General features: G+C 37.8%; 2 protein-coding genes across 2 annotated transcripts; both read right to left on the bottom strand.

Moving 5' to 3' along the window:
- Window positions 1–31,604: 31,604 nt before the first annotated feature.
- LOC100022757 (transcription factor SOX-17-like) lies at window positions 31,605–45,958 on the bottom strand. The gene is made up of 2 exons (XM_001368588.4): window positions 45,393–45,958; window positions 31,605–35,769 (listed from the first exon to the last, which is right to left on the bottom strand). Exons 1-2 carry the CDS (start codon window positions 45,718–45,720, stop codon window positions 34,877–34,879), a joined length of 1,221 nt encoding a protein of 406 aa, XP_001368625.2. The 5' UTR covers window positions 45,721–45,958; the 3' UTR covers window positions 31,605–34,876.
- A 9,709-nt stretch (window positions 45,959–55,667) lies between these two features.
- Window positions 55,668–61,125, bottom strand: LOC100030119 (SRY-box transcription factor 17). The gene is made up of 2 exons (XM_001379669.5): window positions 57,552–61,125; window positions 55,668–56,982 (listed from the first exon to the last, which is right to left on the bottom strand). The coding sequence occupies exons 1-2, from the start codon at window positions 57,877–57,879 to the stop codon at window positions 56,078–56,080; spliced, it is 1,233 nt and encodes a 410-aa protein (XP_001379706.1). The 5' UTR covers window positions 57,880–61,125; the 3' UTR covers window positions 55,668–56,077.
- Between the last annotated feature and the right edge of the window lie 10,964 nt (window positions 61,126–72,089).

Below are 72,089 nucleotides of genomic sequence, written 5' to 3'. Positions count from 1 at the left end.
CCTTGAAACCAATATCCAGTATTTATTGATTCTAAGATGGAAGGTAAGAGTTTTAAAAAACAAATACCTTATTTTTTTATAAATATCATGTTCATGAATCCCAAAAGAAACAAGTTAAGGGAAGGAATGGAAACATTCAGCGAGCTGACAATACATTCATTGGATTAAACCAGCTTTTGCAGAATCTTCCATACTTTTTTCAATATTAAGAACAGATACTATTATGAAAAAATAACTGTAGCCTATGACTGCTAAATGAAATAGCAGCTAGCTGGACAATACTGGGAAATGGATGAGTAATTTTAAAAGATTGCATGATAACATCAACATACCTTGGGTTTTCCCTGTGTCATCCTAATTAAGGGGGTAGAGGTGTTGTATAATTGTTTGTTTTACTCTGTTACTTCCACTTGGTCCATGGTGACACTCCTCTGGCTGAATTGCTAGTCCTTTGTTAATTAGCAAAGCCATCCACAAGTAATCTCCCTGAGGATTTTACCTCCAGACCTCACCAGTACTGGAGCTTATTTACAGGCTCCGCTTGTCTCTCAATTTATATATCTTTAAAGAGGGGATCAGCAGGTTTGAGTTGGCTAAATAAAGATTTGCTTAGGATTAGAGACTTTAAAATGCCTACATCTAGGTACAGGTCAGGATAAACAAGGATGGTGTTTGGTCAGCCTTTTCTGCTCTATGATGGATGGTTGCTTAGCATAGAGCAGAATGAGTCAAAGGTAAAGAATTGACTGTGAATGAACGGTTATATGTTAGGCACAGTTAGTCCAAGGCACGTGAAGTTATTGCATTCTAAACTATCGTTTCGCTCAAAGAAATCTGAGAGACTTTATAAACTGAGCTGTCCTCAAAACCAAAGCTACTTGCAATTTCCTATCACATTTACAAGACTCCAAATGATGACTATGGGTGACTAGAAGTTGTGCTCTTGCAACTGCTAAACTAAACAATGTAACTCCAGGGAAATCATCAAATTTGTGAAGCTCTTTAAAATCTTGGGTATATAGCAGTTCTCTAGTGTAGAAAATGAGAAAAGTCTACAGGTCAACAGAAAAGTCATTTCTCAGGATTTAAAACATAAAAACTAAATTAGGTGGAGATATTTCTACCTCATTTCTTTAAAGAAAAACTTTGTCTTTATTCCTAGTTGAGCTGCCTTCCAGTCCCATCTTTTATGGATTATTTTTATTGTTTCCTGTAAAAAGATGCACAAGACTCTTTATCTAACGGTCCTGAAGTGCTCTTGCCTTCATAATAATCCTGGAAAATGTTTCGGTTACCTGGTTTTCCTGGAGAGAGGTTGGCTCATTGTTATAAATAAACACCCCTTGAGGAAACATCCTCTAAAAAGTGACTCTAATTAGGAGGCTGAGCATACTCCCCCTCCCTAATACTTTTAGGAATCAGCTGGTTTGTTTGGTGTGAGGATTTGCTAACCACTGCAAAATGCTTGTAGAAATTGACCGTTAAAACCCAACCTTATGGCTTAGATGATGAGGAAAGGTTAAAGTCAACAGTTTTGGAGCTATTAGTTGGGAAAACACAATGACAAGGTTTGGGGGTTAGCCAAATATTATTTCTTTCCAGGTTCTCACCAATTATAGGGGATCCTCCTTCTTTGCCCTGAGGTGCAAGGATTTCTCATCTGTGTGTACTTTGAGACTCAATTTTCCTGGCAGTCCAATTACCTGAACAAACTAATAAACTCTGCCCCACAGCAATGTAGAGAAAGCTGCTGGGTCTGGGGGATTTTTAAAAATTATTTTAAAGTATCTGCTTTGTTCCAAAGTTGTTTCTTTATTTGTTTGTATTCACAGACTCAACATGCGTTTTTCCCACTCTAAGTAAACACTTATGGATCATCAACCCTGTGCTAAGCATTGCCTTCTGAGATGACATATTTCCATAAGTCTGATTTAAATTGAAGAGTTGTAGAGGCAGCCAATTTGGCACAGAATTGAAAAATCTGTATTTCGATCCTGCCTTGTACACTTACCAGCTGTACATCCCTGGAAAGTAACATGAGTTTGTTGGCCTTCATTTCCTCATCTGTAAAATGGAGGTGAAAAAAATTGCATCAGTCTCACACAGGGTAGCTGTGAGGATCGAATAAGAAAAAGGAGGTAACTGAAGAGAAAAAGCCTACTAGGTACCAGGCACTATGCTAAGCATTCCTTTGACCCTCTCAGCATCTCTGGGAGGTAGATGCTATTAGTATCCTCATTTTATATTTGAGGAAACTGAGGCAAAGAGAGGTTAGATGACTTGCCAAGATCACATGGCTAGTAAATGTACGAGGTCAGATGTGAACTAACATTTCCCTGAACCCAAGTTCAAAATTCTGTCCCCTGACACTAGCTAACTCTAAATAAAGTTCTCAGCTAACAATTAAAGAACTATTCAGTGTTTCTCAAATGTTCTTACACCATACTATTTTTTGGCTGAAGAGTCAGGAGGCTCAGGAATGTGTTTAACACGTTGAAGTTCAATTCAATTTGATGAACATTTATGAAATGCCTACTGTATACCAGGAACTACACTAAGTGCTAGAGATACAAATAAGAATGACAGATTCTGTCCTCCAGGAGCTTACAGTCTAATGGGGGGGGGGGAGTTGAGAGGGTGGGGAAGACATCAAAGGGATACCCTGAATTTCTATAGAATTAAAATATGGGAAAGTTACCTTAAATTTCTATGGAAATTAAAATGAAGGAAAGGAAAATAGAGAAGTGTTTGAAAAGTTCTGATCTGAGCCCTCTGTAAAGGAAAGCTTCCGAGGAGTTTATTATTTCACCTTCTAGCATTCCAATCAAAAGAGAGGCAACAGAGGTAGTTGAGGTATTGAATAACAAAACAAAGTCAATCGTCATGATGATGGAGATTTCAGGTGATCAGCTTATTCTGGGTCAGGTACAATGCTTCAGTGTTTCATGAAGTTGAAACCAAGCAGAGCTATTGATGGGAAATAGAGAGGTACCTGGGCACTTACAGCAAGTGCAACTTTAAGTCCCAAACAATTCTCAACAAAGCTTACAGATTTACTAGAAAATCTAAACACACCCTTTGAGAACCAGTGAGTAATGGAAATATCAGCTATAATTATGCAAATTATGCTTTTAGCAAACCCAGAAATGAAAAATAGAAGTAATACTAAATAAAATCATTGTGTTACTGAGTGTACAAATCACCCACAACTACACTGATCAGAAAGCACATGAATGACATGAGAAAAAAGCCAAGAAGAAATATTCCCTGAAAAAAGTCTCCTCTAGGAACAGTTAGGTTGTATAGTGAATAGAGTGCCAGGCCAATATGACCTATATGACCCTGGGCAGGTCATTTGACTTAGATTACCTAGAACTTGCCATTCTCTGTCTTGGAACTGATAATAAGTCTTTGAGAAAAGGAAGGAAGGAAGGAAGGAAGGAAGGAAGGAAGGAAGGAAGGAAGGAAGGAAGGAAGGAAGGAAGGAAGGAACGAAGGAAGGAAGGAAGGAACAAAGGAACGAAGGAACGAAGGAACGAAGGAAGGAAGGAAGGAACAAAGGAACGAAGGAACGAAGGAACGAAGGAAGGAAAGATCCTCCTCTGTCCAGGTCATTTCTAGGATACTGGGGGGCCTACTCTACTAGAAAATGGTCCCTGAAAGACAGAACTAACCTTTGGTCATCACAAATTGAGATGGATTCAAGTAGTTAAGACTTTTCTAGGGCAGATCCTTGCATTTTATTAAGGTAGCCTCAAATGACATATCTGAACTAGACTTTTGGATTAACTCCTTAATAGACTCAGACACTGTCCAACTTTTTGAGAGTTCTCAGAACTCGTTGTAAAGGAAGAACCCAGGAGCGACCAGATTAGGTTTCTCTTCCAGGCTATTCCTTTACAATTAGTTCCAAGAACTCTCAAGAAGTTGGATTGTGTCTGAGTCTATTAAGGAGTTAATCCAATATGCCAGTACTTTGTAAATCTATGGATTGAACTTTTTTAAAAAATCTATTCCTTTTCCCCCCTATTTCCAGTGCTACTAGTCATAACCTTCCTCCTGACATTGCAGCAGATAATTTTTTAAAGTAAAATTTACTGATAATTTTTTGTTTATATCACTTAAGTTTCTTCCTCATCTTTTTCAGTCACTCTACAAATAAAGATTATTTTCAAAAGAAAAGAGAAAAAATAAGGAAGCAAAGAAACAAGTATTTATTAAGCTTCTACTAGTGCTAGGCATTTCATTTGCTCTCCATGTAGATGGGGAGATTGAGGTCAAAGTCATACTGCTAGTAGGTATCTGAGGTTGAATTTGAACTCAGATTCTCTTGATATTTGGGTCCAGCACTTTATTTATTACCTCATCTAGCTGCCTAAATCAACATGTTGAAAAAACTGAAAATATATAAAATATTCTAAACCTACCTCCTACTCCCTTTATTTTTATTTTCTAAAGTCAAACTCAATAGTGTTAATTAGATGGGCTTCTGAAAATCTAGGGATTGAAAGAAGAGAGATCTTGGTCTTTTGGCTACTGGTTTCAAGAGAAAGAAAAGACATAGAGTTCCATACTAAGTCATCTTCTTCTCAGAATCTTTCTCTCCTTTCAAGAAAAATACTTTAGGGGGCAGCTGGGTAGCTCTGTGGATTGAGATCCAGGCCTAGAGATGGGAGGTCCTAGGTTCAAATCTGGCCTCAGATACTTCCCAGCTGTGTGACCCTGGGCAAGTCACTTAACCCCGATTGCCTAGCCCTATTGATTCCAAGACAGAAGGTAATGGTTAAAAAAAAGAAAACCCCTTTATTTAACAAGGAAAATATATCCTTTTCAGGATATATAGTTTCTGAGATATTTTATCAGAAAAAAAATTTTTTTTCACGATTCCCTGAAGAGAATCAAATTCCACTAATGAGAAGTAGGTAATACAAATGGGCTTTGAGCTTCAAGTTACGTAGAGAGATAGAAAGATAAAGATATCATTATCAATATAAATATTGTTATAGGTAAAGGAATCATTATGTGGTATATATACTGCTTCCCTAATCAACCAATCAACAAATATATTAAACACTTACAATATGTGAGGCACTGCCCTAAGTGTTGGGGATACAAAGGCAAACTGTGCCCTACAGAAGGATGTGTTATATAAGGAGAGTCAACATGTGCATTAAAAAAATACAAGGTAAATTTGATGTGCAAGGTAATAAGGAAAGTCAAAACTGCAGCAGAATTTTGATGGAGACAAGAAATTAAGAGGTGGTGATAAGGAGGCATTGCCTAACCTTCTGAGCAACTGAGCAATCATCCTTCTTTGTGTTCCTCCCAGTGGCCAGTACAAGGCCTGCATAGATGGACACTTCTATACTATGGGGTAGGTGATACAAGAATGAAAAGGAGTCAGAGGAAAAAAAAGAGGAAGAGGAGAAGAAGGAGGAGGAGAAAGAGGAGAAGATGGTGGTGGTAGTGGTGGTGATGATGATAACATTTATACAATGCCTTAAGGTGCTTTATGAATATATCATTTAATCCTGACAATAATCTGGGGAGATAGGTCCTATTGTTGGCCCCTTTTTACAAAGGAGGAAACTCAGGAAATTATCACATTGACTTTTCCATAGATACTTAACTATTAAGGCACAATTTGAACTCAGGTCTTCCTAGTTCCAAATCCATAACTCTAACATTACCTTTTGTTGTTCAGTAGTTTTAGTCATGTGTGACTCTTTGTGACCCCATTTGGAGTTTCCTTGACAAAGATGCTGGAGTAGTTTGCCATTTCCTCCTCTAACCCATTTTTCAGATGAGGAACTAAGGCAAACAGTTGAATAATCTCATTGGATTATTACGAGGAATAAATTAGATAATATGTGCACAGTAAAATTCTCAGCATTCATAAAGTACAATTGAAATGTGAGTTATTACCTTTTATTCTTTGTTAACTGGAAAATTAACATGATATAGTGGATAGCAAGTCAATCTCAGAGTTAGGAAAGTCTGAATTCAAGGCTGATTTGTACCAAATATTGACTATGTGACCCTGGATAAATCATTCAGCTTTTCAGTGCTCTAGGCAGCTCTGTTAGACTAAGGGCAGAGTAGTTGTGATCTACAAAGATAGAAAATGTTTACTCACTAGTTCCCCATATCAATAAAATCATATCTGATTCCCCCCTGCCAAAAAAAGGAAATTATTGATAGAAAAAAATCCTACTGAAACTCCATAGCCTAAATGTCTTTTCTGAATGACTAAATATTTTATTTTGTAGTGTGATATTAAAATAAACAAGTTTGGAGTGAAAAAAAATAATTATTGAAAGAATAAAGATTCAGCTGAAACACCATTACCTAAGTATCTTTTCTGAATGAGTAAATATTTTATTGTGTAGGATGATATGAAAATAAGCAAGTTTTGACTGTAGTAGAATAGGGTTTTTCTAGGTTTGTTTTTTACTTTTATAACTTCTCTAAAATCATTCCTTTTATTCTTTCATTCCCCAAATAATTCCACTGTAGCAATCAAATGCAGGAAATATGCATCCTTAGCTGTGTACCAGGTTGACTTGATCCTTCCTTTTCTTCTCACACATTTACCTTCAACAAGAGATGGATGAGAGGAAGAATGGGGCAGGACAGTGGAGCTGAGCAACAATTGTCTTTTCTCTATTGCTTTGATCCAGGAGCAATATAAATTACTTGGATGTCAAATGCAGCCAAATTTCCTTTTTCAGTCCCTTTGTCTAAAGATACTTGAAAGGCAGTAAGATAAACAAATTTGATTATTTGCACAGTGTATTTAAAAACTTGCTCCGCAAGTCTTTAAAATCAATTTTCAACAAAAAAAAATGCTTCTTCTTTTCATGTGTTCATGCATATGTGTCAGAAAAACAATCTTAAAGTTTTGCTCTACAACAAACTCCATGAAATAGGACTTTCCTAGTTCAAAAGAATCTAATAATAGCACATACATAGGAATATAGTGCCTTGAGGAAAATAAACAAACACTTCTCTCTGATGAGAGATCGGATGAAAATGGTTTATGTCAGATCTTTCCCAGAATTCCATTGTTGTCTCTCCAAACAGATTTTAAGAAACCCCACCATAACAGAGATTGAGAGCTTTACTGAAACGTGTTTCCTTTAAAAACATAAGAAAACAGGAATTTTTGCCCCAGGAGGTCAAGGTCAGCAATCTAGTAGAAAAGGTCCTTTTAAACTTCCTTTCTAAGGAATACATGATGATATCTAGTGGAATCTGTTACAATAAAAATCAGGACTGTACATTGACTAAGAACAAATGATTAATTTCCCTCACAAGTGAAGAAGTAGGGCATTAAACCTATAATATCACTCCTTTGAATCCTAATAAAATTCAAATAATATTCACACTTTTCGTACAAGCTTATTATTTTATTGATATAAGGAACATTTGATGCAGACACTTACTACAATGATACTGATAGACAAATTGTCTGGGAATTATCATCTTAGAGATTTGCTAGAGTATTAAGTGGTTGGTTACGTAGCTCTTTATCCCCTCCGCCCTTCTCAGAAATAAAGTAAATGTGTTCAGAGGGCAGCTAAGTGGCACAGTGAACAGGGTGTTGGAGTATGGAAGACCTGAATTCAAATCTGGTGTTAGACATTTAACTAGCTGTGTCATCCTAGCAGGTCACTTAACCCTGTTTGTCTCAATTTTCTCATATGTAAAATGATCTGGAAGAAACAATGGCAAAATACTATAGGTTCTTTGACAAGAAAATCCCAAATAGGGTCATAAAGAGTCAGACACAACTGACAACTCATCAACAACAAAAAATTGTCCAGAAAAGGGACCAAATTTTTACTTTATATTCACCTTAGGGCTGAGTCCTCCCTGTAGTAGACAACTTATAAATGTGTTCTGAGTAAATGATTGAACTTTTTTTAGTACTATAATTTTACCTATCTGCTACCCCCTCTAATCTCTCAGACTTCAATCCACCCCATATTTTCCCATAAATTCATGGAGAATAATAAAAATAATAACTGACTCTTCAGCACTTTAAAGCTTGCAAAGCACTTTACATGTGTTATCTAATAACCCTAGAAAGTAAGTAGTTATCCTTTTCTTTATTTCTTTTTTTTAGTAGGCCTAGGATTTCATTAGTGAAGGAAGCCCCTATAATTTTATCTACATAGGTACCCTCTCTAATATCTTCAGTGCAATTCTTGTCTGCTTTTCTATAAACCCATAAACAATAATTAAAAAATAGCTGACTTTTCAACACTTTTAAACTTTACAAAGTACTAATGTTATCTCATTTGAGTCTCCCAACAACTTTGAGGGTGGTAATTTTCCTTTTCTTTTTCTTCCTTTCTTTCTTTCTTCCTTCTTTCCTTCCTCCCTCCCACCCTTCCTTCCTTCTTTCCTTCCTTCCTTTCTTTCTTCCCTTCTTCCTTTCTTTCTTTCTTCCCTTCTTCCTTTCTTTCTTTCTTTTTTCTTTCTTTCTTTCTTTCTTCCCTTCTTCCTTTCTTTCTTTCTTTCTTTCTTCCCTTCTTCCTTTCTTTCTTTCTTTCTTTCTTTCTTTAAACTAGAACTATGGTGTCATTGGTGAAGGGATCCCATATCAAGGGTATGTCAGAGCTTGGACTTGAACCTACCTCTCCCTGTCTCATAGGCCAACCCTCAATCCACTACTACATTTTGTTGGTTTGTTTGAGGATTTTTTTATTTTAATAAAAAATTTCTACCTAAGTTTTACAAAGTTATATAGTTCATACTGTCTTCTTCCCTCCTTCTCTTCCCCCTCCCAGAGCTGACAAGCAATTCAATCTGGGTTATACGTGTACTAACATAAAAAACATATTTCTATATTATTCATTTTGTAAGTGAATAATCTTATAAAAATAAAACCCCCAAACATATACCCAAATAAAAAAGTGATAAATCATGTTATCATCTCTATTCCGACTCCAACATTTCTTTCTCTGGAGGTGGACAGCATTCTTCTTCATAAGTCCCTCAGAATTGACTTGGATCACTGTATTACTATTACCACTATTCCCTTTTTGCCTAGAAAAAAAAAATACTAGAGACCTTTCTCTGTTCATCTGCTCACCTTCACTTTCACTAAATGGACCATCTCTTTTCCCAGTGACATATATCCTGAATGATATCTATCATAACATGCATCATCATTGGTAATAATGCCTGCCAGGAATTTCTTTTTCATTCTTTGAGTCATTTGTAATTTTAATTCTTCAACTTCTGTGTTTGTTCCATGACCCTCAAGCTCATATAACATCACTGAAAAATACTGATGTTAAAAAGATAAGGTTTAGTGTCAAGGAACAGCTTGGGATCATTGGAAGCACTACACAATCTTCCAAACGCAATGCCAGCTCACGAATAAATAGACATTTTTCAAAAATGAAGAACAAAACTACCAAGCAACATTGGTAGTTGCATCCATCAATGCAGAACATACACGTTCTGTCTTCTTAGGATTTGGTTCCATGAGTTGGTTTTGGGGGGTTTTTTGCTTGGTTTTTTGGCCAAAAAATGTATATCATTCAGTGGCCTGTCTTCAAATGCTTAGTCTCTCTGAGTTGAGCAAGACTGGTCCTCCAATCACAGCTAGGGAGTCTATTGCTAAAACCCTTCCAGTTTGGCAAAGCCTTCCCAAGCTTATACTTGGATAGGCTAGCCTTTGAGAACCCAAGGTTACCATTAGGTTATTTGTGGTACAAGAGAACTTAAGTGGAAGAGGACAGCAATCACAGTTGTAGGATAATGAAACATAATATTCTTCCCAGTCCCCAAAAGACTGAATGATTGATTTCAGGATGGATTTTCCACTAGAAATTTACCATCACTAACACTCTTCTGTACTCCTGCCTAAGTTTTGTAAAACTTCCTATCCAAGGAGTCACAGAGTTTTCAAACATATTGTTCTACTTTGACTTCACAGAATGCCAAAATGATTTCCTTTTTAAAGATAAGAAAACATACTATTTGTGTAAAATCACATAAAAAAGTTAGAGGAGTTAGAGGAGAGTTAGAGGAGAAACTGCATGTACCTAAAACCCAAGTCTTTTGATTTTTTTTAAGCCAGCACTTCCTCCAACCCTACTGTCACCCTCTTAAAGAAGTAAACCAGCAATTGATTATTCTAATTGGGTAAAGAGTTATAAAAACACTTTGGAGGAGATTTACTTTCTGTGGAAGTTAGGTACTATAATTCCATCATTTTTGCTATATTTTCACCTTTCTTGGCTTTGTTCTCTCCAATTTGAGTTCTGAGTAAGGAAAGCAGAAGGGGGGGCGGGAGGAGGAGATCACACAAGAAGAGGACAGAGAATCTGTTAGACTCCCAGGTTTTGTTTTCTGGTTTGTGTTGAGGTTTTTTTCCCAGATCTGGCAATGCCCATGTTTTCAGTTGACACTGTTGGACTTCCTGCCCACAAGCAGAGTGTTCAAGGAAAACGTCTGAAGCTCATTTCCTTTTACTTTCAACTGAATCATGAGAACTCATAAAGATTTCTGATTCTGCACCAGAAAATGAGAATTCCTGGATATTGTGGCAATTCTAAATTAGGAAATATGAAGAGCCAAACAACAGCAGAGCATTTTGTTTATATGAGATACCATAATATTGCTATTCATTACTTGGCCTAAAAACAAAGTTGGCACATTTCCAGAAAATTCATAAACCTGTCTGATGGAAGGAAACTTTTAGAAACTTAGATTTTTTTTTTTGTAAGAGTTGCTTCATGGACTGCTCAGCTTCAGAACTGAGATTATCGCATTTGCCACCAGCTTTGGAAATCATGAAGCTACATTTGAAGAAGTAATTTTTACATATAACTATAAATTTTTAAAACATTAAAATGTGTCACATTTTAAGAGCTTTTTTTATTTAGCAAATTCAACTGGATCCAATTATTTTTTTAATGCCCAAGATATTTAGAAAAAGCAAAGAATAGCTAAATCCTCCTTTATGATTTATCTGTTATAGACTATCTAACCCAAAGATTCTTATCTTTTTGTAAATTATGGAGCCCTTTCTCAAGCTGGTGAAGCTTATGGACTTCTCAGAATAATATTTTTAAATGCACAAAATAAAATACAAAGTTGCAAAGAAAACTAATTTTATTGGAATGTAGTCATTAAAACACTTTTTAAAATATGTTTGTGGATCTCAGGTTAAGAATTATGCCATGATTTTAAAAAAATATTGTCTCTAAATCCCCCAAATGTTTAACTCTTTAATATACCTGCTGGAATAAAGTTCTTGGAAGATTATAATGAAAAGATCATAATGGAATAGATGCCATGTTTGGTGGTCTGCTCCAAGTTTTCCAATAAAATTGCAACTCTTCTCCCCACCCTGCTTTTTTGGAGGGGAAAACATCCCTGGGGCCTTATGATTTCACAGCCATCTCCGGTCTTGGCATAGTTTCCGAGGCAGGCCATGGGCCAAGCACAGCAGGTAGCCTTACAGGAAGCTCTGCACTCTATAAGGGCCCATGTTTCCTTTCTCATCCCAGACTCAGAATTCCCATTGGGGTTAATAGAAGTTGAAGTCTCAAGAAAATGCAGAATGGACCTTTAGTGCATCATTTTTCTCAACATTAGGTGGTCATTCTTTTACCATCTTGCAAATTAGTATGGCCCTCATGCCCCAGGACTGTTAGAAAAAAAAAGGGCAGTGGTCTTCATCAAAAAAAGGACCTGTGTTTTCACTCTGGGGTCCTTTAGACATTGGTTAGATTTTCTAAGGGATGAATGTTTGACAGATTCTGTTCTCTATGTTTCTACAAAGGCACCTGGGTCTTCTTAGCCCAGAATACATATTTCAAGGGGAATGAAGAAGAGAAGTAGCTTTCCTTAGAACAGGAAAGAAGTGACTTAAATAAATTCAACTCAACAAGCATCTATTTAGCAGCTACTGTATACCAAGTTATATGCTAAGCACTTGGGAATACAAAGATAAAAATAAGTCCATCCTTGACCTCGGGGAGCTTATGTTCTACAGGTAGACCTAACAGCTAAACAGAAAAGTAAATGAAAATATTAATACAAAGTAATTTGAGAAATTTGGGAGAATTGGAAAAGTTCTTTTCTTGATTTAACAATATCTTCCTAGCTGAAGAAGTCCCTCGAATACAGAAAGTGAAGGGAAGATGCTCTCTGTGCTTGCTATAGATAATGCCCTTTCTCTTAAAAAATTCAACTTGTATTTAATTTTGAAATTTATATATATATATATATATATATATATATATATATATATATCAAGGCATATTTATTTCTGTCCTTCAATAGAATAAAAGCTCTTTGAAGATAAAGAATGTTTTGTTTGTCTTTGTATCACCAGAGCCTATCATGGTGCCTGGCACCATGTTAGAAGCTTACTAAATACTTGTGAATTGATGGCCACTCTAATATCATGAGGACTGTTATCACTATTTCACAGTCAAATGACCCATTCTTCATATCCAAGCTCCCTTCCCCTCTGTACTCACAGAATCAGAGAGCAAGAAAGTAGTTTGGATTATCCAGTCCAAAAGACTTTTTGAAAAAAATGAAGTCAAGACTTGGAGAAGTTGCATGACAAAGCTAATCAGTGATTAATCCAAAATCAAAATCTCAGACCCCTCCCCTCAAGAGAGGAGAAAGACAGCACTGGCAAGTGGAGGTGGAACAATGGGGATTCATTCCATGAACAATTCATTTAGAAGCCCACAAATATTCAGAACTTTCCTGTAAGTTGGTCTTTAACCTACTAAAGACAAAATATAACAGAATTAAGCATCTCCTTCCTTCACATAATCTCATTTTAAAAGCAATATCCTGACATAGTTTGATTATATTATATTTGATATACTAAATAATACAATTAAAGCAAAAGATGTTTAAAGATAAATGAATTTTTTTAAACCCTTACCTTCTGTCTTGGAATCAGTACTGTGTATTGGTTCCAAGGCAGAAGAGTGGTAAGGGCTAGGCAGTGGGGGTCAGATGACCTGCCCAGGGTCACACAGCTGGGAAGTGTCTGAGGCCACATTTGAACCTAGAACCTCCCATCACTAGGTCTTACTCTCAATCCATTGAGCCACCCAACTGGCCCAAAACTAAGTGAATTTTGAAAGCACTCAAGCTTAAAGGGATCTAGCTCTTTCTTACCAGGAACAGAGAGGGATGGCACAGAGTCTGTCTATCTTCTCACCTGTTTCCTCCTTGGCATGCAGAAGTAGATTTGACATGATTTCCTATCATCCATCAGCAACAGAACTTTCAGTTTTATTGCCACTTTTTTCTTGGCAGATGCCCCCATCACAGTGCCTCATCTGGAAAGCCTAGTATATTGGCGTAATACAGGAAACCTGAACTTTTGTCCTGACCCTTTACAGATTTTCTATTTGGACACAATATATTCAAAAGTATCTTCAAAAGTTTAAGGTCTATATGAGAAAGAACACTATCCACATCCAGAGAAAGAACTGTGGGAATAGAAACACAGAAGAAAACCAACTACTTGGTCATATGGTTTGATGGGGATATGATTGGGGATGTAGACTCTAAACGATCACCCTACTGAAAATATGAATAATATGGAAATAGGTCTTGATCAAAGACACATGTAAGACCCAGTGGTATTGCTCGTTGGCTATGGGAGGGGGGGTGGGAAGAGGGGAGGAAAAGAACATGAATCATGTAACCATCAAAAATATTCTAAATTAATTAATTAAATAAATAAGCTTAAAAAAATAAGTTTAATGTCTGCCATGGGGAAAGAGGACTGGACTTATTCTCTGTGGTTCCAAAAAGAAGAATGAGGACAGTGGAAGTTACAAACAGCCTAAATTCAGTGCAGCCTTTGGTTTTTTCTTAGCAAAGATACTCGAGTGGTTTGCCATTTTCTTCTTCAATTCATTTTACAGATGATGAAACTGAGGCAAACAGTGTTAAGTGACTTGCCCAAGGGTACATATCTATCAAGTTTCTGAGACTGGATTTGAACTCAGTTAAGATGAGACTTCCTAAATTTAGGCCCAATGTCCTATCCACTGTATCACTTAGCTGCCCCTTCTGATTATTGTAAATGTCCAAAAATGCAATGGGTTATCCTGAAAAGTAGGACCATAGATTCAGAAGTAAAAGGGATCTTAGAGATCACCTAGCCCAGAGGTTGTTGGGGTTTTTTACATATTTAATTTAATTTAATTTTTCCCAATTACATGTAAAAACAGTTTCAAGCATTTTTCAAAGAATATTGAGTCTTAAATTCTCTCCCTCCCTCCCTACTCTCCCAAACCCCTCCCACTTATATGGTAAAAAATTTCACATAGATGTTACATGTACAATCATGTAAATCATTTTCCCATATTATTATTTTCATGGAAGGAAACTCCAATTTTTAAAAATTAAGAAATAAAGTGAAAAAGTTTGCTTTTGTCTGGATTCACACTCTTATCAGTTCTTTTTCTCTGGGAACAGATTAACCTGGGAGTTTTTTAATTTATTTTAGGTCATAGAACATTTTTGGTAATCTGGCAAAGCTCATGAGACCCTTACTTATCATTATGATGATTTAAAACCTATAAAACATATGGAGCTAAAAGAAACCAATTATATTAAAATACACTGATTTTTTTTAATTCCACAGACCCCAAGTTAAGAAACCCTGAAGTAGTCCAAACCTCTTAATCTTTGATTTACATGATTCAAGGCCAGGAGAGGTAGTTGTCTAAGATCACAGAAATAATTATTGCAAAACCAGAACTCAAGCCCTGATCCTCACACTCTAGCTACAGCTCATGTTTTCTTTTGCATTGCTAAAAGTAAAAGCCAAAGAGTCTGAGATAGAAAAAGACTCGAGTGATCATTCACCAGGGGTATTAGAGAAGGAACCGTTAAAGGGAATAGGAGATTTGACTAGAATATCTCTCAGGACCCTTCCGACTCTCTGGACAATGTCTCAGTTTCCCCACCTCTAAACAGGTGTGAGCAAAGCTTAGCCTTTCCTTCTTTACAATTTGGATAATTTAGGAAATAGATATAATAAAGGACAGCATCACAATAGCTTTTAAGATATCTATAGGACAAAATAAGTCATACCTAGTTTTATACTTCTCATTTTTCGAAGCATGATACATTGGAAAAGATACTCCAGGGATAGCTAGGTTTCTCAGGTAAGTCGCTTAGCCTGGATTACCCAGCCCTTATCTCTCTTCTGCCTTGGAACCAATATTTAACATGGATTCTAAGAGAGAAGACAAGGCAGAGGCAAAGAGGCTAATGCATTCCAGGAAGAAGAGGCAGGACATGCAAAGGCTGGGAAAGGGGAAACTGACACCTAGAGGAAGAAATGAGATAAGGAAAGGGAATAAGCATTTATTTAAAACCTACAATGTGCCAGGCACTTCATTGGCTCCTCACAACATTCCCAGGAGGTAAGTGCTATCATTATCTTCATTTTACAGTTGAAGAAACTGAGGAAAGCAGAGGTGAAATGGCTTGCTCAGGGTCACACAGCTAAGGAGTGTCTGATGCTGGATTTGAACTTGGGTCTTCCTAACTCCAAGTTTGGCACTCTAGCCATTTAGCTTCCACCTATCACAAGAATCTTTTGCACATACCCATTTAGTAGATGCTTAGGGGTGCAGTGAAATCAGCAGCATAAAGAGCAGGCCCAGTGTAAACACAGGATGAGATGCCTGGTATAAGCTCACCCAGGGGAACCCTCAGCAGAAGGAACAACCTGGCGCTTGCAGTACTAGGGGACCCTAGCAGTTGTAGGGGTGAAATCCAGTTAATTACACTGTATGTGGCATCCCAGAAGAATACTCCCTCCACCCCAGAAGTGGGGCTAGCCTCAACCCACAGGCAAAATGGGGGGGGGATCTTTCAAAATGAGTAAAAGACAAAAAAAAGGCCTGACTGAAAAGCTCTTTCAGCAAAAAAAAAAAAAAAGACCAAAACGCAAATTCACAAGAAGACAGCAATGCCAAAAAGGAAATGTGTGAACTGTCAAAAGCAAATAAATGTGAAAGGATGTCAGGCCCAAAGTGAACTCCTGGAAGAGATCCAAAAGAGAATTAAAAAAAATAATAATAAGAGATTTAGGAAAAAATAGAAAAGAAAGTGATAGAAAAAGTTAACAGCTTAGAGCAAAAATTCACTGGAAAAAACTCACTAAAAAAGGAAATACAAAACCTCAAAAAGAAAAATAAGTCAATAAAAAAAGGAAGTGCAAAGCCTCAAAGAATAAATTGGCTTCCTAAAAATTAGAAACTGCATACTTTTTAGGTCAAAAGGGACATGATCAACTGTGAATTACTTAACTATTATCAGAATGGAAGGAAGGAAGGAAGGAAGGAAGGAAGGAAGGAAGGAAGGAAGGAAGGAAGGAAGGAAGGAAGGAAGGAAGGAAGGAAGGAAGGAAGGAAGGAAGGAAGGAAGGAAGGAAGAAAAGAAATTTCTTCCAACTATTTGGGATACAGTCTTTCCATCCTGGGCTATTTCTTGTCTGTGTGCTGCCATAACATTTCATAGAGGACCTATCCCATAGGCTTTCCTCTGGGTCTTTCTTCATTCCATAGATACTAGTATAGAATCCAGGTTGTCTGTGATTTTTAATTAGTCTTCTAACTATTTTAAAGAAGCAGTGAGCACCATCCAAGCTAGTTAATGTGCTGATGCTGGAGTTCCAACATCTTAAGAATGAGAAGATTGAACTTGTGAACCTTTGAGGTCCATTTCCAGTTCTTTATAAATTTTTCACTTCAGTTGATAGCACCACATCTCCCATTCACTCCAATTCATAATCCTATAATCATCTTTGCCAATCAGTGGCTGTCCTATCAATTCGACCTCCTCATCTTTATCATTCATCCATTTCTCTCCATTCAACCACTGCTCTAATTTAGGTTTCTATTACCTCTCCTCTTCTTTAATATCATTTCTTAATTAATTTCCTGGTGTTCTAGGCTTTCTAATCCATTATTGCTGCCAAAATCATATCCATTAGACAAACTATATTTTCTCTGCTCAGAAACCTTCAGTGGTGTCCCTGAGTCTTGTGTAATGAGGATTTGCTCCCTAGAACTCTAAATCCCAGCTTCCCAGGTTCCCTCTCATGTCACATGCTAACATAGGAAGGATATAAGTTTTGTGTAGCTCTGTCCCCCTCTCTTTTTTCCCCTGATCAGGGTTTGTGGAGGGAGGGTGAGGTGAGAGGCAGGAGAGTTTTACCCAGGTTTTACTTCTATTTCTTCTTTTCTTCTACTTCAAGTGATTATTAATAAAACTTATAATACTTGGAGTTATTGGATATTGATTTAAATCTTAGTCAATAGGCTCCATAGCCTGGCATTTAAAATTTTCCACAATCTTGTCCTCACCTAACTTTCCAGTCTCATTTTATATAATTACCTTTCAGAAATTCTGTCTTCCAACAATAGTGGTCTGTGTGCTGTTCCCTGAACTTATACTTCCACCTCCCATCTCCATACCTTCTCTCTTCCTCGATTTTCTTGGCATTGTACTTGTTTGTGTACATGCTTTATTCTTCCAGTGGAACACAAGTTCTTCAAAGGCAGGTACCATCTCCAGCATTTAGCACAGGATCTATAGCAAGTGTTTGTTGAATTGAACAAAATCTACTCTGCTAAGTCAATGTCATTACTTCAGGTTTATGCTAAGAAGGTAAATAGGGAATTTCCTCACCAGACTATAAACTAATTCACATAGTTTTTCTAGTTTAAGTAAGGAGCCACTAAGTTCTGTGCTTCTGTGCTTCCCCTCTGCAATCTCTACTCAACTCTTCCCCTAATGTAGATGGAGATAGAATTGAGCAAAGCTATAGTTAGGAGGGTTCCATGTATTTTATAGCAGCCTTCCTACATTGGAAGCAAGTAATAGATTTTTACCATGACAATCTCGTGCCAAGAGTGGGTTTGGATTGGGACACAATTTAGTAGAAATCATTAGAGAGGGATATATGAGTACTCAAATTGAAAGGGCAATCATAACAGCATCTGAATCAGAGCCCAAAGTCTGTAACCCTGTTTACCGTTGCCCAAAAAAGCTATCCCCTAAGTCTTATTATAGGGGGACAGATCACAGAATTGAAAGGGTCTAGAGTGGCTATAATATTTAAAGTTGAAACCAAGTCAAAATAAGGGCAACAGCTAAGTCTAAAGGAGTTATGACCCAAGGTTCACTGATCTAGTACTGAATAATCAACTGGGGATTAGGGCAAGAGAAAGAAAACTAAAATTGTATATGTTCCCTTTAAATGGTTATATATGGGGGGTTTTGTCTATTTATGTGCAGGTAAACTCCTTCCTTCACCTGAAGAGTTCTCACTAGTGTCCTCATTAGCTGCCACAGCAAAATTAGATTCTATACAGTAGCTGTATAGAATCTGTATAGAGATTAGGCTGTATAGGCTGTATAGAGACCAAATGGTCTCTAATTCAGATGCAATGCTGCTGATTCACTTGGGAGGCTTCCATTATTATTCATCCCTGTTTACTGTTGCCCAAAAATGCTATCCCCAAAGTCTTAGTATCTCCAAGGGTGTCTCAGAATTTACTCAAGAAGCCCTATATAGGGAAGAAGGAGATGCTCAAATATTTTGGGATCTCTTCCTGAGTCTCACTCCCCGGGGATTTAGCATTCTGCTTAATTCTTTTTTCCATTCTTCATTCTCCTGAGGAAAGGAAGAAGAAAAAAGATTCAGTACATATAGAAATAATACAGCATTGCCCTGTCTGTCTCTTACCTACATTTTTAGTAGTTATTTTGTCTCTTGACACTTCTAAATTGCATTTTAGTAGTTATTTTGTCTCTTGACACTTCTAAACTGCTCTGATGATTAAGATAAAAGCATCCAATGATGAAAAAACAGTACTTAATTTCAAGTCATAGCAGCTGGATTTTAATTCTCTCTGCCACTTAGGATCATAGATTTAGAAGGGATCACAAGAGGACATCAGTTCAATTCCTTCATTGTACAAATGAGGAAATGAGGACAAAGCCAAGATGGTAGAATAATAGGAATCAGCATAGTGAGGTTCCTTCCACAAACTCCTCCAAATAGATATAGAAAACATACCAGCCTGAATCCTGATGGGGAAATCCATAAAAAGTCAGTGAATCATTTGTCCAGTCCAGCTCAGCACAAGGAAGCAGATAGGAAGATCTGCAGACACTGAGGAGGACCAGCCAGGAGTAGGCTGTGAGCAAATTTTCCATCCAGCACCCAGGGAGGGGGAAAGAAGAGATCCAAGAGATATAACAGGACTCCATCAGACCCATACTGAATCACTGTGATGGGGAAAGGCTTTGAGGGGGTGGGGGGTTGTGTGTGTATGTGTGTGTTTTAACCCTTACCTTCCATCTTAGAATCAATACTGTGTATTGGTTCCAAGGAAGAAGAGCAATAAGGGCTAAGGGTCAACTGACTTGTCCAGGGTCAAACAGCTAGGAAGTATCTGAGGCAAGATTTGAACCCAGGAGCTCCCATCTCTAAGCCTGACTCTCAATCTATGAAGCTACCCAGTTGCTCCTATGGGGAAAGGTTTTAAATGATGGCTTTGTCACCCAGTACCCCATTCTGGGCCACAGATCCAAAGCAACTAATTAGATCTATATAAGTGAATAATATTCCCAGGTATGGATTTCTTGGATAGTGTATAGAGAAAAGGAAAGTTCAGGAGCCAGCAGCAATAGCAGTAGTATGGCTCATACATCAGGAGTAGAGCAGGGTCTCACTTCCAATATCTAGTCCACCTTGCAGAGGAATAACCAAGGTAGTAATCTAAGATCAAAGAGGAGCCTACAACTCTGCCCCTCTGAACAAAAAGTTTTACAGCTGACTGAGAGCAAATTATATTCAATATTCCAAGAAAACAGCAACAAGAACAGACCAGAAATTCCCTCCAGAAGTGCCACAGAACTAAGCCCTAATATCAAATCTGAAGTCAGGAAGAAAGCTGGAAGAATAAATAACAAAAAAAATCCATCCATAAAGAAAACTACTGTAAAACATCCACAAGCTAAGCCTCAGAAAAAAAAAAAGCAGGTAAAGTACAAATTCAACTAAAATTCTCGAAAGAAATGAAGCAAGAATGATTTTTTTAAGAATTTAAAAAGTTTTGATAAATGGAATGATAAGTTGAGGGAAAAAATTAGAAAACAAATTAAAGTTGTGGAAGAAAGAATTTGAAAGAGAATAACTAGTTTGGCCTAAGAGATACAAAATCTTGTTGAAGCAACAAACTTTTTAAAAATTAGACTAGACCATACAAAAGTCAATAATTTTATGAAGCAATTAAAAATATTAAAAGAAATCCAAAAATTAAAAATTATAAAAAATATGAAGCATCTATTCATAGCAAAAATAATTGACTAAAAAGCAAATCAAGAAGAAAAAATTTAAGAATCATTGGATTATTTTAATGCTATGAGAAAAAAATTATCCTAGACATTGTGTTTTCAGGAATCTTGGAAGAAAACTACCCAGATTTCCCAGAAGCAAAGAACAAAGTAGAAATAGAAAGAATTCACTGATTACCTCCAGAAAGAAAACTCAATATGTGGAAATTTTCTATTACATGTAATTGGGAAAATAAAATAGCTTCAAATAAATAAAATAAAAACTCAAAATGAAAACATCTAGGAACATGATAGCCAAAATTCAGTCTTTCCAAGTCAAAAATACTATAAGCAACCAGAAAGAAATCAAGGACTAACAATCCACAGAAAGAATCACATATGATTTAGCAGTTACCAGTATCAAGAAGGAAAGACTGCAATATTCCAAAAAGCAAAGGATAAAGGCTTACAACCAAGAATAACTTAGCAAATGCTAGAGGAGAGAGAATGGATCTTTAATGAAATAGAGGACTTTCAAGCATTTCTGATGTAAAGGCTCTAGCTACATGGAAACTCTGAAGTTCAAATACAATAATTAAAAGAAATATAAAAAGTTAAGCATTGATTAGCAATGATAAAAGACTAAATGAGGAAAAATGTTTACACTCAAACATGGAGATTTTGTTCTGTGTCCCCTCTGATTCCATTGTCTTGATGATGTAAGAAAAGAATGGAAAAAGAGAGGAAGAATAATACACTGGTAGGAGGAAAGGGAAAGGAAAGTTTGGGGGAAATTATCTCATAATCAGAGTATACAAGTAGACACATATATAAATGATGAGGAAGGGGTGTAAGGAAGCAGTTGATTCTTGAATTTCATTCTCATTTGAACTGGTCAAAAGAAGGAAAATTGTACACATTCATGGTCTAGTTTGAAAATATATATCACTGAAAAGAAAAAAATGGGAGGAAAAGGAAAGAGGGGGAAGGGAGAAAGAGAATAGGAGAGGAGAAATATGTCTTAGGTAAAACAAATTCTATGAATGGATAAAAATATTTATAGCTCTTTTTTAAATGGCAAAGAATGGGAATTTGAAGAGGTACCCATAAATTAGGGAATGGATGGACAAATTATAGTAGGTAAATGTGATGAAATACTATTGAACTAGTCATCAGTATAGTGACCAACCATGATTCCAAAGGATTAATCAGTCCTCTTCCCACCTCCTGATAAAGATAACTCAGTGAAGAATGAGACAAATATCTTTTAATATGGCCAGTGTATAAATATGCTTGGATTGACTCAGGTTTGTAATGAGTTTTGTTTTCCTGATATTCTCAATTGGAGGTGGGAGAGGATGATAAGGTGAATTTTGGCAGATTAAAACAAATAAAATATTAAAAATCATACAGGTGCAGAGAAATTGTGACCTGTCTAAGATCACAGAATTAGTATCAAAGGTAGAGTTTGACCCCAGGCCATCTGACTATGGAGCCAGGATTCTTTCCACGGTACCATGCCTATATGTCCATGGACACTCATGTAAATTCTTTTGGTTTCAGTTTCATCATTTGCAAAATGAAGGCATTGGACAAGATAAATCTAAAGTCTGTTTCAGTTCTATGATCCAAGAAGCCAGGTCAGGTTGCCCTAACTGGCTACTGAAGGAAGTGAATTTTTAAACAAGTGTTCAGATCTTGACTCTGCTACTTCCTTTGACTTTATGTAAGTCCTTTCCCCTCTAAGAACCTCAGTTTTCTTATGTGAAAAATGGCAGAGCTAAACCAAATACACTAAAGTCCTTTCTAGCTCTAGAGCCTTTGATCCTATAAAATTCTGCCTGTCATTACCTCTTTCATTTTCAGTTAACCATTTTCAAGGTCACTTTCCTTAAAGCTTTCTAAAAATGTATTTTTGATATGTTATATTACACAATCAATGATTATATGCTCTACAAATTCTTATTAAAAATCAGTCTTGAGATAGCACTACATCCAAGGAAACCCAAGAACTAAAGGAATGGTAAAGGTCAGGCTCTCATCATACCATTGTTTTGTATGCCAAAGGAACAGGCATGGAGCGTAGGGGAAGCAGACTTTCTAAAAGGTCACATTTCCACCCAAAAGAGTAATAAAGTTTTTGTTGCTATATAATTTGCTGCCGTTTCCATAGCAGAAATGGTCCTAGAGCAGATAAAGGATTGGACTCCCTCCCACAGCTAGGTAGCAAAAGAAACCAGTCCTAAAAACTAGGCTCAAGAAAGAGAACATTGAACACAATAACCACAATATTGTACGATGATCAACTATGAATGACTTAGCTATTCTGACCATTTACAATGATTAAGACAATTCTGAGGGACTTACGATGAAAATTTTATCCCCCCTCCAGAGACATAACTGATGGAATCTGAATGCAGATTAAAGTAAAGTTTTTTCACTTTCCTTATTCGTCTTGGAATATGGAATATAGAAATTTTATACAATTTCACATGTATAACTGATGTCATATTTTGTGCCTTCAAATATATGGAAGGGGAAGAATTTGTAGATAAAAAAATTTAATAAATAAATATTAAATTTAAAATAAATTAGGCTCATTAGTTCTAATGTGGGTAGGGGGGAGAAAGACTGGCAAATACACAGCTCATCCAAAGTTTATCCAGTAATATTGACACTGACAAAAAAGATTAAATGAAAAATCAGTAAAAGATATTTAGTCTCTGGTTGGAATCAGAGAAGGAAGTAGAAGTTTCAAACCCCTTTCTCTCAAAGGTCTTTTCAATATCTGTAACTACCCCTACAGTGAGTGTTCCTATTTTATCTATGAAAATTCTCCAACCAAACCATTCTTTTCCTTCATAAGCTCATTAGGGAGGTCATTAAGAATGAGTTTTTAACTCCATTTTCAGGCTCATTTAAGGTGATCATTCTCAAGGCACTTGGAACCAGAGAATTGCTCAAAAATATATATATAATAATAGAAATATACCTAACAGGTGATATTCAATACTGCTCATCAGTCTTTCTGAATTTATTCATCATTGACTCCCTCCAATTGTTCCAGACTTCCTCCTCTAAACCCTTAACTTCTCCATTTACCTCCCTTCTCTTTATCTTCAGTCTTACCTGATCCCCTACAGAATATCTATAACTGAGGACATCTGATAAAAATTACTTCATTTTTCCTCCCAGTGTGCCAGTTGCCCCATAACTATCTCCTTATTCTTCTCATCAAATACCCCTCTTCTCTAAAACCACATCTTCTACCTGGTCCCCAAATTCCAATATCTTATCTTTTTTCCAAGGTAGACATATACCTCTAATTAACATACCAATTATCTGATGAAGTCACTGAGAGGGAAAGTGTAGAAAGAGAAAAGAAAAGAGTTCAGGACAGAGCCTTGGTTTATACCTATAATTAAGGTACAGGACATGGTTAGTGAACCAACAAAGGACACTGAGGTGGAACAAACAAATAGGAGAAGGTCAAAGAGAGAACAGGGTCATGAAAACCCAGAGACGGTATAATATCCAGTGGAAACAGCAGCCATCTGTGTCACGTATTATCAAGACAGATGAAGACAGAAAAAAGTCCATTAGATTTAGATTTAGCAATTAAGAAGCAGATGATGGGGTAATTAATTTAGGTTTGGAGTTGGGCAAGATGTCAGCAACAAAAGGACAGAGAGACAAGGGATTCAAGCTTAGATGGCAGTATAAAATAAAACTGGTAGAGGCACTACTGAGAAAACCAAAGGTAGATTGAAGCATACCATTTTTTACTTTTTTTTTTTGGTCTGTGTTTTCTTTCACAACATGGCTAATATGGAAATTTTTTTATACCTGCATATTTATAACTTTGATCAAATTGCTTGAATTCTGGGGGGTAGAGAGGAAGGGAATTTGGAACTTAAAATTTAAAAAAAAAGCTAAAAATTGTTTTTACATGTAATCTTAGAATAAAAAAAAACATTTAAAAGGGGGGGGGGAGGGAGAATCCTACTGTCCAGTCGTGTTCATAAAAGATGATTGCCCCATTCCAAATCAGATTATGAAATACTATGTTCCACAACAAGTAAAAAATTGGGGAGTCAACGTCTCAGAAGGTAAGGCCTTAAAAACAAACAATCAAGAACAAATAGTGATAGCATATCAGAAATCACATCTTCTAGTTCTTTTTGTTATCAATGATGTAGTTCATCTGGTCCCATTGACTTAATTTGTCAAAAGCAGCTAGGTGCTCTTGAATTCTCTTTCCATTTATCTTGGGTGTCTTAGCCAGTTTTTCCCTCTCCTTTCTAATTCAAAGATAATTCTCTTTAACATGTTAAACAGAATCAGTATAAGAAAGGAGCAGTTCAGGGGGCAGCTGGGTAGCTCAGTGGATTGAGAGCCAGGCCTAGAGATGGGAGGTCCTAGGTTCAAATCTGGCCTCAGACACTTCCCAGCTGTGTGACCCTGGGCAAGTCACTTGACCCCCATTGCCCAGCCAATACCACCAGAAGGTAAGGGTTTTACAAAAAAAAAAAAGTGTTAACTGCTTTGCTCTGGGTAGAAAAAAAGGGAGCTCCAGCATATGTCCACATAATTAAAGTCACCCATCATTAGTGTATTATGTCTCTGTGTCAGACTTATGATCTGTTTCCAGAATTTCTCATCTATATCCCCTTTCTTTCAAGGTGAAAACATCATATTCTGATGACAATAAGGTTTGTTTCAGTATCCATTCATCTTCACCTAAATATTTTTAACTATATTTCCCCACCTCTGGTACCCAGATTTCCTCTATATTTACTTAAAATATCAATGCTACCTTGTCCCCACTTTTCATATATTCTAGTTCTATTGAATAAAGCTCCCCCTTCCAGAGCCTAGGAATAGATACCAATTGTCACATCCCATCCCATGCCAAACCTGATGAGCAAAGTGGAATATATATTCTGCTGTATATATTGGAATAGTATTTATGATCTAAAGTATTTTAATTTTACTTAGATATGTTTTAATAAATGTTTCAGAATATACTTGGAGAGGCACACTAGTATAGCGGAAAGAGTTTTTATAGTTGAGAGAAACCTACCTTGGAATCTTCCCCAGACACTTAACTTGTGTTATTTTGATACTCAACTGTCAAATGGGTATAATAAAATCTATACTTCCTATTTCAAAGACTTGTTGTTAGAATTTAATGTATACAAATATATAAGGAGCTAAATCAATTGTACAAAAAAGTCAAACCATTCCCCAATTGGTAAATGGGCAAGGGACACGAATATGCAATTTTCAGATAAACAAATCAAAAATATCAATAAGCACATGAAAAAGTGTTCTAAATCTCTTATAATCAGAGAAATGCAAATCAAAACAACTCTGAAATACCACCTCACACCTAGCTGATTGGCTAACATGACAGCAAAGGAAAATAATAAATGTTGGAGGGGATGTGGCAAAGTGGGGATATTAATGCAAAATTGGGACATAATGGAGTTGTGAATTGATCCAACCAGTCTAGATGGCAATTTGGAACTATGCCAAAGGGTGCTAAAAGACTGTCTTCCCTTTGATCCAGCCATACCACTGCTGGGTTTATACCCCAAAGAGATCATAGGGAAAAATACTTGTACAAAAATAGTTATTCCCACGCTCTTTGTGGTGGCAAAAAAAATTGGAAAATGAAGGGATGCCCTTCGATTGGGGAAAGGCTGAACAAATTGTGGTATATGTTGGAATGGAATACTATTGGGTTCAAAGGAATTTTCGTGTGAACTGGAATGACTTCCAGGAATTGATGCAAAGTGAAAGGAGCAGAACCAGGAGAACATTATAGACAGAGACTGATACACTGATACAATCAAATGTGATGGACTTCTCTATTAGCAGCAATGCAATGACCCAGGACATTTCTCAGGTACTTATGAGAAACAGCACTATCCACATCCAGAGAAAGAACTGTGGGAGTAGAAACAGAAGAAAAACAACTGCTTGATCACATGAGTTGATGGAGATATAATTGGGGATACAGACTCTCAATGATCATCTTAGTGCAATTATCAAAAATATGGAAATAGGTCTTGATCAATGACACAAATAAAACCCAGTACAATTACTTGTCGGCTATGGGAGGAGGGGGGAAAGAATGTGAATCATATAACCATGGCAAAATATTCTAAATTAATTAAAATTTTTAAATTTAAATTAAAAAATTTTTTTTAATTACAGCTAAAAATTTTAATGTATATAAACTGTTTTTAAAGCCTCATAGACTATATAATTGTCAGTTGTTACTTAATGTCTGTTTCATGGGAAGACAATAATAAGCAGCATTTATATAGAATTCTAAAGTTTGTAGTGTTTGACATACATATAATTTCATATAAGCCTCACAATAATCCTGTGAAGAAATACAAGTCATTTTCTTTCAGCTGAGAGAGATTGTGACTTTCCTATGATCACATAACTAGGTAAAACCAAAGATAGGTAACACCAAAGATTGAAACTATGTCTCCTTGACTCCAAGTCCAGTACTCTATCTTTTATGATATTTAAATATACCTATAATGAGTTAACTGGAAAGCTATTTGAAGGATCCTGAAAATTCAAAAGAGCTTTATCTAATAACTAAGGTAAGAAAAATATTTCATAGATGTCTACATCAATATTATAATAATACATATGTAAATATATACATTTTTTTCCATTTTGGTTGACTGACTCCCAAATTAAGATTTGTGACTTAAGAATAGAAACTTTCAATACCTCAATTAATTTATCAGCTCATTGCTTTGGCTTCTCCTCCTACTGGTGCAGATTAAAACTCCTTTATTGCTCTTCATCCTATGTAATATTTGTCCATATCTGTCCATCCCTCCTCCAAAAATAATCCATCCAACATAATGAAAGCTTTCTCTGTGTTCTTTGAAGCCTACATTTATTTCAATAAGGCATTCACGCTATCATCTGTTATCCTCCATTTTCTGTATGTGATTGACCTACCAACTTTTCTGGTATCATTAAATATATGTATATATAATATTTCAAAGTCTTGCCTGAATTCTGAAACATTAAATTTTCTTTCAATGTCTGCACTTAAAAATCCCTATCAGATCATTTCCTAAATAGACACACTAACAATTCACTTAAGTCATAATCACCTAAAGGATTGATTTGTACCCTACATGCAATGATGGGCCTAATTTGAGAAAGCACCAAATACCAGTTCACCTTTTCAGACTCTACTAAGAAGCAACCATTTGTGGCAAAATACATATTTTAGTGTTCTTTATCTCTGCCAAACAGTAGAGAAAATTCTGCTTTAAACAGGATGTGTGCAGGATAAATTTTGTTTCTGAGTGGCAATAACAAGAAGCTTTAAAGTAAATCAGACACCATAGAGCAATTCTACAATGCCTTGGAAGGAGCCCAAGATTGCAGGTTCCTAAATAGATTCTCCCTGGATAAATGGAACTGCCACCCTCAACATGAACAATAACTTTATTCCCTTGGTAACTCCAAGAAATGCCCTCTGAAATGCATTTTTTGACTGATAAGAAAAAGAGTGGAAATACGTTCAGATTTCTTTGAATTGTTATTTTATAAAACCATTGCAGGCAAGTTTGTGAGTTTGGGAGGGTTTGGAGGTTTTTTTAGAGGTATCCCTCAGGTTTTCTCTCAAACTCTGAGTCACAGACTCCAACCAAGCTAATAGACTTGTTATCTCAACATATGGTTGGTTTGTTCTTGCTTCCTCGCCTTGGTATATGCCATTCCCAGTTAGAATATAAGCTACTCAAGGTCAAGGACTAGTCCAAGTTTATCTTGTATCCAGAGTTTAACATATTTCCCAGCACATAGTAGGAGTTTAATTAATGCTTACTGATAAATAAATGTATTCTTTCCGCAGAGTGGTCTCTTCCTCCTCTCTGCCAGGTAGTTTCTTTTCTTTAAATCAATCAATAATCATTTGTTATGTCTGCAATTGTGCTGGATGGTGAGGATACAAAGACAAAAATGAAGCAGTGCCTGCCCTGAAAGACCATACAATCGATTGGAGGAAATAATGTGGCTGTCTGTGGCTGTTTGTATCTGTATGTATACGTACACACACACACACACGAAATATTCTTCTTTTCAGTCTCTCCTCTTTGATACTCTCTTCTTTCTAGGTTTCTGGGATACTACTTTCTCCTGTTTCTACTCCTGCCTCTCTAATTGCTCCTTCTCAGTCTCTTTCCCTGGATCTCCATCCAGGTCAGGAAGATAAAAGTAGATTCCCAAAATATTCCACCTTGGGCCCTTTTCTCCTCTCCCACTAAAATATTTTACTTGGTGATTTCATCAACCCCGCCAATTCAATTACAATCTGTACCATGATGATTCTCAAATCTACTTATCCAGCCCTAGACTTTCTGCTGACCTCCAGCCTCACATCTCCAAAAAGACTGGATACTCCATCCTCTCCTCTGACTCAGCCACCACCCTGGTGCAGGCTCTCATCCACCTCTTTCCTAGATTATTGCCATCATCCTCTGATTGATCTCCCTACCACAGATCTCCAGTCCATCTTCCAACCAAGGATCAAAGTAATCTTCCTAAAGCTCGTCTGACTATGTCATCACCAATACTCAATAAACTCTAGCGGGTCCCTATCATCACCTCCATGATTAAATACAAAATTCTAAGACATTCAAAAGCCTTTTATAACTTGCTCATCCCATCTTTCCATTCTCCTATCTCATACTCCAACCCCAAGGACCTAAGATCCAGTGACACCATTCTCCTTGCTATTCCTCAAACAAGACATTCCATCTCTCTACATTTTCAAAAACAATTCCCCCACAGAGCAGAAATACAGAAGAAACTTCAAAACCAAGCAAGAATTAGAAAGAATTACAAAATGCAAAATAAATAATCTGGATTACATCAAATTAAAAAGTTTTTGTACAAACAAAACCAATGTAACCAAAATCAGAAGGGTAGCAACAAATTGGGAAACAATCTTCATAAAAACCTCTGACAAGGGTTTAATTACTAAAATTTATAAAGAACTAAATCAATTGTACAAAAAATCAAGCCATTCTCCAATTGACAAATGGGCAAGGGACATGAACAGGCAATTCTCAGCCAAAGAAATCAAAACTATTAATAAGCACATGAAAAAGTGCTCTACATCTCTTATAATCAGAGAGATGCAAATCAAAACAACTCTGAGGTATCACCTCACACCTAGCAGATTGGCTAACATGACAGCTATGCAAAGTAATGAATGCTGGAGGGGATGTGGCAAAGTGGGGACATTAATTCATTGCTGGTGGAGTTGTGAATTGATCCAACCATTCTGGAGGGCAATTTGGAACTATGTCCAAAGGGCGATAAAAGACTGTCTGCCCTTTGATCCAGCCATAGCACTGCTGGGTTTGTACCCCAAAGAGATAATGGACAAAAAGACTTGTACAAAAATATTCATAGCTGCGCTCTTTGTGGTGGCCAAAAATTGGAAAATGAGGGGATGCCCTTCAATTGGGGAATGGCTGAACAAATTGTGGTATATGTTGGTGATGGAATACTATTGTGCTAAAAGGAATAATAAAGTGGAGAAGTTCCATGGAGACTGGAACAACCTCCAGGAAGTAATGCAGAGCGAGAGGAGCAGAACCAGGAAAACATTGTACACAGAGACTGATACATTGTGGTACAATCGAAGGTGATGGACTTCTCCATTAGTATCAATGCAATCCCTGAACAATCTGCAGGGATCTAAAAAAAAAATACTACCCACAAGCAGAGGATAAACTGTGGGAGTAAAAACACCGCTGAAAAGCAACTGCTTGACTACAGGGTTGGAGGAGATAAGACTGAGGAGAGACTCTAAATGAACACTATAATGCAAACTCCAACAACAGGGAAATGGGTTCGAGTCAAGAACACATGTGATAACCAGTGGAATCATGTGTCGGCTATGGGAGAGGGAAAGGCGGGGGGGGGGGGGGGGGGGGAGGAAAAGAAAACGATCTTTGTTTCCAGTGAATAATGTATGAAAACGACCAAATAAAATAATATTAAAATTTAAAAAAAAAAGAAATACAGAAGAAAAACAACTGCTTGATCACATGGGTTGATGGGGATATGATTGAAGTTGTAGACTCTAAACCATCAACCTAGTGCAAATATTAATAATATAGAAATAGGTCTTATGATAGATCAATGACAGATGTAAAACCCAGTGGAATTGTACATCAGCTATGGGGATGGGAAGGGGAGGGAAAGAACATGAATCATGTAACCTTGGGAAAATATTCTAAGTTAATTAATTAAATAAAAATTTTCGGTCAAAAATAAATAAATAAATAAATGGGACTATTCCCCCATGCCTGGAATGCTACCTTCATCTCTGCCTCCTGGATTTCCTGGTTTCCTTCAAGGACTAACTAAAAGTGCCACCTTCTGCAGAAAGAGTTTCACAGTCCCTCCTAACTCTAGTACCTTCTCTCTCTTGATCATCTCCAATTTATCCTCTATATAGATTGTTTGTGCTTATTTACTTTCATGTTGTCTCACTCATTAGTCTGTGGACTCCTTGAGAGCAGGAACTGGCTTCTACTTTTCCCTGTATCCCCAGCAGACATAAAGTGACTATCCCAAGCTCACATGGCCAGTTAAGGGTCTGAGGTCACATCTGAACTCAGGTAATCTTGACTCCAGACTCAGTGTGCCACCTAGCGGCCAAAGGATAATAATGACATAAAGTACTTCATTCTTCTCATTATGGGAAACATTTAGAAACATGAGCTAGGTAATTGTCCATTAAAAAGAACATAAAATTAGATGACTTTGGAACTACCCAAAGAATAAAGCTTAATGGCTCAAGCCCAACTTTACTTGTCTTTGTGTGCCTTCATGAATTTATCACTAACATGGAAAATGGCATAAACTGCATACATACCCATTGGACTTGTAGATGGCTCAAACCCAAGAAGGTTGGCAGGGTCACAGGGTCACAATGCAACAAGATCATGACAGGCCAGAATGGAGAACTGAATTGAACAAAATGGAATTCTAGTAGATAAATGAAAATCATACCTATATGGAAGTATGAGAAATTGACTTCACATTTAAAAGAGGAGACCTTGTTCAGACAAATTTGTTTTTAAAAATTAAGATCTGGGGATTTTAGTGCCCTCTGAGATCACTGAGTGAGCAATGTAAGGTGTCAACCCAAAAAAACCAATGGATCATTTTCGCAAAGAATGAAGAATACTTTTATTCAGGTTACAAAAGCAAGCCAATTAATTTAAGTACTCTAGAGCTAAAACACCTTTTTTTTTTTCAGAAGGGTTGCTTCTTGGATGACCCAAGTGGCAACGAAACACACACAAATTTCAATGTTCAAATGAAATGATGAATAAGCATTGCACATTGAACACAGACCATGATCTCTATCCCTTCAATGTATTTAAACTTAAAAATTTATTTGAGTCAAACAAAATGATTCCCTAGTAATTCATTTGTGAAAATAATTTTTAACTCCAGGATTGTTTTAAATAAATTACTATTGCTCAGCAGTCAGACCCAGTGGAAAGGCCATTGGTTGTGAATTCAGTAGACCTGGGCTAAAATTCTTTGTGACTTTGAATCAAATGTTTAATCTCTCTAGGTCAAGTTGACAAGTATTAAAGCTGTCCATTATGCCCCAGGCACTCTGGCATGGGAAATGGGAAGGAGAAGGGGAAACTGCAAAGTAAAAATAATCCTTGCCCTTGAGCTAATAATCTCATGGGGGTGGAGGGAGAACACCCAAACAATAATGTACAAACCAAGATACACATAGGATAAGAGATCATCTCAAAAGGCATGTAATAGCCTTAAGAAATCAAGAAAGGCTTCTTGCAAAAGGTGGAATTTTTGCTGATATTTGAAGGAAACCAGGAATCAAAGGTGAAGGAGAATCCCAGGCGTGAAGGACAGCCAGTGAACAATAGCGTTTCCTAAATCAATATAACTAGGTGATTGTATCATATAAAATCTGATTCTTTTCAGCTCTAGATCTGCTTAGAAGGAAGATAGTAACACCTGGACTTAAGGAATGATTCACAATGCCACCCACAAGGATGTTTCCCTCCTCTGAACTCCTGTACCTAAATCCCTACTGTGAATATAATGATAAATTCCATTGTCTTACACTTAGTGTAAGATATTTTTAACTGTCATTTTTTTCCTTCACAATTACATTCGATAGTCTATGAGATCAGGGGTCTTTGCATACTCCTTGAAAAGCTCCCTTCTAAGACCTTGAGATGATGGGGGAGGAAAACAAGCATTTATTATGCTCTTAACTAGTGCCAGGAACTGTGCCTTACAAATATTACTCATATGAACTTCATATGAGTAATTAAGTGTTATTATGGAATTATGTGGAATCATATGGATTTATGGAATTAATCCATATGGATTTATCATATGGAATTAAGTGCTATTATTCCCATTTTATAGATGAGGAGATAGGCAGAGGGAGATCAAAATAATTTCTCCAGGACCATAAAACTAATACATGCTGGAAGGCAGATTTGAACTCTAGACATTCTGACTTCAGGACCAAAACTCTACCTATGAACCAGACAGCTGCCTTACACATGGTAGGCTAAATTAGCATTTGTCAAGTTATTATAGTGGGAAAAATGAGAGGAAAAGGAAGATCTGGAAAAGGAACTTACCTCTATAATCAATTAGGGATAGTTTTCAACTGACTTGAAAAAGAATTATTGAGAGGGAGTTATCATTGCAGAATAACCCCAAGATATACAAGATAGTTATTTGGTGCTATTCATCACGGAGTGTGTGGAAACAGAAGGCCAGGCCAGGCAAGACTAAGAACCAATGGCACCGTGCTCCTTTTGTGTTTCTTTGATCCTGTCAATGACCCCACACAGGGCTATGGAATGTCTTTTGAGGGAGTCCTTGGCCCATCCAGCATAAACAAATGAAATTATACACTATTATAAATTGTAGGCATACAAATAGAAAACACACTCCTGCTCCCAAAAATAGTTTTAGTAACAAGTTAGTTTACAGGATCCTTTGACCGTTAAGTTGGAACTACAAATCAGCAGGTGATGCATCTTCTTTATTTCCATTAACAAAAATCTTAAGTTTCTAATGTTTGGGCAATTGACAATGTAAAGGACTTTTTTTGGTGGTGATGATAACTCTCTATGCCAGGCCCCATCTCGATACGGATTGTTTCTAGGAATAAAGGCAGATTTGGTAGATTTGGCAACAAAGGGAGGGGAGACAGTGAGGGAAGGAAGATTGCCACTTCCAGGATCCTTGGACTGTCCTACTCTTAAGGTCAGTTGGTCAGCAGAAAGTAGACCCATTACCCAATGATCGACTGTACTACTAGACAGAACCTAGGGTACACCAATGAAAAGTTTCTAAGCAGTGGTTATATCTGTCAGAGATCAATCTTGAGCTTCTCCTTTTATTCCCAAGAGCAGAGTTCAATATCTTATTTCCAGGAGTTTCCCTACAATGGGTACTAAGACAACAGAAAGGATTTATTCCAAAAATCACATGCCCTGAAGATGTCCAGTGATAAAAAGGACCCCATATATACTTTCAATAAAGTACTTTTGTAGAAACAACAACAAAAATAGTAGTAGATACAGATCAGCTAGGGGAAAGTGGTACATGAATAAAATACAAATGATGACAATGAAGAATACGGAAGCATGAGATTTCTACAAATGATGCAAAATGAAACATTTAGTAGAATCAGAAAACGAATATATGCACTCACAACACAATCAATGGAAAAACAAAAAACAAAACTAAATGTTATGAGAAGGCAGATCACTCAAGAGGACTGTGGGTATGAAACACTTAACATATAATGTCAGACTGTTGATTATGTTAACAAATTCTTTTACATTGTTATATAATGGGAGATCTACTTAAAAATGCAGGTGATATAAAAGCCAAAGGAAAAAACAATTTAATGTGATACCTAGCTTACATTCATGAAGTAATAGTATGCATAGAAAAGCCTTGAATCTTCAACTCCATGTAACTCTCCAGATGCTAAGTCCAATTTCTCATCAAGTTTATTAAAAACATTTTTCTTTGGGGATGTTTTTTAGAGGTAGAGAACATTTTTAACAAGAGCCTTCAAAACTAAACAGGCTAAATTCCCTTAAACTTTACTAAGAAAACAATATGTTTTCCTTTAAAAATAAAAAAGTCACTCTGCCTTATTTGCAGATTCATTAAGATCGAAAAAGTGAAAATAGAAAATAGAAAAAATTTACCAGATAAAAATGATTCATATAAGTTTATCATTTTCTTTAGTAAATGCTCACATGAAATATGAAAAACCTAAACATAAATAAAACTAAAAGAATAAACATGTAACTGGAAAAAAATTGAGCAAATTACATTTTTGTTTGCCTTCACTGTGAAAGATATTGCAACATTTATATTGTTGGATTCAATCTGTGAAGAACACAGGGTTTCATATGTTTTGGTAGTTATGGTAATAGACTGTGGAACTGGCATCTGACATGACAGAGGAGATAGTGGAAGGGTTATGGTCACCATCATGGCCTGAAGAGACAAGCCCCAACTCTGCTTTACATAGGTGGTGAAGATACTGTTCAAATTCTGTGTGGATCCCAGCTTCTTGGACCTCTGTGGGCTGGCTGCCATCCAGGCCATCCCTGCAGTTCAAAGCCTCTGGAGGAGGAGAGGGCTGATTAGATCCTGACTGATGCTGCATCTGGAAGCCTCGGACACTGCCCCCAGCCTGGGGAGAGCCCATGGGACCATAGTACATATGCAGAGGGTTGGAGGCGCCCATCAGACCCTGCAACGAATGGGCCATAGGTTCCTGCATGTGTCTGTGGTGCATAGGACCCGAGTGAGGCTCAGCATGCACAGAGTACTCAGAGGACACAGGATAGCTGTAGGGCACTGTCTGGCAGTCTCCTTGGAGAGAAGAGGTGAAGAAAGCTGCATCTGGTTCCATGCCATCCATGGGAGAAGCCTCAGGGGTAGGCAGGTTGTAGCTGTCAAACTGAGGGGGAGCTGGACCCAGGTTCTGGCAGTCCCGGTAGTGGCCCATCTGAGGAGGGAGCACTCCCTGGCCTTGGTGGTAGGCCTGCTCATGGAACAGCAGTCCCGGGCTGTCCACACACACTCTGCCCTCCGGACCCAGGCCAGACCCTAGCTGCTCGGGGAGACCATGGAGGAAGCCGCTCTCCATTCGTTTCAGCCTCTTCACCTGCTTCCTCCTCCGAGGCCGGTATTTGTAATTGGGGTAGTCCTGCATGTGCTGGACACGTAGTCGCTCAGCCTCCTCCACAAAGGGCCTCTTCTCAGCCAGAGATAAAGCCTTCCAGGACTTCCCTGCCAATGTAATGAACAAAATAACCTTAGAGCCACAAATCTCAGAATTGGAAGATAGCTAATAGGCAGTGGAAAGAACATTAGTTGAACATCAGAGAATCTGATGATAGCCCAAGGCTATCTGTCTCCTTAGAGAAGTAACTTAGCACTGCTTCCTGAGGCCCAGTTTCCTCCTCAGAAAAATGAAGATATGGGACTAGATGAGTTCTGACATTTCTACAGACTCTTAAAATTATCATCCTCTGGCTTCGGAGGCCATCTAGTTCAACTCATAGGGAAAAAATAAGAATCTTCCTTTCTGTGGTATTCCTTACAAAGCATTCCTTACAGAAGGTAGCACTTTTGGGTCATTCAAATTGAGAGGAAAATTTTCTTCTATCAAACCCAGAACAGCTTTTCTACAAACCAGTTTTACCAAGTATTCCTGTTTCTACATCAGCTTAAGACCAAGAAGTCCAATGCCTCTTCCACCAGAGGGACCTTCAAGACCTTTTTTTTGGATGCCCTTCAATATCATGGTGGCCCATCTCTGGAAGCTACCACCAAAGTGCATATAGTAGGTTCATAAAATGATGGCCCCCAGGGATTTTCATGCAGATTATCATCAAAAGTCCTTTTTTTTCCTTCTCCCTTCCCCCTTAAGAAAAGAGCAGATGACCACGAAACAACCTTAGCAACACATCCCAGGACCCAAAAGCAAAGGTTTCGAAAAAGAAGGATTTGCTTTCATTTAACTCAATTAAATCAATCTACAAGTATTTATTAAGCACTTCTAAACCCTAGGGAGAAAAAAAGGCAAAACCAGTCTGTCCTCAAGGAGGTTACATGTTAGTGGAGATGACAATATATACATAACATCTGCACATATAAGATAAATATAGAAAAATGAAAGGTAGTCTTTAGAGAAAGGTGCTAGCAATGAGAAACAGGGAAAGAGATTTGAAATCTAAGAAGCAGTGTAAGGGAGAGCATTCCAGCTACACAGAAGTAGCAATGGGGGAGAAGAGCAAGTAAGCCATTGGCTGTGAATGCATCTTAGAATGTGTAAAGGGAAAAGTATGTATTACAATTATAGAGAAGAGACCAGGTTATAAAGAACTTAAAATGTCAGACAAAGGAATTTATATTAGGTAATGGAGGTATAGAGGAAACCATTGGAATTTATTAAGTAGGACTTATGCAAACTGATGTACTCATCAAGAAACTCATTTTGATAGCTGTGTGGAAGATGGGACTAGAGTGGGGAGAGATTTAAGGGTAAAAAAACAATTAGCAGGCTATTTCAAAAGAGTCATGGCAAGAGGTGAGGAGGTTCTAAACTAGGGTGGTAGCTGTGTCTGCATGCACAAAAGGGGCCATGTTTATTTGATGATGTAGAGAAAGAAATTATAAGATTTGGCAACTGATTATTGTGGAAGAGGGGAATGAGTGAAAGAGGCATCAAAAGTATGATACCAAAAATTTAAATCTGGGAAGCCTAGCAGATGGGAGTGCCTTTAATAATAGTAGGGAAATTCAGAAGAGATGGGTGAGGTAAAGTCAAAGTTTGAGATGCCTATTGCATTTGGGATTTTCTTGGCAAAGTTACTGGAGTTGTTTGCCCTTTCCTTCTCCAGTTCATTTTATAGGTAAAAGTCTGAGGCAGAGTTAAGTGACTCTCCCTCAGTCAAACAGCTAGAAAGTGTATGAGGTTGAATTTGAACTCAAGAAGATGTTTTCCTGATATCCACTCTGCCACCTCACTGCTGGTACAGCCCAACAAAGTTGAGTGACATAAATGCAGATACTGCAAAGAATGGGATTTAAATAGGTAGGAGAGCCAAAAGCTATCATGTCATTCTCAATCCTGTTATATTTATATAAGATAAGCCCCTTCCATCTCTATGCAGAAGACTCCCCCATGTTTAGTTCATACTGACATTTCTTTAGCTAACTTTATGCAGCCACCCCTAAGGAATTAAATGATGAGGCTACATTCCCCTATTCCCAAAACATTTAACACCAATGTTCAAGATCTCTCCCCACCTTTCTCTTCACAAGTGGTAGCCTCAACTACTATAAAACATTTCACAATACCCAAATGATTTCCAGTATGAAAGAATCTCAAAAAGTACCAACTCAAAAAAATGTGGTTGTGTCACTATTGTCTCACTTATAAAACATGATAAATTTTGGGGAGAAAAAACTCTGCTGCACTAAAAAAAAATCAGAAAACCTGGGTCTAAAGTAACCCATTCTGCTGTATATACCCCCCAAAGGACCTAAATACCTTAAAAAAGGGAAAGGGCACCTACCTACAAAAATGTTTAAAGTAATACTTCTTTGTAGCAACAAACTTTGAAAGAAATCAATGCCCATAAGTCAGGTAAATAGCCAAACAATGTGGCACAATGTGGCACATGAATGTAATAGAATGTTATTACACCATAAAAAATAATGGAAAGTATAGATTCTGAGAAGCCTGGGTAGACTGATATGAACTGCTGCAGACTGAAGTGAACAGAACAAGCAAAGATTACAATATTGGAAAGGAAAACAATTCTGAAATCCTCAAAAATGTTGTTCTGTGAAATGACCAATGATAGCTCAACACAACACTAATAATAATGAATCTCGCAAGAGAAGAGGACTAGAAATATAGAATCAATCAATGAGCATTTATTAATGAGTCACTATGCCTTTGGTACTGTGCAATAAATACAAAGTAATTCAATACTAGGTAGAGGTTGAGGGCAGGCGCTATCATTTAAGAGAAGCAGGAAAGCAGTTGTAATGAACTGTAAGTTGTAATGAACTGTAGTTGTAATGTGGTGACTGAGCTGCATCTGAAAGGAAATTAGGAGCACTATGAAGCATCTGTTCAGGAATGAGTAATGGTCAGTTCAAAAACATGGAGACTAAGATGGTGCATCATGTTTGAGAAACAGGACTAAGCCAAACTAAGGCTTTAGTACAGCAAAGCTGGAAAAGGTCACAAAGGATGTTTTGTGAAGGCAGCTAGGTGGGACACTGCATACAGTGCTGGACCAGTCAGTAAGATTTTAGCTCAAATCCTACCTTACATAATTACTAGCAACTTTGTGTTATAGGAAAGTCACTAAGCTGCCTCAGTTTCCTCATTTGTATAATGAGGCTAACAAGACCTACCTCATGATTATTGTGAGGAACAATTGAGGTAACATTTGCAAACCTTAAAGCACATGGTTATTATTAAAAACTCAACAGGTGCTGTAAGAAATGACCAGAAGGATAATTTCAGAAAAACCTGGAGAGACTTACATGAACTGGTAAATGTGAAGTGATCAGAAATAGGACATTTTACACAATAACAGCAATACTGTACAATAAACAACTGAGTTGACTATTCTCAATAGAAGAATCCAAGACAATCCTAAAGGACTCGTGATGAAAAATGTCATCTACCTCCAGAGAAAGAAGAGATAGTCTGAATCCAGACCAAAACCTACTATATTTCCTTTTTTGGTTTGACTTTTCTTCCACAAAAGGACTAATTTGGAAAAAAATGTTTTACATAATTGCATAATACTGGATTGCTTATAACCTAGAAAGGGTAGTGTAGGGAGGGAGGAAGGGAAGGACTGAACTTGGGACTCAAAAGGTTATTTTTAATGTTTTTGAATTATTTTTTTACATGTAATTGAGGGAAATAAAACATTTTTGGAAGCCTGAAAGATTTTATATTCTAGGAGCAACAGGGAGCCAATAGAATGAGCAGGGGAGCAACACAGATCTTGAATTAAGGAAAATGTAGAATGGTCAGAAGTGGAGACTTGAGGGAGAGCAGGGAGACCAATTATTGGATTATTAATTATCTAAGTGACATGTGATTGCCTCAAATTTTGAAGAATGAGGCATACATTTGCAAACACCAAAAAATTTTAAATAATTAGAATAAAAAAAGATACTAACTCTACCACTTACAAGTCAATTCATCTCTTTACCCATCACTATCTTCATGGGGGGGGGGGGGGGAATCAGTGCTTATGGAGTGCCAGGCACCCAGAGCTAAGTGCTGGGAATATAAAAACAAGGAGGAAGGGATTTGGATCAAGACTAAGAAAGATTCCCCTAGAGCAAAAATTATCTTTTGCTCTTCTTTGAATCCCCAATTCCTAGCACCTCAAAGGCACTTAAAAATGCGGGCTGCTTTAGCAGTCTCAGGTTTTGTGAGGAAAGGGTCTAATAACCTTTAAGAGCTACATAAATATGTTTTTTTCCCCTAAATATACTTTATTTTTTTTTCAAGTCTAAAGCATTGGTTTAGGTTCTTGCCATTAGAAGAAATATACCTGAACTCACCTAGTGTAGCTGGGAACAAGTCACCTAATTGGTCTCCTGGACTCAAATTTCTTCCCACTCCAAACTCTTCTAGGGTTGAAGACCAAAGGGACTTTCTTAAAGCATGTGTCTGAGCTTCTTCACCTACCACAAACATTGATATTTTTCCATTTCAGGCACAAAACACCTAAAAAAAAAGTGTCCCTCTGTTCTCATAGGGAAATTCTTAACTTACCACTCCACAGCCATGATTTCATACCTTCCTCCAATCCCCTTTGAAAATGTTAAGCCTTGAGGACATCTGGGTAGCTCAGTGGATTGAAAGTCAGGCTTAGAGATGGGAGGTAGGAGGTTCAAATATGGCCTCAGCCACTTCTAGCTGTGTGACCCTGGGCAAGTCACTTAACATCCATTGCCTAGCCCTTACCACTCTCCTGCCTTGGAACCAATACACGGTATTAATTCTAAGATGGAAGGTAAGGTTTGGGAAAAAAAAAAGTTAAACCTCAATTCCAGTAGCACTTCACACTTTAAAAGGGATTAGCTGCAGCCTAGGAGTCAAATATTTTACACTTGAAGGGTATGCTAAAAAGGAAAGCAGGGAAAGGATCCCAAGAACCTAAGGACTAATAGGAAAGGTGACTAAGAAACCAGAAAAACGAACTTTTGTCTGCCTCGTATTTTTGTCTGACTTTGTCAACTTGAAATCTGGAGACCCCAAGTTTGCCCCAGTCCCATGAGAGTTCGCCTCGAGGGAGGTCTCACTCACCAGTTTCTTCTAGCAGATATAATGGAGAGCTCTTTCATCTACTTCCCCTCCTTTCTCTCAGTTCCCTAAGCGCATTTACTCACTTTGTCACATAATTTATTTGGTAATTACTAACAAATAGTACCTAGCTTAGTTCCTCCAGCCGGAACTGAAGCTAAAAGAGCCCTTGGGGGCATTCTAGTACAATCCCTCATTTTACAGAGTCGGAAAGAGGGACAGATAAAAAGATTAAGTGAATTGCTTAGGGCCAACACTGATAGTGTCAAAGACAAAATCTGAATCCAATTCCTCCGGACCCCAGGGCAGTGTTGACGTCACCCGCTAAATCCAAAAGTGGAGGGATCTGCCTTTGTAGGCACCACTCAGTCAGAAAACACTCCCACAGATACCTACTTAGAAATTATTAGCATATTAAATATGCATCAATTTACCCAGCCAGATCTTTAAGCCCCCTTTCTTTTTATTATTCTAATATCCAAAGGCCCACAGTTCGGGTCCTTCTTATATAGCTTTCTCAAACTAGATCCACTATCAAATTGGAGGAAGATGGTTTTGTCCAATAGAATCAGAGCTGAAGGGAACATCCAGTCCCACCCCTTCACCGAACAGATGGAGCCCTCTTCTGAAGACTAGGGAAGTGACTTGACCTAAGTTACAAGGAGTATTAATAACCAATATTCAAACCCAAGTCCTTCAACTAAAAGGTCAATTATTTTCCAACAGATAACATGGTCACTATTATTATAATAGGAGTATTATAGTATATATAATTCCATTGACTATTTTGGAATTTAAACATAATCAGCATGTATATGAAATTTCTTATCATTTGGGTATATATTATTATAATAGAAAAATAGCTCAGATTTCTACCCCACCCCCACTCCGATTTTAAAATCTCAGAGATGAAAGAGACCTCAAAGTTCAACTAAATAACTCAGATTTGAGCAGGACTTTGTTGGCCCTCCCTGACAAGGTGTCAGCCTGGCTTCTCTGCATGAAGATTTACGTGGAATAAGGCAGTCCATTCCACTTTGGGTCACCTCCAGTTGTTGGGGGAGGTTTTTCCTTCTAGCAAAGGGAAATCTCGTCTCTGAAACTTCTCCATAGCTAGCTACTGGACTTGAGTCCTCTCAACTCAAGCCAAAAAAGTCTAATGCCTTTTTTTTCCTAATGCTTTTTTAAATTTGTCATACAAACCCTTCAGAGTTGAAGACAACTCTCACATAGCCGTCCTTTTTACAAAAGGTAAAGAGCCTTTAAATGAAAAATCATGATAGCATGATTTTTCAAAAATCATGATTTTTCAAAAATCATGCTATCATGATTTTTCAAATCCTTCACCTCTTGATCTTTAGCTATTTTTCTTATCTGAGAAAGGAATATGATGCTTGTTGGGTGAAGTTAAGTCTTTTAAAAAGAAATTTCATATTTTATAAGATAGGTTTATAGCTTTGCTTTACCCTAAAGCAAAATACAACAAACTAAATGCCTCACTTTTGGAGAGTGGAATACTGAATGACAATCACAATTAATAAATTTAAAAACATGCAGATATACAAACCATATTAACTTATGCGAAGTAGTAAAAAGAAGATAGGTGGTGAAGAGGATAGGGTACCAAGCCTGGAGTCAGGAAGTCTCCACTTCCTGAGTTCAAATCCAGCCTTAGTTACTTATTAGTTGTGTGACCCTGAGCAAGTCACATGAGCCTCAGTTCCTCATCTTTAAAATGACCTAGTGAAGGAAATAGCAAAGCATTAAAGTTTCTTTGCCAAGAAAACCCCAAAGGGGGTTGAACTAAGTCAAACAAGACTAAAAATGACTGGACAAAAAAGTAAGCTGAGCATGAAATGAGAGGCCCTGAATCTATGTAATCCATGTGTATATTGATGAGTTATTTCCATTTTTTCTCCCAGATGTCTTTGCCTTTGCAGTGCCTATGCCCTATGCCCTATGCCTACAATTGCATCCCTCCTTCCTTACTAATCAGTGCCTCAGTTTCTCTGGCTTACTTCAGCATTCAGTTCAAATACCATCTTATATAGGAGGGCTTTTCTGGTTTGCTCCAGTTACCAATGCTGAGATCACCTTTCATCTCTTCTCTATATATTTTCTAAATACTTCAGTAATTTTAATGCTTTTTCCTCACCTTTATAATGGGAATTCCTTGAGAACAAGAATTATCTTTGCCTGTCTTTTGACTCCTCAAAGCTTAGTATGGCCCTGGCACATAGTAGCATTATATACATATTTACAGCTTAACTAATTGATTTGTCACTGTTCATACAGCCAGCTTATGTGACAAAGTTACTAAATAAACTTTTATTTTTCTAACTCAAAGGCCAGCCTTCTAGCCACTACTCAAGTACTAAACTCACTCTCCAAGGGCAACTCCCAAGTATGATTTTCTAAAGACTAAAGTGTAATTGAGAAATACTTAACAAAATGCAATATAACAAAGATAATGTTACTTTTGTGGTCTTCTAAGTCAAAATGGAGCCAATAGGGGATATTTTTATTGGAATTTGACTCCATTGCTTTGCACCCAGCTTCCTCGCCTGCATGTACAGTTTACCCTTTCATAGTACTTTTTAAATAAAAATTAAGTAATCTCTTCAGGAAAGAACAGGAATGTGGCAATAAATGTCAGGTTGTTCTTAACTCAACAAATGCATGGCCATTACAGTGAGAAAAATTCAGACCTGGGAGAAATCTTAACAGATCATTTGCATCTATGCCCTCATATAACAGTTTAAGAAACTGAGGTGTTGCAGTTAACCTGACTTTCCTAAGGCTGACCAGCTAAATTAGTGGCAATGATTGAACTAGAACCCAAACATTTCAGGAGCCTGTCCCAGTGCTTTTCCATCCCAAAATACTGCTTTCACAAAATACTACTGCTAGTGGTCTCTCTTCCTTATATCTCAGAGACATTGAGAAACAAGAATCAAAGTTTTGAAACTATTTGGAGAGAGAGAGAGACAGACAGACAGACACACACACACACACACACAGAGACAGAGACAGAGACAGAGACAGAGACAGGAGAGAGATGACAGGCAGGCAGGCAGGCAGACAGAGGCTATAAAACAAGTACATAGCCTGGTCTTTAGGAGTTATCCCAACTTTCTAGGAAAAAAAATGTGCTAGGGCCTGAACCTGAAAGTTAGGGAACTCTCATGAGAGGGAACTCCCTCTACACTAAGATATAATGAGCGCCTTCTCTATAATTCATTATTTTAACCATTTCCTGGGCCATTGAGAGCCAAAGTGACTTTCCCAGAGTCACTAGAATCCAAGGGTGCAATTTCCCAGGCCAATTCGTTATCTATATTACTTATTATATCGTTGTTTCTCTGGTTGTGGAAAGTTAACCATAAAATAAAGATTATACTAAAGGGCAGCACATTGTAACATAATTATATCCTTACTGATTGGTTCTAGACTGGCTTTGCATTGATGTTGTTATATACAAACACAAACACGAATTCTACAAGGATGTCTCTAAAAGTTTTAGATTCGTTAACAAGCAAAGGTAGAAATTGTAATATATTCCGTTCGTCACCACTGACCAAAATTGCTTAATCTCCAGAGTGGCATATCTATTCCTCAACTTCTCACGTAAGAAATTTTGGAGAACAGATTTTATTTCCTCCTACTTTTGTTATAGTTGGACTTAACTTTCAAGAAATTCCGGTCAAACTATCCGCCCCGCTAGAATAGCAATTTCAAGAGAATCATCCAGACTCCCTTTTGATTCCTAACGTGATGACAGGGACTAGATCCTATATACAGGGATACTTCGGTCAGAGAAAACTCCGTCTACCAAAGGTGGCAGGCACCTTTTTTTCCTGCAACTTATCTGCTAGAGGAGTGGACTCTCGCATTTAGTGGTTTAAGTGACTTGACCTGGGTCACAAAATCCAGTGGGAACTGAATCCAGAACTTCCTGGTTCTGAAACCAGCTCTCAGATCCACTGCGCCACGTTATTAAAAGTTGGTTCTGCGAGGTTCACCTTGCAGCAAAGAACGGTCATAAAAGGTATAACTGGCATAAATAAGTATTCACGTTCCACTAAGAAGATCCCAGTTCGGGAATTTTGGTCCAATCAGGTTAATTTTTTTTTTTTTTGGTCTGTTACATTAGGATATCCAGTTAACTCCCGCGCTCCCTCCTCTGCTCCCACAAAAGAAGACATCACTTGGCAAAAGGTTATATGTATACATAAAGCTGGCTTAATTATTTTTCTATTTATCAGTTCTTTCTTTGGAGGTAAACGTACACAAAGTCATTCTTCAAACAACATTGCTTTTGCTGCACAGGATAATATTTTAAAAGTTTCTCTCCACCCACGATGTGGTCAGCTTTGTGCTCTAGTTACTGTAGGGAAAAGGTGGTGTTCATATTTGCGGACAAGCCACTGAACTAAGTTCAAAAATTCCCACGGAAGAACTGACACCTTGGATTCCTGGTGGAGATGCGGTCTTCTTGCCCTTGCCCCTTTGTCACTTATCCTGGACTCCCCAGTAAGCACCCAAGAGCCCTACTCACCCAGCATCTTGCTCAGCTCGGCATTGTGTAGGTCGGGATTCTGCTGCGCTAGACGCTTGCGCTCGTCCTTGGCCCAAACCATAAACGCGTTCATGGGCCGCCGGATGCGGGACTCCCCTTTACCGCGGCCAGAAGCGCCCACAACTGCAACGGTCCCGCTGCCTCCCGTCCCTAAGCCCGACCCGGACTCGCTCTTGATCTTCATCTCCCCTAGGGGGCTCAGAGATTCTACCCAAGGGCAGGGGCCCATCCCGGCCATCATCAAGGGCAGCGCGCACCTGGCTTGGCTCTGGTCGTCACTGGCGTACCCGGCATCCGGGCTGCTCATGGCTCTCCTGCCCAGAACGCGCGCCCTGCACCTCACCCCGCCCCCACACCCTCAGCCAGAACACTCCAGTTCCCCAAGCTATTAGTCCGATGTGAGAGGGGAATACAATGACCTAAAGGGATCTACCAATCAATCTGAATGCCTGGACTCCCAGAATCCAGTCCAAACCAACCGAAGGAGAAGGACCCCAACCAGCACAGCACCACAGTAAACACTACCCGCTGCAGCTCCCCTTTCTACACCTACAGAACCAATGGTGCACCGGGGGCGGGGCGGCTCCCACGAGGTTTCAGATGCCCCACCCCAGCCTAGGCCCTGGGCCACTTCCCTTGCGCGGAGTTATTTCGTCCGCTGTTCGTATTTTACCTGATTAACTAAGACCTGGAGAGAACCTGGAGTCCAAGATCTGGACCTCATTGCCCTAAGGACAACTATGATATATCACGCTCTTGGTCACCTCTTATGCCTACCGAAATGTTCTCCACTGACCAAAAACTGGGTATGCAACCTGGGGGGATCATGCATTTATGTGTGTGTGTTTTAATGACTATAGTTGGTTTTCTTTGTAGTAGTATGAATCTTATTTTACGCATATAAAAACGTTCTTCTGAGAAAGGATTCATAATTTTCATAACCTAAAAATAATCGAAATCCCCCAACCCAAATGACCACCACGCGAGGACACTCATATTCTGGTAGGACCCTGGTTCCTGTTCTGATTCCCCAAATCATCAAAGTCTTGTCGATGTGGCAGTCTGAACCCTGAAATACGGCAAGGAAGCACCATTATCTGTACCTTTCACAAAAGACCTTATGTTTTATTAACTCGAAACAATTCGTGCCATGCGTGTAGTTCTGGACCTAGAGTCAGGAAGACCTGAGTTCAAATGCAGCTTCAGACACCTAACTAGCTTTGTGACCTTGATCTAGTCAGTTAATTAATGTTTGCCTCATTTTCCTCATCTGTCAAGTAGGGATAATAAATCTATTTCCTAGGTGGGTTGTGAGATAATGCTTGCATGCTTTGTGTACTTTAAAGTGGTACATAAATGCTAATATTAAAAAGCCAAGTTAAGTGTTTATTTCAAAATCTGAGTCACTAAAATTACAATTCCTCACATCAAGTTACTTTGCCAATTTAAATAGATGCTAAATACCCAATAGACTTGGGGATTATGACAAGGATTCTGAGATGAATGTAAAATTGACCATCTGTAAAACTTTTTAGAGATCTTAAAACTGCAGCTTTTGCAAGACACTGCTCTCTCTTATTTTCTTATTTCCTCCGACGTGATGTCAGAGGCTGTTAGGGGCTGGGGTGGCGCCCCCTAACCTTCTTTCCTCCAAGAATTAAGAAAACTCTCCAAGGATCCGGACTTCTCAGTATCATTGCAGTATGCTATGTCATTACACGAGACTTCCACAAGGCTCTCTGTTCTGCTTAGACTGGGAAACTGATTTCTTCTACTTTCAATTAGTATGCTACTAATCCTAGGTTGCTGCAACCCCGCTCGTAAACTCCTCCTGGGTCTTTTAATCTATTATTATTACTAGTTGTTCAGTGTAATGAAAAGAGAAGAAATTTTGAAGTCAGAGGCTGGATTTGAATATTGATTTTGCTACTTACCATACCTGTTCCATTCTGGACTAGTCATGTAAACTCCAGTCATTCTTTTCTTCCTCTGTAAAGTTCAAGATTTGGACTGAAGAATAGTTCAAGTTTCCTTTTCTAAAACCTACGATTAAAAGTGGCGCCTTTAAACAGCTTTTTAAAGGGATGTGTATAAATACATTTTTAATTTCATTTAAAGGGACTGTATAAATGTGCTATATTTAATCGTAGGATTTAAAGTTATCACGTTTATTTCACTGGGCTCTTCCAGATTACACTAGTAATATTAACATGTTTAATAAGAACGAATGAAAAAGAAATACTGCACTGAGATCTTTCACTTTACGATTGTCAGAGTTAACTAGAGCCTTCCTTATGTGTGAATCCTGGTGTTTAGCCACTGAAAGCAGGGAGCTCAGGAGTATCCGGACATGACTAAAATGCGTAAGGGACTGCCGGAGGTTCGTACCTTCATTTAACCCTGGCTGTGTTCCTTCTCCCCGGACTTCGTCTGAGCGAATAATAAAGGGAAATAGTGCCGAAGTTTGTCCAGAGCCCAGAAAGTCATTGGGTCCTTCGATTTTCGTGGTTTTGCGCTTTTTAAGAGATTTTATTTAATTTTCTTCGTTCAGGACCCTTGCTTCTCGTCTTTTGTTTGTGGGGGTAATGAATCTTAAGCCCTGGAAATCGTTGGGGGTGGGGAGGATGGGCTGGCTGAACCGAAACTAAGAGCCAAAAACCTGCTACAAAGTCCCTCACTACCTCTGCTCCTCCTCTATCCCCTAAATACTCGGTCTCTTTTTTTTTTTTAAGCATCTAATCGGTTCGATAGTGAGCACTGCCCTTCACCTTAGCTCCCCACTCCTATCCCTTCAGTGCATTGCTGTTCCCTTCCCCCATTTCTTCCCCGATAATCTCATTTGAGTTTTTCCGCCAATATGCAGATTCACTATAATCAATGAAAGAGGTCAATCAGAAAGATAGAAAAGGTTGGGAAAGAGATAGTCTTCCCTTAACTTTTCAAGGAAGACATGACCCCCAAGGTTGGTCTTGGGCTGCTTAAGGTTGTTCTGTCTGCACTCCCCAAAACCAGAATTCCAGGAAGAAAATACTTGTCCCCAGTGGATCTAAGTTCTTAAAACTCCTTACTCATTCTCAAGTTTTCCTGGAACTTCTGGAGGCTCGACTCCTGTTCCTTGCCCGTCCTTCCATCTTCCCTTCCATCCCGTGTCATTCTCTGTTCATTCCAGGACTTCGGATTCACTGAGAAAATTTAGGGGAGCTGTAATAGGGGACCTGAGAGAATTGGAAATGGTGGGAGACCGGAAGAAGATCTGAGCAGGAAGAGTGTTGGCAGAGGTGGCATTTCTATCATGACTGCTCCGATTTAAGTGGCCTTCTTTAAAAAGCACATTTTAAAGGGGGGAGGATACAATATGAAGCATTTCACCCACTGTTAAGGGCTGAGAGAGGCTGAGTTGTCCATTATTTCGTGTTGTAAAGGGATTGGAGGTAGTCATAATAGAAATATTATTCTTATATTTGATGAGTTGATAGAAATAGCTTTGTGACAAGTTGCTACTATTGTTCTTTCATGTGTGATGAAACATAAAAAATAGACCATTATGCAGACAGATAAATATTGGCTTTTTGTAATTAAATAAAAGTGTTGAAATGTAAGTTCTTCTATAGGCTTCATTTTGTTGTTTTATTGTCCTGAGCTGAACCTAGAAGGATAGGAAGGATTTCAAGAGATGGTAATGATTCTTCTGACTTGCCAGGCATAAACGTCAGCAAGAAAAAAACTGAGCAGTAGGGAAGAGCAAAACTTGTCTTAGAAGGAATGTATACATGCATACCTGACAATATGTCCTCATTCTCTATCCACTCTCTTTCATTTGTTTTTCTCTTCCCTCTTCATATCCACGTCTCTCTCCTTTCTCTCCTTCTTCTCTTCCCCCTACCCCCAAAAGGACAATAACAACCAGTTTACCCCATACACAACTAGATCTAATTCTTTTGAATCAAATTAGATAGCATATGGAAAGTACTTTGTAACTTTAAAGCACTAAATGTTGAGTTAATGTCATTCAACCTTGCCCTCCAAACATCTGAGTAGGAACTAAAGTCTCTGGATTGACAGGGTCATCAATTTCAGGATGGAAAGGATGCCAGAGAGAATTTTCTAGTGATCAACTCTCTCATTCTACAAATGAAGAAACTGAGATTCAAAGTACTTACATGACTTGTCCAAGGTCACACAGGTGGTATGGTGCCAGAGGTGATATTTGAACTCAGTTCTAACTCCAAAGCCACTGTTCTTTCCATTGCACATATCAACAGATCACAATCCCCCCAAAGAGGTCATTTTCATTTCCCCAAAAATTTTCCTTTGTCAAAAATGAACTTTAAAGAGAAATGTCAGAGACTTGTTTCTAAAACCCTTAGGAAAAGACAGAAACACTAACACTGACAACTTATTCTCTTCTTTGGGGATTTTACTGTTCTGTCAGTCTTAAGATCCAAATCAATGAAGTGAAAGTCTGCTTTAATGCCTCAAACTGATATGTCTGGAAAATGAGGGTTGGTTGGTCAAGATCATGACTATGGGAGAGAAGGAAAATGTAGTTAGTACAGATAAGGGTAAGATGTGACTTATTATACTATTTTCCTGGATTTCTCAAGTGTAAGAGATATGTGAAGAGGGTGAGTAGTGACAAACTCAGTGATAAACTAGAATGACCACTGTGGGGCAGAAGATCTTTCATTGCAGTGAGGGAAGATGACCTTTATAAACATCTAGAAAAGACCATCACTAGGTTTTGATTCTTTGTTAAACTCAGCACAAAACCTGCAAGTAAGGAAAAATAGCAGAAAGGCTATAGGAGAAAAGAAAAAGGAGAAGAGGGGAGTGATAGACCAACAGAGAGCAGAGTGGAGGGGGTAGTGAATTTCTAAAAGGGAACTGGGAACCTGAATGAGGTGGGGAGAGAATAAAAAGGCACTACAGAACTTGATTTCAAAGAAATATTAAGTAGCTTTTTTTTTATCTCAAAGCGCTATTGCTATAATAACAAACCCAAAAAGAAAAAAAAAAACAGGAAAAGCACAATTCAAATACTCTTAATTTCAAAATGCAGAATTTTAATTTTTGTTTTTGCCAGTGTGTTCAGATGGCATATTTCAACACCCAATCTAATAAGGAAATTAAACATAATTTTATCCAGCTTTCTCATTTTATAGCAGAGAAAACAGATCCACAGAGACAGAGTGATTTATTTGCAAGGTCACAGAGCTATTGAAATCAGGACAGAATTTGTGGTCTTAATTTTTTTCATTTGACCAGGGAAGAAATTAAATGTGACCGAAGTTGACATTTAGTCAACCAGGCCACAAAACTAGCTAGATTCTGATGGGCAAGAACATAGTCTTGTTCTGATGGAACTTTAAGTCTAAAGAAGTGACTTCCTTAAACTACAAATGGCATTTTCTACACTAAGCAAAATGAATAGCTCATCTACCTTCAGTAAGACTTTAACTCATTTTTTTGGAAAGGCCCACTATGAAGTCTTGCTTAAAGGGTTAGTGTTTTAGGGGCTATGCATGGGGCTATGGTGCTGAGGGGAGTATAATTATATATTTATACTAGTCATAAAGCAGCCAGTAAGGAACCTTATGTTTAAGAAAATCCTTTGAATGAGAGAATATAGAACTCAATTTTTTTAAAGTAAGAAATGTTTGTTTAATGGTAATTAAGAAAAAATTTCATTTCATTTTTAAAAAAGAAAAGAATCCACCAAAGCTGAAATAGTAGTTATGGTATAAGTTTTGTAATTTAAAAAAATACATACATATATACACATATATGTATGTATGTATCTAAGAGAGGCAGGGAGAGCATGTAAAATTTGTAAGAGGAGGTTGAGGATATTTTATTTATACCATAAATAGGTCATGAGAACATGGGACTTTTAAGATAAGAACTTGAATTTGCATGTTTTAATATCTAAGGGCTTCCACATTCACTCTTGTTTGACTCTTTCACAACCTAAGTTAGGTAGTAAAAGTATTATTATCCCCTTTGCACTTAAGGAAACAGAGTCAGAAAGCTTGCTCAAAGTCATGCAACTAGCTAAATAACTGAACCTAAACTTAAATAGAGGTCCCCTGACTCCAAAGACAGTGTTCCTTTCATGCCATTGGACTACATACTTCTTTACATGAAGATGATCTAAATATCTCAGGAAAATTAAGTGCCAATATTATCATTTTCATGTTTACTTTGAGAAGGATGGTGTGCCCTAAACTTCATCTGATTCACAACCCAGCAACGGTAGACTGATTCTAACATTTGGGAAGAAATTTAAAAGTTTAAGCAAACTCTTTTTTTCTCTTTGGGAACTCTTTATTACTCCTGTCTTGGATAAGGAAAATTGTACCAAGAAGAAATATTGCCTATCTTATTCAATAATCTGGAATCAGGAAGAAATTGATGAAAGCATATTTTCATCAATAGGGAATAAGCTTTTTTTTTTTAATTAATTTGTTTGGAAAATACCTTTCCCTTTCTTTTAGCAGGTTGGTGAAAGGAAGGAGCAACTTTTTCCATGTGTTCTCTGGTTTTATAATTTTTTTCTCACCTTCCCCCCCCCCTTTTTTTTTTGGTCTATAGAGGAGGGGATAGTTGGGAGGAGGTAGGATAAAGAACATAATTTGAAACATGGAAAATATAGGTATAGGAATAATTTTTTTAAGGAAAGTGTGGATGTTAAAATCACTCTCCAAGTCACTGTTGAGAATTGAAGTCTAAAAATTTTAGTCAACTATGGAATTTAGAGTTTATCAATTAGGTATTTCAATTAGCTAAATTGGATTTAGCCAATCAATAGAGTGATTTAGCATTTTGCTACTCCACTGGAATATTATTTCTGTCCATTTCTGCCAGTGATTTCCTAAACTACTTTTTATTCTAGCTCTCTTCCCTGAAGTTTCTTATTTCAATGTAAAATTAATCTGTTTTATGAGAACCAGCATCTCAATGATTGCACCTCAAGTTTTCATTAATGATATAGATGATTTTGAGATTAAAATAAAAATTAAATTTGTCATTCTGAGTTCTAGCAAAAAGTCCTTCACTAACATTTTGTATGTCTTAAAAAAAACCTAATGATAATTCTATTTCTTGAGACTCTCCTATAAATTCTTAAAATTTTTAGGAAGAACACTTCTAATAATTTTATAAATCAAGGTAATAGGGGCAGCTAGAGTTACTCAGTGGACTAAGAGTCAGGTCTAGAACATGGAAGTCCTGGGTTCAAATTTGGCCCTAGACATTTCCTAACTGTTGTGAACCTGGGCAAGTCACTTAATCCTAATTGTCTAACCCTTACCACTCTTCTGCCTTGGAACCAGTACTAAGTATAGAGTCTAAGACAGAAGGTAAGGGTTTAAAAAAAAGTCTAGGCATAAGGCAATAAGGGCACAAAACAAGGTCTACCATGTGCCTGAGAAGAGAAAGAGATATATTTAAGAGTTGCTGTCAAAGTAAAATCTGCAATACTTGACAATAGAGTGGCTACAGGGAGGTGAGAGTTAGGAATTGAATGTAATACCTAGGTTGTGGACATGGGGTGACTAGAAGATTAGTATGCCTCTATAGCAATTGGGAAGTTTGGAAGAAGAAAAAGTTTGAGGTGGGAAAAGATAATGAGTTCTGGTTTGAATATATTCAGGTTAAAAGGTCTGAGAAATCCAAATCAATTAGGCATTACTTAAAAAATATCATCCAAAGAATCATTTCATCCTTTGGAAGGAAGTTGTTGTGGAATCATTTAAGGATCTCAAAACAATCACAAAAGCTATGTCCAACTTTCTATTTTTTCATTAACTTATAATTCTCATTCAGCATTTTTATTCTCTGCTTTTTTTCTCTGCTGGTACCTAATAACAATCCCCAAACCAGTCTTCTAAATTTACAACCAAAAGTTGTGTTATTTCTTCTGTAAATGAGGCAAGGCCCCCATTACAATTCCATTTTAAAGAAATCAAAAAATAATGTAACTATATCCTGGATTGGTGGTACTATAACTTTTCTTTACCTTCAAAATGGTGTAACACTAAAGTAAATACTGTGTTTCCTGATTATGTAAGCATAGGGGGGAAAAATGTGAGACCTCCAGCTAAAGAGGGGAGTGTGAGGAGGAATGATTTGCTTTGTTGCTTATTTGCCTCTTTAACCTTAGAAATCAAACCCTTAATTTTTAGTTATTTTTTGCTCCAGAAGAGAAAGGGCATGATCTTCCCAAGTATGCCTTTAAAAAAGGTAGCAAAGTACCTTATGAAAGAAATTCTGAACCTTTTTTTTACCACAGACCCCTTTAGCATAGTTTGATGAAACCTCCAGATCCCTTCTCAAAATATTTTTAAATACAAAAAATAGAAAATACGTAGGATTATAAAAAGGAAACCAATTATGCTGAAATCATATTATTTTTAAAATAAATTCACAGACCCTAGATTAAGAATCCTGGAGGAAGATATCAATTTAGAACAAGCAAGTGAAAATTTTTAAAGATTTCCTGCCATGCTAACTTTTCTGAATGAGCTTTACACATAAGAAATTTGTAGTAACTGGTTTTCTTAAGTCTAAAATCATATGAAGAATCATTTTTAAATGTCTGAGATCTAAGAGTTTCTTTCGTGCGTTCATTTGTGATCAAATATTTATAACAAGCACTAGCACTGTGGCCAGCCTAGTAGGAGCTACACAAATGCTTATTTCCTTCTTTTCTTATTTCCTCCCCTAAGGTACCTTTCCCAAACTCTTCCCCAAGCAAAAAAAAAAGGGGGAAGTTAGAAGAACATCATTTCTCAGATGAGATTCTCTCTAACTTCCATCCCTAGGAGTGGAGATGCAAAACCAGAACAAGTATTCAGTGTGTAGTGCCCACCCTTGCTTAAATCCTTAACTGCTGAACTTCCCACCATAATATATTCTCCCACAGCTTTGGCTCTTTTGGTCCTTTTCTCTTCTTCAATTTTATCTGCCATCCCTTGCTGTGATCCAAGATAGAAAACAAGTTGATGGCGTGGAAAAGGAATTTATTGATCTAATATTTCACCTGAAAACTAAATTTGCCTATTTCTTTAGATGACAATACTGCCACTCTACATATGACCATATGAAATGAAAGAGCAACTACCTCAGATTGATACTGATGTAAGTAATAAATAAAATATAGACAACATCAACTCTACCCTCTCATTTTCTTTTCTGCTCCCTCTCAGTCATCCATCCCATCTATACCTCTCTCCTTTCTACTATTTTTCCAAAATTCAAATCAAAATTGAGACGCACTTGGTTATGAAAACTATGTTCAAGTTAACAGAATGATAAAATTCAGGAATCAGTTTTGTGACACCCTTCCCAAAAACCATTTGCTTTTTCCAATCCCAGCCTGCCCTCCCTTCTGCCTAAGGCATTTATTGTTCTAATTCAAATTTTAACAACACATCAGCACAAGTACTACTACTTCCCATGTTGGGGAGGGGGATTTAAGTAACCATGTTAAAAGCTAAATGTTAAAAAAGAAATCTTAATAGAGGAAAACAAAAAAAATTTGGATTTTAAAGTTCAGGTTTACTATGAGGTAACTTAAATGCAAATATGGAACTAGAAGCAACATTAAGAGGATGCTTGGTCAATAATTAGGATTATTAAAACTGGTTGCATGGGGGGAAAAAAGCTTCATGGTTTAGAGATTTGAAAATGTTACCTGTTAAGTGTACTTGGTTCTGGGAAACAGCTAGGTAATAGCATTGTCAAAGACCAGAGAACACACAGAATATGATTAACAGGCAACTGTAAAAGGTCTTAAAACTCAGCTGCTAGTTAATAGGGCTTACCAAAATAAATTTATGTTGTTATTGATAATGTGATTATTAATTTCAATATGCAATCTACTTTAAATGCATTAAAAATTGAATCCATTAACTCAAAACAGAAATCAGTTCACTAACAATAGAAACTATCTTATATCTTAAAAACGAGTCTGAAAACCCAATATTACCTATGCCTATCATCAATGGGCCAATTATTTAGTATGGAAAAGTGTCTGCTAAAAAGTGGAATGTGAAATAAATTTCAGTCATGGCAGCTCATTGAATTACAAACTGATTTGATGGTATAGCCACATTTTACAGATCCTTATTTAAATTAGCATGTGTAATACATATGTACTCATTCCTAATAAAAGTCACTACCACATGAATGAAATACTTTCAATTCTTTTGAAATTAGTAATGAGTAATAAATTTCTGGGAACTCAAAACAATAGAAAAGTAAATTTCAGACTTTATTTTAAGTATTAATAAAAAGCCAAAAATATTCACTAACAATATGAATTTTTATAGCATGGGTGGCATTTTGGGTCACATTACTCAGAACAGGTAAAGTCCAATTTACAAATGGCAATTTTGACAATAACAACGAGGGGAAAAAACTATTGAGAGCAAATCCCTGATAGAATGAACCCCCAAAACCCTGCATTTTCTTTAGGAAATTGCTAAAATTAGTCAAATAAATTACCATAAATTAGGTGCCACGACAAGTTTCAATTAAAAAAAAAAACACAGAAAACACAAGAAGGGGAGGGGGAGGGAAAGGATTTCCTTAGCTCCTGCAGGAAGTGTGTAACACTGTTTATGCTGCTGGCCCACAGGCTGGAGGAGAGAGTGGGAGATGTGTCACCCATCTGGATAGTTGCAGTAATATACTGCAGAACTGGCATTAGACACAACAGAGGAAATGGCCCCATGATTGTCAGGTAAAGGGAGGCTAGAGTCATGTCCCTGGTAACTTAGCCCCAATTCTGGTTTGCACACAAAGTGCAGATATTGTTCAAATTCTGTACGGTCCTCCTCTGCAAGAAGCTCAGCAGGCTGGTTGCCATCCAGGCCATCCCTACAGGTCAGAGCCTCTGGAGGAGGAGAGGGCTGACTAGATCCTGACTGATGCTGCATCTGGAAGCCTCGGACACTGCCCCCAGCCTGGGGAGAGCCCATGGGACCATAATACATATGCAGAGGGTTGGAGGCGCCCATCAGACCCTGCAACGAGTGGGCCATAGGTTCCTGCATGTGTCTGTGGTGCATAGGACCCGAGTGAGGCTCAGCATGCACAGAGTACTCAGAGGACACAGGATAGCTGTAGGGCACTGTCTGGCAGTCTCCTTGAAGAGAAGAGGTGAAGAAAGCTGCATCTGGTTCCATGCCATCCATGGGAGAAGCCTCAGGGGTAGGCAGATTGTAGCTGTCAAACTGAGGGGGAGCTGGACCCAGGTTCTGGCAGTCCCGGTAGTGGCCCATCTGAGGAGGGAGCACTCCCTGACCTTGGTGGTAGGCCTGCTCATGAAATGGCAGTCCCAAGCTGTCCACACACACTCTGCCCTCTGGACCCAGGCCGGAGCCGGGCTGCTCGGGGAGACCATGGAGGAAGCCGCTCTCCACTCTTTTCAGTCTCTTCACCTGCTTCCTCCTCCGAGGTCGGTATTTGTAATTGGGGTGGTCCTGCATGTGCTGGACACGTAGTCGCTCAGCCTCCTCCACAAAGGGCCTCTTCTCAGCCAGAGATAAAGCCTTCCAGGACTTCCCTGCAAGGACAGGGGAAGGAAGAGAGAGCAGACTTGGTCATTCTCCACTAGCTGGCAGTGCCCACCCTCTACTCTTCCAATAAGTCCGTTAAAAGGAAAGGCAGAAAAGAGAATAACAACCTCTAGGAATTACATCCGAGGAAGGAGAAACCTTTCTTTAAGGAGAGGACAACCCTTAGTGTAAAAAAAAAAGAAAAAAAAACACGGCTAAATTTCTTAACCTGAGAAGCGTCGTAATCCGAACCCTCCTGCCCTTTCCAAATATCCCTTACTTTTCCAGTATGAACTCTAGTACTTTTCTCCTTTTCCTCCTCTATTTCTGTCCCTCTGCCACGGAATGCCTAGAATTAGGAATCTGCCCTATTTCAGAAGAGAAAGCAAAAATTGTTCCAAGCAATATACAGCCCGAAAATAGCCTCCCCCGAAAATTCCGGTGACCTGCGCAACGGGGACTAGAAGGGCAAAATGAAGTTTCAAGACCGGGAAAATCAATTTAAAGGGTAGAAGAGGAGTAGAGGGAAAGGAGGGACAGCTGGAAAGAGGAAAGCGAACATGGAATCCCAACTCACCCAACATCTTGCTCAGTTCGGCATTGTGCAGGTCGGGATTCTGCTGCGCCAGACGCTTGCGCTCGTCCTTGGCCCAAACCATAAACGCGTTCATGGGCCGCCGGATGCGGGACTCCCCTTTACCGCGGCCAGAAGTGCCCACAGCTGCAACGGTCCCGCTGCCCCCGGTCCCAGGGCCCGACCCGGACTCGCTCTTGACCTTCATCTCCCCAAGGGGGCTCAGAGACTCTGCCCAAGGGCAGGGGCCCATCCCGGCCATCATCATGGGCAGCGTACACCTGGCCTGGCTCTGGTCGTCACTGGCGTACCCCGCATCCGGGCTGCTCATGGCTCTCCCGCCCAGACCGCGCGCCCCCACGCCCTCAGCCGGGACACGACGGTTACCCCCGTGGCCAGTCGGAGACAAGATGGAGAGTGCGACGGCCAGTGAAAATCTATCGGTCTCTTAGGAAGCCCCGACTGCAGGGACCAAGTCACCTCAGGAACCAGCGCCCCCAACTGCCACCGCCACACTGCGAGAGTCCTCCCCTCAACTGCTCCCCTTTCTACACCCAAACGACCAATGAAGCTCCAGGGGCGGGGCGACTCCCACGAGGTGTCAGACGCCCCTCCCTGACCAAGGCTCTGGGCCACCTCTCTGGCCACAAGCTGTCGCTGAAGCTTGCCAGGCTTTACCTGAGCAGGTGTGAACTGGAGGGAACCAGACATCCAGGCACCGGAAAATGGGGACTTCAGTTTTTGAATTGATTGCACAAGCTTCAGGATTTTCAAAAGTTATAACCTTTTTCAATTAAAAATAAATAAATACTAGTGCTTGTGGACAAAACCTCCTTTGCTCTTTTTAAATGAAGTACAAAAGCACTTGTATTTTCTTTTAAATAAAGTCTGAAACGATCTGCTTATTTGGCCGACTTTGGGATGTCTTCATTTCCTTCTAGAGAAATAGCTTAGGTATCTTCTTCAGAGGTGCTTGTTTGGGCGTCTTTAAAGTCGCCGGTGAAAAATACAGAATAAAAGTCCTCCCTCCTACTTAAATTCTTATTGCTTCCCTTCGACAATGCTTTATTTCCATGTTGATTCATATGACATAAAACAAAATTAATATTTTGTAGACTGAAATCTCTCCCAATTCAACTGAAATGTATACTTCTTTTAGCTCCTAGGCTATTCAAAAACAAGGAGAGAGGAAGGTACAAAGTTTAGCTATAATTGTTTTAAAATTTCATGCCCTTTTTCTAGAAGAGAAATCATAATAGTATGTTTGTGACTGGAAAATTGTTTCAAATGTTTTCTTAACTGTAAATAGATTGTTTCAAGGCATTTCTTCCACATCCCTAATAAATAATGTAAACTGCCTTTGGTATCTGAAGTCTGAGTCAGAGATGTGAGTTTTATGGGTCTAGACTTGAATATTTTCAGAATTTACTCCAGGCTGCTATTAAATCCAGCACTTATCTGGAAATGTCCAGGTGTAAACAGGAGATCAGAGAGCCTTATTTGGGTAAGGACAGCTTTGTTTGGACTATAGTTATTACAAACTAACTTTAGCACTCAAGGTGGCTTTCAGTAGTCAGACTGCTGTCAGCCAATGTCTGCTACCCTTTGTTTTATGTCCTATTTAAAATATGAATGCCTTTATTAAAATAAATAATTTAACATCAACAAAAAGAACTGGAATACCAGACCTGAAATTTGAGGTTGGAAAAAATAAATTTCTAATTCTGTCTTCAGAACTCCAGAACCGTAAAGACTAGGTGATAAATATATAGATCTAAATGGTGGGGGTGGGCATGGGAGAAGGTGGCTTGGGTTTTTTGTTTTTTGTGTTTTTTGGTTTGGGGTTGTTTTGTTTGTTTATTTGTTTTAATTCAGCATCTAAACCCAATCAGAATAAAAGATCCGGGAAGTTTATGCCTCACCACCCCAACCTTTTCCTTCGGTTTGCCCAAACACCTTCAATTTTGAGAAAGGTTTTGGGGTTTTTTTCCCTTACTTTCAAAAAAATCATCTGGAAATGAAAAAAAGCACAGAATGCTCTTCAGCTCAGAAGTTGATGTTATCCCATTTTGTGTGATGTTACAGTCCAAAAGGGGACCAGTTACACAGCTTCAGAAATTCTGTTCTGTTATGTCACCTGAATGTCAGCATTAAGTGGGAAAGGGTTTTACTCTAGTTTCATCATTTCAGTTCGAAAAACAAGGTGCTTCTTTAGAGAATCCCTTCCCAAAAGGGATATTTCTCCCATCCAATTTCCCAAGGCATGGATAACAATAACAAAGGTGCTACTTCTGAGCTTTGAATTCTCATTCCCGTAATTCTCCTGAAGACTTCTTTTCCCCTTCTCTTCCCACCTCCCCATTCAGAAAGAGTGTCTGGGCTAGATTTTAAGAGGTGTCTCTAAAAGAAAGACAAATGAAACAAAATCTATAAATAGTTCAATATTTGGATTCTTAAGCTCTGATCTGTGAAGTTTTTTTTTTAATTTTGATAGTTAATTCAATATAATTGAGTTCTTTATAATCACGTGCATTCAATTTTATGCATTTACAAAAGCAGTTATCTGAAGGAATCCAATGGGTTTCACCAGATTGACCTAAGGAAAAATAACATAAAGGTTAAGATTCCTATTTTAGAAAGTAGAGATATTAGCTTAAAGAATTGCAAAAGTATTATTTTAACTAGGTAAATTTGAAAAGAAATGGCCTTCCAAATAATTTTTACAATGGTGGTTTTATTGGTGGGTTTTGTAACATAGTTTTAAATTTTATTTTAAGTTAACTGAGAAACTAATCCTAAAAACATTTTTAGGACTATACAATTATATAAGGCAGGGCATCAAAAATTCACTAGGACCACCAGTTTCTGATACTGGTTTTTTAAAGTATTAATTCTACAGAAATATGCTGGTTGTTTAGGTTAGTGGTCATGCAAACATACAGCTGCTTCTAATTTAACTTGCTGACTAGTAGTCTGTATCATGATAGCTAACTTTGAGGGAATCTTCCTTAATAGAGACAGGTGGACTAAAGAGAATTATTCAAATTACATATACGGGGAAAAGGGAATCATCCTGAATTCAAGGAAAGAATAATGGACAGTTAGATTTCTTAATAAATCCTTCTGAAGACCCTTTTTAAAAAACTGGGCACCAAAAGTAAATTTTCTAGAGATGAGAAATCAGCTTCATATATCCATTGACTTACATTCGGACATTTTCTTCACTTTGGTGCTCTACTTCATAAACATTGCTAGAATAAAACGAAACCCGCCCGGAAAGGAAAATTTTAAAGAGAGACAAAGCAAACTTTACAGCCAGCAATGACTATCCTATTAACATCTCGCAACTAGTCTCCCAATAGCTAATTACACAAAATCTCTGGCCCAATTAGCGTAACGAGAAATCAAATGGGATTACTATACCAAAGCTTTATCAGGATCTTCAGCTTTCACCTCCTTTCTATAATACTATCACCCTTCCAGAGTCCAGCATTGGTCTAATTCAGTCTTTGAGAAGAAATTCCCCATGTCTGTTTAGCCCTGACTTCCAATCCCTGCTCCCTTTGGCATTAATTCTTTTCTGATAACTGTACCGTCGTTTCTTTTGGACCTTATCAAACCCTGTAGTTTGTTGTGAGGAATCATTTCTATTTCAGTCCCATTACTAACCGTAGCGATGGAAGTGGTCAAGTGTTATCACAGCCAGCCACAAATGCCACATGAAAAGCAGCAAACATCCGGAGTGCTTCCTGAAAACCAGTTTTTCTCAACACTGGAGGATTTTTGTTTTGTTTTGTTTTGTTTCTTTGGTGAGGCAGGGAGTTTCAGTAAAAAAAAAAAATACACACACACACACACACACACAGCATACACTATGCCCAAATAAATGCTAGCATTTTACATTTGCACCTTCTTGCCTCTGCTAGATTGCTTTGAGTCCCTCAATGGATGAAGGTCCTAGACTCTACTATAGCAGCAGCACAAACCGGCCTCAGCAGGGGGTCGGAAATAACTAATTTAAAGGGAAGGGGGATACCTGTATGGAAGTATCATTCTGCAAATAGCCCCGGTTAGCCATCAGTGTTACGTAGAGGAAAGCCCTGTGCCCAGCTCAGCCAGCTAAATACTGAGGAGCTCTTTGGGAAAAGCCAAACAGATTTTTAAAAAATATATTTTTGAGACCAACTCATGAATTTACCCGTCTTCTAGGACGAAACAAAACAGACACGCTGAATGCTGGGTGCACTTTTGTGTTTTTTTGCAGCCGGACTTTTGGGGGCTCCACCGCAGAGATTCGGGTTGGCTCAAGATTGTTTGGAAAGACTATGTAGATGCCGCTCTACGACTACCCGGAGTGTGGGAATAAACAATAGCCCTCAAGGAACAGTAAAAATACGATCTGCGCTTTTAAATGGGGGAGTTGTGGGTGGTGGGTTCCTCCGCTAAGCCGCGATCAATCTCTTGGGAACAACACCAAGTGAGAGCTTATAGAGCTCCGTGGTCTCTTGGTCATTCCAGAATGGAGCAAAGGTCTCCCCCTTTCCCCCGCCCCCCTCCAGGTAGGAGCCAGAGACCCTATGCAGACCTCAGGGCAGGGCAAAATTGAGCTGCCAGATTGCCGATGCACATCTAGGTCCGTCCCCTTTTCGTCCCGCCTCTCCCTGCTTTAGCCCCCTCCTTCAGGAACCACCCTCCCCTCCTTTGTCCACACACCCCAGCCTGGTTCGAAACCCAACCTGCTGCAGGCGAAAGTGGTGTGGAGAGTGGGTCCCCAGCGTAGCTGGACTGGTGGCTGGAGAAGAGGGGCTAGTGAAGCAACTGGTTGGGTCAGAGAGAAGAGAGAGGAACGGAATATCCCTCAGGAAGAGGGATCCTCACTTGAGGATAGGTTGGCATCTTCGGGATCTCTGACTCTTCCTCTGCAGTTATCCACCCTGTCCCCTGCACCCAGGTTTTCTACCAGTGTCGTTTTTTTCACTTTAGCTTCCGAATTCCTAAACATTTTCTAGGGCTTTTCCCTTCTATCCCATTTCATTGTGCTTCACGCACAGAATCCATTCCCCTTTGCCCGGCTACCCTAGTTTTATTCGCTCTTCCTTTGACTCCAGATTCCCGGTTTTGCCCTCCCCAACCTTCTCTCTGACTACATTTGCTTGGCCCTAAATTGCAGAGGGAGAATACAGGTCTGCATCCCTGCTCCTTCTTGGTTCCGTTGGGAGGCTGTACCCGCGAAGCAGGAAATGCGTTATTCCCGCCTGCTTCCCTCCTCAGAAATTTAGCTTTGGGACTGGTTCTCACTATCACGCCTCCTCTCCTTACTCACATATCCCTCAATGGTCTCTGGGGTGCTATTAGGTCGCTATCGATTCCTAGAGTGTACTCTTGGAGTGAGGGGGCGGGGAAGGGCGGGATATATGTCTTCTTCTGGGGTACTGACCACTGAACTTCCCCTGTCTCTTCCAGCTGCGGCTCCAGCGGTTTTTCCTTATATTCCCCTGCAAGGTGCTCGCCGGGGCTCGCCTGGACTACCAGAGGGTGAAAGCAAAAGAGGCAATTATAGGGAAATTCTCAAGACTCAGAAAGGTCAAGGCAATATCCATGATCATGTTACTTATTAACATTATGAATATGGGCAGTCCCAAGAAAACACTTGCAAGTAGAAGTTCCAAAATGTCTTTAGATCAAAGGGGGCGGGAATTCTAAGTAAAAGAGGGTTTATTTACTGTCAAAACTATCTGGGATTAAACCCTGCCTTTGACAACGTTTTGTGATTCTCGAACTTAACTTGCCTGAGTTTCAGCTCTCATTTGTAAAATGAGGGATGGATTCGAACTCTGAGGCACCTTCCAATTCTAAATCTATGATTTGACTGGTCTTACTTATTTCAAGCAATATTTTATACGACCAAATTTCTGTACAACTAAAAAATCTGAGCAGTTCTTTAGAGATTTGGGAGGAGGGGTTGGTAATCAGAAGTGTATGGACAACTTTTTTAATGTTTTTAAATATAAGAAAAAATTCATAAAAGTATATATGCACTTTTTTCTCAGACAAATGGAATTACTTTAATCATTAAAATTGCCTTAACATTTTTTTTAAAGATCTCCCTTGCAATTTTGAGGGACAGAATGGTTTTCAGGGAAAGATAATTATAAAAAACAACAACAACAAACCTATATTCAGAGTTACAGACTGGGGTTTCAGGCCCTAATTCAGTTCTTCCTAAAGCATGTTGCTAGCAAGTAAGTTTACCTCTATGATTTACAGTTTTTAAAAAATGGGAATCATCATTCTTAAACCTATGTCAAGGGATTGTTGTGAGAAAAGCATCTTATAAACTTTAAACCATTATAAAAATATCAATTACTATTATCAGAGTCTTAAAGCAAGCAAATCAATTAGATGATATTTCTCGTTCCCTTCCCATACCATCCAATAGTCTCAAAAACCTTTCTATTGTAACTTCCTTTGAAGAAAAATAGATGGTAAGTGGTATCAACCTCATTTGTGCAAAACTGGGGAAGGGGCAACAAACAAGCATCAATTTTCACACCTTCATCCTCACAAAATAAATAGAAAAACAAAATCCTTACAATAAACCTGCAGTCAAAACATCAAATTCCCACATTGTCTATCACCAAAAATGTGTGTCATGCTATATATTTGATCTTTCTGTCAAAATATGGGTAGCATTCTGCATTGTCAGTCTATTGGGATCATGGTTGGTCATTGAATTGATTAAAATTGAATCTTTAAAAATTTGGTTTTTACAATACTGTCATTATTGTATAAATTGGTCTGGTTCTTTCTACTATGTTTTGCATCAGCTCATATACCTCTTCCCATTTTTCTGAATGGTCCCTTTCATCATTTATTACTGCACAATAGTATTCAATTACCATTCATATACCATACTTTTTTCAGCCATTCTTCAACAGTTGGACATATCTTTCATTTCTAGCTCTTTGACACCACACACAAAAAAGAGGTTTTTATAAATATTTGTGTACAAAGAGACCAATATCTATCTTTTTTATTCTCAAGGTATAGGCCTAGTAGTGGGGGGGTGGGGGGGAGGAGGGTTAAACCCTTATTTTCTGTCTTAGTATTGATACTAAATATCAGTTCCAAGGCAGAAAATGGGTAAGGGCTAGTCAACTGGAATTAAGTGACTTTCCCAGGGTCACACAGCTGTGAAGTGCCTGAGGCCAGATGTGAACCCAAGAACTCCCATCTCCAGATCTGGCTCTCTATCCACTGAATCACCTCACTGCCCCTAGCAATGTTATTTATGTATAAAAAATATATGCACAATTTAATAACTTTTAGGAAATAATGCCAAATGACTTTCCAAAATGGCTAGACCGATTTACAAATGTCCTTACAGTAGCATGCCTGTTTTCACATAGACCATTCAAAATGTGTCTTTATTTTTTGTCATCTTTGCTGACCTGGTGATTTGTGAGGTGGAATTTCAAAGTTGTTTTTATTTGTATTACTTGGATTTCTTCCAAGAGAATTACTTATTTTCTTTATTTGTCAATTGAGGAATAGTTCTTATTCTTATAAATTTGAATGATTTATTTGTATATATATCTTGCAAATGAGATCTTTATAACATTGATAAACTATGAAGATTCTTGTCAAGTTAACCAGTTCCCTTCAAATCTTAGTTGCATTAATTTTATTTGTGTAAAACTTATTTTTATGTAATGAAAATTATCCATTTAACTTCCTGTAATCCTCTTTATCCATTGTTTTATCATGAACACCTTGCTATTCACAGATCTGAACAGCAATTTCTTCTTTGCTTCACTAATTTATTTATGATATGACTTATTTTGTCAAAATGTGAGTTTTTCCCCAGTAAATGGAATTTTTGAAACCATCAGATACTAGTAGACTGGTTTCATTTGCTTCTATATGTTGTTTACCTAATCTGTCTCATTGACTACCCTTTCTTTTTAAATTATTTTGAGGATTGCTGCTTTATAGTATAGTTTGAAATTCTTTACTGTGTTTTTTCCTTCTAGTTCACTTTTTCATTATTTCCTTTGAGATTTTGTTTCTCTAAATCAATTTTTAATTATTTTTCTAGCTTTATAAAGTAATTCTTTGGTAATTTGATTGTTATATCATGGAATACATCGATTATTTTAGATAGTTTATCACTTTTTTATGTTGGATCAACCTACTCATGATTAATATTTCTCCAATTATCTAGGTTTCTATTGCTGTAAAGAGGTTTTTTTTTTGTTGTTGTTGTTGTAGTCATAGAGTTCCCCTGCATATCTTTGTGGGTAAATTCCCAAGAACTTAATATATTCTACATTCATTTTTAACAGAATTTCGTTTTCTATTTTCTCCTGATGAGTTTTGTTAATGACATATACTGTTGATTTGTGTAAAACTTATCTTAAATCCTGAAGCTTGGCTTAAAATTATTGTTTCAGATAATTTTTAGTAGAATCTCTAGGGTTCTCTAAGTAAATCATCATATCTTCTACAAAAAGCAATAATTCAGTGCTAAGGATAAAAGAAAACTTTCATTCTTTTACAAATATATATAATCTACTGTATACAAGACATTTAAGTAGGTTGCCAAATTCATGGCTACAAATCACAGGAATTAATTTGTTGAAGAATTTTAAAAATTGCTTCAGTCTTTATTACTTGGGGCCTGCCAATGGAAGAAAAGGGAAGAGATTCATGAAATGTTCATTTAATTCTGTCATCCCACCACATGTCCTAAAATTCAGAAATACATTCTGACACTTTTAAATGTTTCTCAACCTAAAGAAATACAGGATGGTGCTTTTCCCCAATTTCTTTTTCTTTTCCATAGCTTTACCTGAAATTTTGTGAAGTTAGAGTGATGATGATGTTCAGGACTTTGTACAAGGATCTAGAAGAATAATAAAATAAAAATATTTCTCATGGAACACAATATTTCCTTCCTTCTACCCCATCTTCTTTTTTTTTTTTTAAACCCTTACCTTCTGTCTTGGAGTCAATACTGTGTATTGGCTCCAAGGCAGAAGAGTGGTAAGGGCTAGGCAATGGGGGTCAAGTGACTTGCCCAGGGTCACAGAGCTGGGAAGTGTCTGAGGCCAGATTTGAACCTAGGACCTCCCGTCTCTAGGGCTAGCTCTCAATCCACGCCCCCATCTTCTTTAAAAAAAAAAAAAAAGACTTACTACAGTATATAGAGAACATTATCTAACAGTATATCAGAGGCCCCAGAGGTAGAAGGACTTTAGAGATTATCTAGTCCAATCCAATGTGGTTCAATGACTCCTCAAAGATTCCAACAGTTTCTCAGATATAAAAAGTAACTTCATAAGATTTGTCCAAATTAGAGATTAAAATAGTCTCCTTTCCATCTCAAAACATAACTTCCCCAAGGTGGGAATCCAATGGCAGAGAACTTGTGAGAAATGCTGGTTTCTGTATTTGGGAACCATAGAAATTAGTCTTTGACTTTCTCTATGATATCAGGGTTGGGCATGATGACTCCGTGTCATGTCTATCTTTCCTTATGTCTCACTGAGTCAATTCTGATCAATTTTTCTAATAACTCATTATTTATCCATCTCTAGGTCTGTGCCTTATATGCATATAATTTAATTGCAAAAATAATCACCCAGCACTTACCCTATACCTATGTTCAGTTCAACCTGTTAAGTTGATGGTACATATAACAAAGGCCCTGAATTCCAATTCCAACTTTTTCACAAAAATCCATGGAATATTGTTCAAATCAGCTAAAGTGTTCAATCTTCAGTTTCTTCCTTATGTAACTATGTAATAGCTGTCTACCTCTCACAGGCATAACTAGTTTATTGACTGCTTCATTTGTCATTTAAGATGGCCAGCAAAGCTATTAAATGTGATTATGAATTCATGGAATACTGCAAGTAGTACAGATTTACTTAGGAAATTGAGAGGAAATGAAAATAGGGCTGGCAAGGAGGAATAGCCTCCTATTAGTTACTAATAGTTAATTATATGGACCTTTTCCTTTCTTTTAGCAAATTCTTCCTCTGATGCAGAACAATGAAGTTTAGATTGTTTAGATTCACTCTTCTAAAACCAAAAATTTAGACCCACCTGTTGACCATTATATAGCAAATAAATAGAAAGAGGCTTCTGTTTTATTTTTAAGCTGCACTTTGTAACCAGCATCCAGAAAAAGGATAACAGAAAGTACTATCTTGTTATTAAATGATACTTTTCCTGAAAATTGGAAAGTGCTTGTGAACTGTCAAGTTTTTTATTCTTGAGCAAAGATGAGCAAACAATGGTCAGACATACTGCTTTCATCAGACATAGTTTTAAGATTTCCCACATTGTACACAAACACACACACACACACACACACACATACAATCACACAGACTATACTGATGCAAGCTTTCTTCCTGCTGTCTTTATCTACTAACCTACAATCTTCTGAATTGAATTAGCAATTCATCATGGTTTTTCATTTAGTTTACCTGTGAGTTTCAAACTGCAAGTGATATCACATCTACCACTAGAAAAACAAAACAAAACAAAACTATTAGATTTTTCTAGTCCAAAAGTTCTTAACATTTTTTCTGGTTTGGGTCCATTTTGACTGTCTAGTCTATCGTTAAGTCTATGGTTCCCCTCTCAGAATAATGTTTATAAGTACATAAATAAAAAGCACAGGATTACAAAAGAGAGTAATTATAATGAAATACAATTATCAAAATATTTTTAGATTCAAGGAACTCAGGTTAAGAATTTATTATGATTAAAAACAATCATTATTAATATTCTTTTAAAACTCTCATTTTTACAAACACAGAAAAAAAATTTTTTGACCCAGAGAGATTGTTAGCATCAGAGGCAAGATATGATTCCAGGTCTTTGATGCCAAACCCAGAGCTCCTTGCTCTGTACCAGGCTTTGTACTTCTAACTAGTCTCTCATATTAAGAACAGAACTTCCATTTGGCTTCTGCCATGCATTAAAACAATGTTAGAGGGTTAGAGTCAATAAGATCTCCTTTCTCTTCCTTAAACCTAAAGGGAGGAAGAAGGAACAAGCTTAGAATGAGATTGCCAAGATTACTAATTACTCCCTGATCTACAGATTTGCGGAGTTCTCAAAGTTCTTCAAGCCTGCCAATATCTCAATACACAAACAGTGCCAACTCACTATTCTTCTAATTATGTCCACCTCCTCTTGTGTTGTTGGTTAATAAAACATAAAGATGAACATTATTCCTCTCCTCCAGTTGAATCCAATTTTTGTTGCTCTCTTGAAGTGGAGGAAGACATATTTAGCGTTATTTCATATATATATATATATATGTGTGTATATATATATATATATATATATATATATATGTAAAACTAAAGAGGTGTGAAGAGATGCCTACTTGGACTCAGTGGCTCTGACTTTGAAATGAGAAATACTCCTGTCCAAATTCTAGCTCTGACGCTCAGGAAACTCTCTACACTTAGAAGTTACAGGTGGATTATTGTTCTGTATTGGTGGATCCTTCCAATATAATATCATTTCCACACTGGGAGTTCCTTGCACCTATAAAATGAAAGGTCTGGGCTCATGTGTATGTGTGTGTGTATCTAACAACTTCTGAATCTGAATCAGTTTATTTATTGCAATTCAATTCTGACTTTTCCATTTAAATTATTCTACCTTAGAGGTTCCCCAACCTCATTTGGTGGTCATAGTGAAATCTAATAGATATTTCTCTTGAAGAGTGGTCCTTGAAATTAGATGCCCCACCAAGAGAATGTACTTTATTAACAGACATTATCTCCTAGAGTAATCAGTGGTCATAAGAACCTTCCAAATAATTTTGACTGATTAGGTATCTTAAGCCAGTTGCCAGTTAATTGTGTTTACTTGTGATTAAGAATATGATTTTCACCTACTCCCCTGCACAGTCACTGTTTGGAGAAAGCCAGTCTTCCTACCCACTTCATATCTGCAGCATGCTCTTTGAAGGTGTTTGCTGAAGGGATGAGACAATAGCTATCACCTGGAGTCAGGAGCTGGAAAGAAGGCATCTTAGCCAACCCACCTGCCGTTTGGCTAAGAAAGATCTTTACTCCCAGTGCAAACAACCTGCAAGATCTGAAGGCAGGCAAATCCTGCCCAACCCAACTATCTTCTCCTAGTTTACTCTCTCTACAGAGAAAATGACCTGCCTAGTTGGAATAAGGATTAAATTATTTATGTGTTCCCTCTTGATCAGGGTGGCCTTTTACCTTTGCTGATGGAGGTACTACTATTGTTAAGGTTGCAAATAAAAATTTTAAAGTAGAGAAATCAGATGTTAAAGCAAACTCTAGAGCAATACCATATGGAAGTAGACACCCAACCATGCTAAATGAACATTTTGTGGCAGGGCATGACTACTGAGTGATTAGGTAGTTTATCACAGAACTTCAAGAGTTGTCAGACTTCAGCAATTGGAGGTGAAGTAAGGATTGAGTTTCTCTTCTGGAATTTGTTCAATCTTGGTTTTGCATTGATGGGATTAAAGGACTAGAAAATAGAAGATCCAGTGGGAAAAAACTGGTCTACTGGGAGTTTTTCCATGTGCTCATTTTTCTAAATCCTATCAAACCCCAGGAATATGAATTCAATTTTACATTGCCAAGGGCTTTGAAATAACAGGATTGATGATTATTATTGGTGATTATTAGCCATCTTTTCAATAGCAAAGAATTATTATTTTTGCCATCTCAATGCTGAAAAAAACGAAGCAAAGGCCAGTGTTGAACAATTGACTTTATCAGCAAGCATAAAAGGGCAAGAAGCCAAGGTTCCATTTATTTTTGTTTTGTTAGATTTCTTGCCTAGCCTGTCAGGCCATACTGGCTATTAGGCATAGCTTCATCTCTTAAATTATGTTCATTTTCACTCTTACAGGTACACTTTTGGCACAGTCATACTGAATGAACCCTTTTCACACAAAGATTCCTAGGCCACCCTCTCAATATCAAACACATACCAACACATTCTCTGTATCTCCTCCTCTCCAAATTTCAAGGTAGTAGGGGAGAATCAAGTGGGTTCTTGGAATTAAGATGACGTTAACCTTAAAACTCTCCTCGAAACAAAATGTTAGTTGCTCTTTACTCATTAGTGCCTGACACAGATTTACCTGAGCAGTCAACAGGAATGTACCCCTATAATTCATATTCTAAATCATGAACTCATGGAACTCCCCTATTCATAGAGAATTCTGGGTGTTGGAAATTCCCCCATCTAGGACTCATTGTAACTTATACCTTATTAGATCATACGATCATAGATGTAGAACTAGCAGGAAACTTTAAATATCTTTAAACTCTTAAAAATTACTTAGGATTCCCCAAAGAGTTTTGCATACATGAGTTATATCTATTGATATTTGCCATATTAAAAATTAAAACTTTTTTATTATTTTGAAAATAGTTTTGGCTTCACAGACTCCTAGAAAGTGTCTGGGATCCCCAGGGGTCCCTGGACCACACTTTAAAAATCACTAATCTATTCTGTCCCTTCACCCACACCTCCACAGACAAATCCTAGAGAAAAATCTGGTTGATCAATTAACCAATCAACAAGCATGTATTAAGCACCTAATATGTGCCAGACTCCTAGGCAATGGGCACACAAAGAGAAAGAATGAAGCAGCTTCTTCTTTCAAAAAGTTTATATTCCAAAAGAAGGTTATAGCCTAACCAAAGTTAAATGACTTGCCCATAATCACAGGCAAAACTTAAGTCCAACCTTTTCTGATTCTAAATAATACAAAACTAACTAAGACAAATTTAAGTGAAGAAAAAAAGAATTACTAACAATACAGCCTTTTAACTAAATGCCATTTAGGACATGATTGTCCATAATCGCCCAGATTTCCACATTCCTCTCCAAATTACATAATTGTGTTTATGGTGTTCCATATGTGGGATGGTAAAGTAGATAAAGTATTGATTTTGGCACTAAAACTTCTTTGTCTCATTGATAAAATATTACCATGATGAAGCCTTCGTGCTGAAGGAGCAGTTGAAATTGTTATTAACATAAAATTGTATATTACTTTTGTTAGACCTAAAATACATTTTATTCTATATACAATTTACCTGTATTTAAACTCTGAGACCATAGTGTCATGAGCTATAAACATTTTGCCTCCATCTTACAAAAATTTGGAGCAGTTCCTTTCATTTCCATTACCCTGTGCACTGCATAGATGTGGTTGGATTGTTGTTTTCCTTCTCCTCTCCTTCTGTGCTTCTGCTTTCTTTCTCCTTTTTCTTTAGATTAGATTAGTAATACCATTTTACCCATGATGACAGATTTTACCTGGTATTAGTTAAGATTAATTTTGAACAGTTCAGAAAAGCACTCTTCTTTTTTGATTCTATCAACAGGGAATAGGTCACATTCAATTTCAGTTTTTGTCATTGAATATGTCAAAATGTAAAGACAGAAAGTGTTTCCATTTGGTGATCCAGGGATGCCATATTTGTCCTGAAAATTTCCCGGTCACTG

This window comes from Monodelphis domestica, chromosome 3 (assembly GCF_027887165.1).
Source record: "Monodelphis domestica isolate mMonDom1 chromosome 3, mMonDom1.pri, whole genome shotgun sequence".
NCBI lineage: Eukaryota > Metazoa > Chordata > Mammalia > Didelphimorphia > Didelphidae > Monodelphis > Monodelphis domestica.
This window is presented reverse-complemented; position numbering and strand designations above follow the sequence as displayed.

Excerpts from the sequence above, each read along its gene's own strand:
- LOC100022757 (XM_001368588.4), bottom strand. The coding sequence starts at position 45,720 with ATGAGCAGCCCGGATGCCGGGTACGCCAGTGACGACCAGAGCCAAGCC. Across the intron at positions 35,770-45,392 it reads CGAGCTGAGCAAGATGCTGG|GGAAGTCCTGGAAGGCTTTA; the intron begins GTGAGTAGGGCT and ends TTACATTGGCAG.
- LOC100030119 (XM_001379669.5), bottom strand. The coding sequence starts at position 57,879 with ATGAGCAGCCCGGATGCGGGGTACGCCAGTGACGACCAGAGCCAGGCC. Across the intron at positions 56,983-57,551 it reads CGAACTGAGCAAGATGTTGG|GGAAGTCCTGGAAGGCTTTA; the intron begins GTGAGTTGGGAT and ends CTGTCCTTGCAG.